At 37.6% G+C, this 72,089-nt stretch overlaps 1 protein-coding gene across 1 annotated transcript; it reads left to right on the forward strand.

Annotated features, from left to right (window-relative positions):
- The first annotated feature begins 20,085 nt into the window (after nucleotides 1-20,085).
- Nucleotides 20,086-37,821, forward strand: Triml2 (tripartite motif family like 2). The gene is made up of 7 exons (XM_003469158.1): nucleotides 20,086-20,274; nucleotides 20,512-20,607; nucleotides 22,656-22,850; nucleotides 24,601-24,741; nucleotides 32,195-32,217; nucleotides 32,395-32,495; nucleotides 37,271-37,821. The coding sequence occupies exons 1-7, from the start codon at nucleotides 20,086-20,088 to the stop codon at nucleotides 37,819-37,821; spliced, it is 1,296 nt and encodes a 431-aa protein (XP_003469206.1).
- The last annotated feature ends 34,268 nt before the right edge of the window (nucleotides 37,822-72,089 follow it).

A 72,089-nucleotide genomic window follows, 5' to 3' on the forward strand; every position in this document is an offset into this window, starting at 1 on the left:
TAGAAAACCTCTACTCATAGGTTTCATAACACAGAAGAAATGGACAGATTCCTAGAAACATATGAAGTACCAAAGCTAGTTCATGAAGATGTAAAACTGCTGAATAATTCAATTTCTATTAATGAAACTGAAAATGTAATTAAGTCCTTACCTACAAAGAAAAGCCCAGGCCCAGTTGGATTCACTGCAGAATTCTACAAGAAATTCGAAGAAGATTTAATGCTGACACTCCTCAAATTCTTCAATGAAATTGAAAGGGAAGAAATTCTTCCCAAGTCATTCCTGGAAGCAAATTACTTTAATACTAAAACCTGAGAGAGACCCAACTAAAAAAGAGAACTACAGGCCAATCTCCCTAATGAACATAGATGCAAAAGTCCTCCATAAAATATTGGCAAACAGGATGCAGCAAATCATCAAGAAGATTATACACCATGACCAAGTGGGATTCATCCCAGGCATGCAGGGATGGTTCAGCATACATAAATTAATAAATGAAATCCATCATATCAATAAAGCCAAAAGGAAGAATCATATGATCATCTCTATAGATGTAGAAAAAGCTTTTGATAAGTCCAACATTCATTCATGATAAGAACCTTACAGAAAATTGGAGTAGATGGTGTTTACCTCAATATGATAAAGGCCATCTATGACAAACCAACAATCAGCATCATATTAAATGGCCAAAAACTGCAAGCCTTTACCTTAAAATTAGGCACAAGACAAGGATGTCCCTTATCACTGCTCCTATTCAACATAGTACTGGAAATACTAGCCAGAGCAATTAGACAAGAATGAGAAATAAAAGGAGTAAAGACAGGAAAAGAGGAAGTTAAATTATCATTATTTGCTGATGACACGATACTCTACAAAGAAAACCCTAACACTCCATTGAAAGACTCCTAGATATAATAAATAAATTCAGCAATATAGCTGGATACAAAGTTAATACTCAAAAATCAATAGCATTCATGTACATTAACAAAATCACAGAGAGAGAAATAAGAGAAGACATGCCATTCACATTAGCATCCAAAAAAATGAAATACTTAGGAATTAATCTCACAAAAGAAGTAAAAGATCTATACATGGAAAACTGTAATACCCTGAAAAAGAAATCCAAGAGGAAAAATGAAAAGACATCCCTTGTTCATGGAGAGGAAGAATAAATATTGTGAAAATGGCCATTGTGCCAAAATGTCTCTCCATATGCCAAAACTAGATGTCTCTCCATATGCTAAAACTAGACCCACACCTATCACCATGTACTAAACTAAAATCTAAATTGATCAAAGATCTAAATATTAAAACAGAAACACTAAATCTGTTGAAATACAAATTAGGTAAAAATCTTGAAGACATAGGGGTAGGTAGAGAATTTATGAACAGGAATCAAACCACAAAGAAATAAGTCAATAAGTGGGATCATGTCTTAAAAGTTTCTGCATGTCAAAAGAAATCTCCAGCATAGTGAAAAGAAAACCCACACATTGGGAAAAAATCTTAGTGAACTGTCCTTCAGACAAAGGACTTCTGTCTAAAACATAAAGAATTTTTAAAAAATCAGACCCCCAAAATTCAAAGGCCCAATCCAAAAATGGCCATCTGAGATGAAAACACAGTTCTCGGATGAAGAAATACAGATGGCAAATAAGTACATGAAAAAATGTTCATCATCATTAGTCATTTGGGAAATGCAAATTAAAACAACACTGATATTCCATCTCACTCCTGAAAGAATGGCCAAGATCAAGAAAACTACCAACAACAAATGCTGGAGAGCCTCTGGGGAAAAAAGAACTCTTCTGCACTGTTGGTGGGAGTGTAGACTGGTGCAGCCACAGTGGTGGTCAGTCTGGAGATTCCTCAAAAAGCTGAGATTGGAAGTCTCTTTGACCCAGCTATTCCACTTCTAGGCATATTCCCAGACGAACTGAAAACATCATACCACAGTGATATATGTGCACCCATGTTTATAGCACCATAGTTTGTAACAGCCAGATCTTGGAAACAACACAAATGCCTATCAACTGAGGCATAGATTAAAAAGTTGTGTTATTTTTTTTATTGTTACCAAGGATCGAACTCACGACCATGAGCTTGCAAGGCAGGCACTTATGCCGCTAAGCTAAATCCCCAGCCCAGAGTTGTGTTATTTTTATACAATGGAGTACTATTCAGCTATAAAGAATGATCACATGAAGATATTTATAAATAAATGGATGCAACTTGAGACCATACTCATAAGCAAAATAAATCAAACTCACATGTATAAATACTGTATAGTCTCCCTAATGTAAGAAACGGTAAGAGTACATAAGAGTTTATGGTAATCATGATTCCCCATTACATTGTTTTGAAGCCTTATAATGTTTTCATTCATTAGTTGGAATGGTTTTATTCTGTTTTGTTTGATTTTATCATGTGTGATGGTATCAACAGCTATTTTAAAGAAAACAAGACATTATGGCAGTCATTGCTTATTTAATATTATCTTGCTCTGACGTCCTACCATGCTTTTGTTCTTCTGTTTCCATTGGTTTTATCATGTTGTGTCTTACTGAATTTTAATATGTGTGATAGTATAAACAAATTTGCTATGGAAAATGAGATAATATACTAGCCATTGTTCATTTTTTGTTATTTGTTTCTGGATGCCCTGTAATACTTTCAATCTCTTGAATGGTTTTATACTATTTTGTTATGTTTGATACTATTATATGTGAAGGTATGCTCAACTATTTCAAAGAAAGAGACATTATGGTAGCTACTGTTAATATCTGATTGTCTTATAGGAAGTGCTGTGTTGCTTACATTGTTCTGTTCTGATCTGCTTTGTTCTATCCTCTTTTGTCTTAATATCTTTAAAATAAAAGGAATAAATAAGGTAAAATCACAACAGACCCCGCAGAAAACCAGATCATCTATATTACTTTGAGAATTTGTATTCTAATAAGGTGGAAAATGCAGAAGAAATGGATCAATTCCTAGATACATATGAATTATCAAAGCTGAATGAAGAAGATATAAAAATTCTAAATAAGCCAATATCAGTCAATGAAACTGAGGATGTAATTAAAAACAGCAACAAAGAAAAGCCCAGGCCCTGATGGATTTGCTGCTGAGCTCTGCAACAATTTTACAGAACTAATGCCACTACTTTTCAAACTCATTAATGAAATTAAAAGGGAACTAGTACTCCCAAATTAATTTCTGGAAACTAGAATTAACCTAGTACAAAAACTAGAGAAGAGCCCAACCAAAATATACAACTAGAGGTCAATCACCCTAATGAACATATATGCAAAAACCTTCAGTAAGATATTCACAAACAGAATGTAGCACATAGTCAAGAAAATTATACACCATGACCAAGTGGGCATGCCAGGAACAGGGATGGCTCAACATATGCAAATTAATAAATATAATACATCATATGAACAGATCCAAGGACAAAAACCAATGATCATCTCAATAGATACTGAAAAAGCACTTGACAAAGTCTAGTACCCATTCATAATAAAAATCTTACAGAAAATTGAAATAGATGGTCTTTACCTCAATCAGATAAAAGCCCTGTATGATAAACCTACAGCCAACATCATACTTAATGGACAACAACAGAAAGTTTTCAGTATAAATTCAGGAACAAGGCACAGATGTCCTCTGTCACCACTCTTATTCAATATAGGTCTGAAATATTAACTAGAGCAATTAGAAAGGATAAATAAGTAAAAGTACTAAGGATATGAAAGAAGTTAAATTATCATTATTTGCAGATGACATTATACTCTACTTAAAAGACCCCAAAAGCTCCACCAAAATATTCCTAGATTTAATACACAAATTTAGTTGCATACTTGAATACAAAGTCAACACTGAAAAATCAATAGCCTTGCTGTACATGCATAACACATTCACTGAGACACAAATTAGGGAATCAACACCTTTCACAATAGCATTCAAAACAGTGAAATACGTAAGAATCAATCCAACAAAGAAAAGATTCCTCTGTATTTAAACTATTACTTTATAAAAGGAGACTTAAGAGGATATCAGAAAATGGAAAGATAGCCTTTTGTTCTTGGGTAGGAAGAACCAGTATAGTGGAAAAAGCCATATGTCCAAAGTTGTTATACAAATTAAATGCAATCTCAACCAAAATTTCAAAAGCATATGTCACAGAAATAGAGAAAATAGTTCTAAAATTCAGAAGAGATCTAGAATAGCAAAGACAATTCTGAGCAAGAAAGACAATTCAGGGAGCATCACAACCCCTGACTTGAAATTGTATTACAGTACGATTGTGATAAAAATAGGATGGTACTTGAAAAAAAAATCAGACCTGAAGATCAGTGGAACAGATTAGAAGGTGCAGAAACAACTCCAGACATACTTAGCCACCTTATATCTGACAAAGAGGCTAAATACCTTCACTAGAAGAAAGACAGCCTCTTTAATAAATGGAACTTTGGAAAACTGACTTCCCAGATACTGAAGATTAAAACTAAACTCATTATCTTTCACCATGCACTAAACTTAAATCAAAATAGATCAAAGGTTTAAATATTAAAATGGAAACACTAAATCTGCTAGAAAATACAAAAGGTAGAAATCTTGAAAGACATTGGTGTAGGCAAAAACTTTATGAACAAAATCTGATTACAAGGGGATTCTCACAAAGAATTAACTGAGATCTCATTTTACTAAAAAGCTTTTGCACAACAAGTTATGGCAACAACAAAGTGAAGAAACAACATATAGTGTAGGAAAACATTTTGCCAGATGTTCCTCAGACAAAGGACTACTATCTAGAATATATGAAGAACTCAAAAACATCAGAGCCCCCATATTTAGAAACCCAATCCAAAAAAATGGGCATTTAAAATAGATACTTCTGAATTGAAGAAGTAGAAATGGCAAATAAATATATGAAAAAATGTTCAACATCATTGGTCATTCAAGAAATACAACTAAAACAACACTGAGATTCCATCTCACACCAGAAAGAATGACTATTAGCAAAAAGTCAACCAATAATATATATTGGAAGCCTGTGGGGAAAAAGGAACCCTTCTCCACTGTTGGGAGTGTAGGCTGGTGCCACCACTGTGGAAATCAGTGTGGAGATTCCTCAAAAAACTACATGAGCGAGTCTAGTCCACCCAGGTGCTCCCCTTCTTGGTGTCTTCCCAAAAGAATTAGAAGCATCATTTCACAGCAGTGTATGCACACTTAGGTTTGTAATAGCTAAATTGTGGAAACAGCCCAAATGCCATCAACTGATTAATGTATAAAAATGTGTTATTTTTTAATACAGTGGAGTACTACCCTGCCATAAGTAAGGAAAACCTGAGAAGTTTCTAGTTAATGGATGGATGTTGAGACCATATTCTTAAGTGAAATAAACCAGATACACACATTGAGGTGTTTCTCTGAGAACCAAAATTGTAAATAAAGACTAACACAAATAATAGGTATAGTGAAATAGGAAAATGTTCAAATGGGAAGGGGTACTAGGAAGGGAGAGAGCAAAAGGAAGGAAGAGAAAAGAATAAAATGAGAAAAGAAGGAAAACAGGGAAATAAATCTTTTATAAATAAGGAAGGGAAGATGGATTGAATGAACAGTGGGAAACGGGGAGAAAAGGAATCAAGTAAGTTATATCATGAACAAGTACAAATTCCCATGATGTATGTGATCACTATGTATATCTAAAAAGTACCAGAAAACTTAATTAATAAAAAGGAACACTTCTACATTGATGACGGGAATGTAAACTAGTATAATCATTATGGAAATCACTGTAGAGATTCCTCAGAAAACGAAAACTATAAATTCCACTGGACCCAGCTCTTCCCCTTCTAGTTGTCTTCCAAAAAATGTGAAAGGCATCATCTTTTATTGAAACATGCATACCTATATTTATAGCAGCACAATTCACAATAGATAAATCTTTACACATCCACCAAGAGATGAGCAGATAACTAAAACATGGCATTTCTAGGGGCTGGGGATTTAGCTCAGCGGCATAAGCACCTGCCTTGCAAGCAGGCAGTCGTGAGTTCGATCCCTGGTACCGATAAAAACGAAAAAGACAAAAAAAAAAAAAAAAAAAAACATGGCATTTCTACACAATAGAGTACTACTCTGCCATAAAGGATAAAGTTGAGGTACTTGTAGGTAAATGCACGTACCTTGAGACCATAATGCTAAGTGAAATAAATCAGACACACAAATTTAAATATCTCATGGGTGTTTTTATACAAGAGACACAAAATATAAATAAAGAGCAAGGTAAAGGGTAGATCATAGGAAGCAGGGAAATCTTTTTCAAGAAGGGAGGGAAACAAGAAAGAGTGGGAAGGGGAAAGGATTTTAAAAAAGAATTAAAGAAAAATGTAAATAGAACATTTTCAGATGGAAGGAGAGTAAGACTTACAGAGAACAGGGAAGGCCAGGAGTGGAAAGCGATGACAAGGAATTAAGATGTGTTATGTACATGTACAGATCACCTGTGATAAACATAATACTTTATGTACTTCAAACACTACTGATAAAAAAAATACATAATTTAAATAAATGAATAAAAAAGGGAATTTCAGATTTTCTGCTTTCATAGGTTTGATTTGACTTGGACAAATTTCATAGTTAGGGAAATTAAAGTCTGTTTAAGCATTTAAATATAATGTTCTCTAGGTAACTACATGAAATGTTCCTAACGTTTGTCCATGAGACCAACCAAAAGGCTTTTTGAGTGGTAAAACTTACTAAAAATGTAACAGAAAAACATGAGCCAAAGTTAAAGAAAATTATTTTTGAGCTTGATTTTATAAATACAAAACTTCTGCTAAACTTGGTGGTTTCTGCCTAAATCCCAGCTTTTCCACCAGCTGAGGCAGGAGCTGGGAATCACTGATTCCCCCAGTTGACACAGTTCAAGAAGATCCTGTTTCAACATGAAAAGATTTCAGTAGGTAGCTCAGTGATAGAGGATTTGCTTAGAATGCATGAGACTCTGGCTGGGTTCGATCCTCACCCTCAAATAAATAAGTAAATGAAATTTAAAAACTTCCAAAAAATCTGAAAATACTGTCTTTGTGCACCCTACTCCACCCATATACACCCTATGCAGTATATAAATTCACTTATTATTTTACAGGAAGGCCCATCGTGGGGTCAAGAGAAAGATCGTGTGAAACACCACCCTCTTAAAAATCTTAAGTCTTTTGGGGAAGAATAAAACGAAAAGACAAAGTACATCTTGACAACTGAAAGAAATAATGTATTTTTTTTCTGTACCTGTAATCACTTTCTCTTCAAACCATCAGTTATTTTAAAGAAGAAAGTAAGCTTTAACGTTCCTATTTGCCTAACAATGATTAATTCTAAGAAGCCCTTTAGGGCGTTAATGGAAGAGGGTTAAGGCATTTTTGCTTCCCAGTATTTATTTACAGGGAGTTGCCCCCAGAATCTCACTTTCTCAGCTTCCAAGGGGGAAGTATTTCCTGGTTTCCTGAAAAAATTCTTCCACCTATTGTAGAGCCCTCATAGTCCTTTATTATTTTTCCTTCATGGTTTTAGTTGGATTTGCAATTAACTAATTAATTTAGGGGGTTTTTTGTCTGTCTTTTTGAGACAGGGTCTTGCTATGCAGTTCAGGCTGGCCTTCCACACACCTGTAATTTAGGTTGGCCTTGAATTTGCTTAAATCCTCCTGCCTCTGCCTTCAGAATGCTAGGATTACAATGCTAGGTTACAAGCATGCACTACCCCTCCCCCAAGCTTACTGGAGTTAATAGTTTTTTTTAAATTCTCTTATTTCTTAATAGTTGGTCTCAGTCAGGTGTGGTGGCCCACACCTATAATCCCAGCAATCTGGGAGGCAAGACCATCACAAATTTGAGAGCCTAGCCTGGATAATTTAGACTTAGCAGAAACCTGTTGAATGATGATGATGATAACAATAATAGGCTAGGAATGGAGCTCAGTATGAAGGCCCCAGGAGCTCAGTCTCCAGATTAATAAAAAGAAAACTGTCTTGCATTAGTATTTTTTTTTTTTTTGAGGCAGGTTCTCGCTGGTTCAGGGTGTCCTTGCATTTGCCACCCTTCCATCTCAGCCCCACTCCACCCCAGTGCTGAGATTACAAACGTGAGCCACCACACGTGGGTGAGTAATTCCTGTGTCATTGGTTTTCAGACCACAGACCACAAAGTCTCGAAGAAGTAAACTTTGATGTGACTTGGGACTCCTAGGTCTGGAGCCATTCAGAGCTCTTCTATGGAAAAAGGTACACTGAATCTCTTCAGCCAATAGGCCAGAAACACTTTCTCGAGATAGCTGGGGACCACAAATATGTCCCCACCCCACTGTGGCATTCTAAGATTTCTGTGCCTACAGAGACTGAAATCCACTCACTAGCAGAACAACAAAGGGCAAGATGGCTGCACCACGCCTGTAACTCTAGCACCAGGAAGGCTGAAGTAGGAGGATCAACATGAGTTTTAGCTGGCCTAGGCTCCAAAGTGATTTCAAGGCCAGTCTGAACCAGTGAGACTTGTCTAAAACAAACACTATGTAGTCGTTCTCTGCCAGTCGTTCCCTTGAAAGAATTTTTAAACCACTGGCCCATGATAATATGAATACGTTACTATCTGAGAACAGACAATGCTACTAACTCCAACCAACACAGGCAGGAAGGCTGATGCAGGATGCCCTCTCCTCTGGCTGGAGAAGCTTGATACCTGGTGCCATGATACTGGGCGTGTCAGTGACAGTGCTCTGACTGCCTGGAAAGCACCGCCCCAGTGGGCGGCAGCCGTCCAATCAGCGAGTGGGGCGGAGACACTGCGGAAGGCAATTGGTTCGTTCTTAGTAGGGTGGGCTTCGCCTGGCTTCGTAGAATCTCCGCGTGCTCAAGTCGCAGCCACCGCCCCGGCCTCACCCCAGTGCGCCCCCTGGATGGCAGGAGTTCCATCTCGGCTGGTGTCACACAGCTAGCTTTCCTGATTCTGAGGCCTTTGCATTTGGACTGGGGTACAGTACCAGCGTCGTGGAGTCCTAGGCTTGTGGAGCGCCCATTGAAGGACCCTCGTCATCCCTAAGCCGTGAGTCACTTCCCGCTGTCACGCGTCCTCTGCAGAGCCTGCTGGCCCTGGCCTTGGGGCCCCTGTCCCACGGGTGAAATCGAGGTTAATCTGGGAGGACTCCTGTGCTGACGTGCTTGTGCAGGCTGCAGTCAGGGAACCACATACTACAGTGTAAGAAGTTTCCTCCCCGGTGGGGACGAACATCCAGAAGGTGAGGCGGATGACCTTGTGACCTCTCCTGACCTTTTGGTGCAGGAAAGGGTTGCACCCTTCTAGGGGAAGAGTAGATTTTATTCTTTCGTCAGGCAAGGAAAAATTCCATCTGAGTTTATTGTCTCTTTAGATTAAATTCTCTGTCAAAACCAGGTCTAGCTTTGTCTGGAGGCTATCATTCGGCTTTAATAAAATAATCTGGTGTTAGAACAGAATTGTTGATCTGTTTTCCGTATCCAGTATAAGATTCCGAAGCTGCTTAGAGAATCCTTGTCTAACCCTATTTCTTTCTCCCTTCGGGCACCTGGCAGTGGCTCACTGAAGTGTATTCTATTAGTTTTCTATTGCATTGTAACAAATTACCACAAACCAGCGTTTTAAAACGACACACATTTTTGAGCCCGCAGGTCTGCAGGTCTGCGTTTCCACGGCTGGATCCTCTGCCGGGTATCAGAAGGCTGAAATGAAGATATTGTCCAGAACATGTTCTCCTCTTTGGGGTCCTCTCACGTTCATTTAGACTGCTAGTGGAACTCAGTTCTGGCGGTTACAGAACTGCCATCGACCCTGTTGGCCTGCTGTCAGGGAAGGGGTACACTTAGCAAAGAGAGGCCACTTCCAGACGCGACCTTTATGCCCCGCTCTGTTCTCAAGCTTCCACTCCTTCCCTGGAATCGTTCTCGGTTCCAGTCCAGAAGTCCAGACCTTTCTAGGGGTTCACCTTAGAAGGTCAGGGCTATCTCGGTTAAACTCTTTAAAGTCAACTGATGTGGGAACTTCTGCCAAATCCCTCACAGATGAAGAATGTTTGCAAAAGTTTTTAAAATGCAGACATGTGTGCCCTGAGGAGTAAGAATCTTGGGGTCTTCTCAGAAGTTTGCCTACCACAATGTCCACTCTGTATCTCCCTGTACTTATCTCCCTTACTAATTAAAAATGTCAAGTGAAGAAAAGGAATAGATAAAAGAGATTATTCTCCCTGAGAAGCTTCCTGAGCAGAGAGTAACTGTTCACAGGCACCATCCCAAGATCATTCACTGTTTTCCCAAATTTGTTTTACGAAGACTTGAGTACTCTGCAAGGATGGTTAGAAAGGACCAGGAGATTTTTCAGACAAAGCTCAGCAGTGCTGCAATAGCACTGTTTTACAAGAATGCATATTTGGTTTCACTGTGATTCTGTCAATTTTCTACCTCTCTGAGTTTAAAGCCATTAAGAGAAACAAACGAGGTTTACTTTTACCTGACCAACAAGATCCTTTGTGTTCCTAGCACAGCTGGGTGTGGTGGAACACACCTATAATTTAGGCAGTCACTGTAATCCCAGCTTCCTGGGAGGCTGAGGCAGGAGGATCATTGTGAGTTTGAGGCCAGCCTGGGCTACAAAGTGAGTTCAAAGCAAGCCTGAAACTGCATAGCGAAACCCTATTACTAAAAAATAAAAAAAAATCTAGATATAAATATTGTTTTCTCTTTCTCGGAGCAAGCCAGTTTTTGGCAAATGGTTTTAGTTTATAGGCCACATACTGCAGTCATTTGTCTTTAAAGTCAAATAGTCTAGAAGGCAGAGATAATCTGAGTTTTTCATAACAGCACTAACACTATTGCTTCCTCCCAGCACCCTCAAATGAGCATAATGACTATATGCGCTCTGTCAAACTGGATATAGCACGTTTTCTAGACCTTAAGTAGGTGGGACTATGATTAGCCTTGTCTATGAGTGAAAATGAAAAGCAAATTTATGGTGGTTTAAATGGGTGGAAGTTTATTTTACTTGTTTGATACATGACTGGCACCTGCATTGAGACTCTTTTTTGTTTGTTTGTTTGTTTCTCTGACGTGTACAGCCTCTATCCTGTATGATGCTCCTTACCCATGATAGCTGCTGGGGCTCCTACCGCTGTGTTCTTCCACAACAGAGCCATGCTCAGGGGTTCAGGGTGTGTGTGCCCCTGCCCTTGACACACTTGCTTTGAAGCAGTGCAAAACTTGCCTTAACATCCTGTTCAACAGAACATAGTGATATGTCTGTCCATTCGTGGCTTACATGGGAGTTAAGATGATTTCTTTTTTCTTCATAGTGGGTATAAACTCTCAATGGGAAAGTACAGTCTTTACCTCACTGTGTCAGGTGGTTTTAAGAACATGGTTAATGAAAGTGTCAGGCAGGACATGGTGGACCATCTTGGGTTTTGGAGGGTTTTTTTGAGACAACGTTTTGCAGTGTAATCCAGGCTGGCCTTGAACTGATGGCCATCCTCCTGCCTCATCCTCCTGAGTGCTGAGATTACAGACATGTGCCACCACACTCACAGTGCTGCTATCTTGATGGATGTGATGGTCATACTTTTGTGGGAACTCAGCCTTTACCTTTGGAAATACTAGGAAGTGACTGGGGGTGAAGAAGGGATAAGAAATGTAAGGCACTCTTGGGTAGAAAGAACATTTCCTTCTCTGACGAGGATTTATGTTTGTTGAAGCATTTGTTATGGACACGATGTATTTTCAGTAATGTCAGTTCTTTAGTCTTAGTCCCACAAGCAAACTTTGTTACAAACAAGGAAAGGGTTTTTCTTGGTATTTAGGAGCTATTTTATTTTTGATGCTATCAGAAGCTGCTTTGCCATTAGGACTCTGCCCCGTAGCCTTTTCCTAGATCCCACAATATACAGTACCTGGGGATTCTGTGCCATTAACTATCTACCCAGTCACACACCTTTTAAGACAGAGAACTTCCCTTTTAAACCTCTTCAGAACAAATCTGGATCAGAAGTTAGGGAGTGCTCTGGTTTGCATGTTGACTCCAAAACAATTTGAGAATTTAATCGCCCATGTAATAGTATTACATGGGCCAGTGGGACACGCCTTGTGAGTGGGTTAAGACCCTTTGGGGTGTAGTAGAGTCCCTTACCTGGCCCTGGACGGTGCTCAGACTTCCTGGCCTCGGGAACCACAAGCTAAGTATTTAACATCTTTCTGGTCTGTGATATTCTCTGGTCAGGGCAAACAATGGGCAAAGACAGGAAGTTTCAGGTAAAATGTGGACAGTGGGTGCTGCGTCAGTGGTATTAATCGTTAGAATCCATGTACATTGAAATAGCTTCGGACTAAAGAGTAAGTTAGTAGAAATGATACACTGTTTACTTTCTTTCAAAACTCAACCACTGAAAATTTTTGTCAAATTCATTTTATTTCAAAGAGAAAAAGAAAAGAAAAAAATTAAAACAAAAAAATTTTACCAGTCTCTGCTTTCTGCCTATTAAGAAATTATGGTAAAGTTAGCAGTAAATTCTTATAACAGTTACTTTTTGAATATTAAATAATATTTGGTTTTTTTTCTTTTGTATCCGAGATGGAACTCATGACCTTGCGCTTGCCAGGCAAGCTCTTATGCTGCTAAGCTAAATCCCCAGGCTGTCTGTTTTGTTTTGAGACAGGGTTTCACTAAATTGCCAAATTGCCCAGGGCTTGAATTTATTATGATTCTCTTACTTAAGTCTCCCAGAGTTTTAGGACTATGGCAATGCAGCACCCTGCCCAGCTAGATTTCCCTCAGAGAAGACCAAGGCAGAGCACTGAAGTTAGCATATCTACTAGTGGAAATAGCACAAACATGAAGATTTAATAATGCAAAGGAGATTCTCTATACACATACACAATACCAAACGGTGATTAATAGATGCAATCAGTGTTTATGCCAAATACACCCTCCCTCCACATCCTGCTTCAAGAGGGATGATCGTTTAAAAATATGGGGAAAAACAGTAACAGAGTTAATTTTAAGTTTAGAAACCTGAAGAAGCATGCCAAACATCAGCAGACAGATGTGTCATAAAGCATTAGCTCTTAGAAAACAGCCTTGCAATTAGCTAGCCATAACAACAGAATTTTACTTTTATGAGTTTAGTCTTGAAATGTTTACTGAAGTACTTATGTTCAAAATATTTAATTTATTATAGAGATTTTCTAAAGATCCATATAAACCTATTCAAGAGACTGAGTCAAAAAGATTGCAAGTTTGAAACCAGCCTAGGCAGTTCAGCAAGGTCCTGTGACAACATAAAAATCCAAAGGGGTTGGGGACCTAGCTTAGTGGTAGTGTCCTTGGGTTCAGTCCTTAGCACCATAGGTTGGGAAATGGGGGAGATAACCAACTGATTCTGCCACATGATCTTTACTGCTTTTCTGTAATTTCAATTTTTCATTTCCATATTCTTGATAAGGGCAGACAGTAGTTTATATGTATTGAATACCTGGTCAAATCCAGTGAATAGTTAGTTAAATGTAGATACTTGTAAGTCATGGTATTCTGATATTTTCCCTGTATGCGGCTTTTTTTTTTTCTTGGCAGAATCTCACTATACAGCCCAGGCTGGCCTTGACCTTACACTGATCCTCCTGCCTCAGCCTCCCAAATGCTGGAACAGCAGGCGTGCGTCACCATGCCTGGCTTCTATGCAGCTTTAACTTCGGCAAACAATCCCTTTTTCTAACATTCATTTTTACTCTTTAAGTAAGAAAGGCAAAAAAAAATCAGTTATCACTCCAGAATTAAATGAACGCTGCTGACAAATTAATGCTGTCTAAACTGAATGGTTGCAGACAGTGTCAAATTGAGCAATAGTACTGGGAAGTTAAGCAAAAGCTTTTGCCTACAATATTAGGACTGCTCGTGAAGGCAGATGTGAGAATAGGTTTCCCTCACTGGAATTTGAGAGAAGGTGGATAAAACTGATGTCTAGTTCTTTTGCTTCTCCCCCACCCTTTCTTGTTCCCTTCACCTAGGGCTGTGAAAGTGTAACGTTGTGTTTGAAGCAGTTGTCCTCTTCCCAAATCACCTCAACCATGTTAACCTATGCAAGACTCACACCCTGCTCCTGTAAAAATATTTTCACACATAAAATTTTCCATTTGGGTGAACACTGCTAGCATAATACCTGATTGAGTCTGTTTTTTTTAGAGCTGTTTTTCCCTCTCAAAGCCAGTATAGTATAATTTGAACAATACCTTGAGACATTCAGTGCCAGTTGTATTTTAACAATTATACTTCGAGTCCTGAAAGGTGATGCAGTGATCAGTGGTCTTTAAGGCATAAGACAAGCTTTTGATCCCTGTTTTTTTATTCCTTTTTTCTCATGAAGCTGTAAGAGCCATATTCTTTAATTACAGTGACCAATAAGTAGATCTTAATATCTTGATACCAAAGCTTCATTATCAAAATAGACTATGAGAGTATAAATTTCTTCCTCATGTACTATATGGAGAGAGAGTAGTTGTCTCAAGTTTTAGGGTCAGTGTTATATTAATAAAAGCTAAGTAGAAAGTCAGGCATAGTGGCACACTCCTGTATAATCCCAGCACTTGGAAGACTGAGGCAGGAGAATCATTTGCAAGTTGGAGACCAACCTGGGCTACAAAGTGAGCCCAAGCCAGACTGAACTGCATAGCAAGACCCTGTCTCAAAAAGACTAAATCAATAAATAAATGCTGAGTACGTGCCTCGGTATCAATCATATATGTGTATGTATATATGCTTCATTAATATGTATATTATTAAACAGAAAATATGCAAAGGTCATAAAAAGTCTTTATTTTCCACAGTAACCATCTTTCACCGTGCTGTAACACATGGTCTGAGAAAGACTAAGAAATTCCATTTTGGAAAAGGGACTAGGTGAGGAATCACCTTTGAGATAAAAAAAAAAAGTCTGTTATTGGTATGTTGAGGTGCACTCAGAAGGGGAGGCTGAAGCAGGAGGGTCATCCTGAGGTCTGGGCTACATGAGTTCAAGGAAGTATACACAGCAAACCCTGTGTCAAAGCAGAAAAAATGTTATCAAGAGATTCGACAGTATAGAGTCTCTTTGGGAAGATCAGATAGCCAAGTCTGAGAATTTAGCTGTTATTTTATTTTACTAGCAGTTTAAAGAAAAAACACTGAAGTTTGACTAGCGGAGTATTGATTGATGTAATAAGATTCTTGGGGAGGGGAAATAACTGTAAAATTTAAGACGCTGAGAAGATTTCCTTCTTCCTGAGATCAAATATGAATGATCTAGGATTGTCTCCTAACCTTCCATCTGTGACAAATTCTTTAGGCAGGTAATTATCCCTAGTCTTGATTTTCTGTCTGCAAATAATGCAGTGATCATTTCCTTCAGCAAACAGTCTGGAAACTAACAATGAAATCAGGCATCATTTCCAGTAAAAATATTTAACAGCTTAAGATAAAAATAATGTGGCTAAGGAGGAAGCACAGTGAGATTCCAGGGGTTTTGCCGGAATGCTGTCTTCCTGTGCAACTGACAAGGAGGTGCCTTTGTTAAAAAAAAATGCATGTTAAGAGGCCTTAGTGCCCGGGGCGTTGTACCAGACTTTCTAGATTTAACCAAGGACAAAATATTCACCCAAAGGACTGAGGTTCTGGATCAAGGTCAAAGTTATACTCCAGTTTCTAGGAGTTCCTTAGAAATGTAAACTAATAGACTCCATCTTGAAATCTGAGTCCAATATCCTGGAAGTGAGGCAAAAAAAAAAGTCTGTTTTAATAAACACAGATGAATCTAAATACCACTGTCTTATACTGACTGGTAAGCATACTTTGAGCATCTAGTACATCAGTTGTACAGTTCATGTGTGAAGTTGTTCTCTGATGATAAAATCAGTTGCATACAGAAAGATGAGAGTGTAAGTAACAGAAAGTATCCAATAGTGGCCTCTGTGAAGGGACATTTGAGCTGATAAATGAAGGAAGGAAAAAATTAAAGCCAGAATTGTAAAAGTATGAGAGCAGAGGATTGAAGCTGTGGAGACAGACAGGGCAGCCCTGCCTTTGAATAATTAGGTGGAGCTGGAATTGACAGTCTTTGAGAGAAGCTGTAGATGAGATTCGGTGCAGGGGGCTGGGGGAGGCGCAGGTGGTTGCAGATAAACCCTTTGCATGCAATCTTAGATGCAGTGGCAGGTGGTGACTAGAGGCCCAGAGTGAGTTTTAAAACTATTCTGGTCTTTGAGAGGAGTTGAGATAGGAAGAAGCAGAACAGAATACAAATGGAAAATGGTATTCAGTTGTCAACATTGTGGTTGGACTTTGGTTGCAAAGCAGTATTAGGTATGTTAATTTTGAGTGTTTATTGGAAGATTCAAATGCAAAGGTAACAGCCCCTCTGCTCTAGGAAATGTATTTAGGGTGTAGAATGAGATTAGATAGGTTGAAACTGTAGGACACAGATAGGACACCAGAGGTTTGGAATAGTTCAGAATCTCACCGCTCAAGGCAATTAAAGCAGTAAAAAACCAAGCAGAAGAATATCGAGACCCAGAGGCAAGAAAGAGGGGTCTGGGATATAAGGCCTGGATGGACTGCAGAAGTAAAAAATGTTGCAGGAGGAAGGGCTGGGTCAGCTGTGGGAACTGCTGCTGGGAGCTTAGCGAGCTTCTGCATATTGGTGGAGTCCTCTGGGGCACATTTAGCTGAAGACCTAAGTGTATAGGAGGATGAGAATATATTCAAAGACAAGTAAGTGGGACAAAATGTTTGTAATTCATAAGAAAAGACCCACCGTTTTAGATATATAAATATCTCTTTAAAATAGACAAAAACCTGCCCCAGCTGAGTATGCCATAGCCACTCACCAGGCTGAGGCAGGAAGGTCACTGCAAGTTTAGGGCCAGCCTGGGCTCCACAGTGAGCTAAAGGTCACTCTGAACACACAAACCCTGTCTTCAAAAGGAAGGGAGAGCAAAAACTGGATAGAAGAAAATTGGTAAAGAATATCAACGTAAGAAAAAAGAGAGTGAAAATATTTGAAGATTATATTCCTAGCAACCCTGTGGGCAATAATCCTAAATTTTAACAGCTTTCTTACATGTTACTTGAAAAACAAGTCTGTATAACTTTTATGGTTAAGAAAATGACAAAATATAAGGTGGCTAACTGTGGACTGAAACCTCTATAAACTTTGAGCTAAAATAAACCTTTTCTCCTTAATGAATGACAAAAATGTATAAAAGCTATAGATGCATTTATTAGCAATTGTATTTCTGAGGAATACTCTCTGCCCTTTATAGAAAAGCCAAAATTATCAACTTTCAAAATTCTTTGCACACAAATTATTGAGGAACATCTCAATAAATTTTTTGTTTTGCTTTGTATTTTAGGATATGATATTGCTAAGTTGTCTAAGCAGGGCTCAACCTTGATGTTCTCCTGTGTAAGCCTTCTAAAATGTTAGGACGATTGTGTATGCCACCATGTCAGGACAAAGTGCATTTTAAATTATTAATTCATTAAAGTGAGTTCTTAAAAACTTTTTCATGCAATAACATTGTCTGAATCTAAATTATTGAGAGGATTGACACAGTTTATTATTTTGCAAATCTTTTCAATTGATGGCTTATCAAAACAGCTGCTTTCTGATACCTGGTTCCACATTCTGTACATTGCATTATGCTATTCTGATTGTCATTTGATTGAAATCTTACTTTATACAAAGAAATGTAAAGGGGGAGAAAAATTCTCATAGCACTTTCAGATATAATCCTATCAATTAACTTCTTTTGCACTCTGTATGTTGAATCTATCAGTCCATCTTATAATTTAAATCACTCTTCTTTCCTTCTAGAATTTTGTAACAGCACACATTGGTCATTTGAAAACACAGACTGAATTAGCAGGTCCTCCAAATCTTGGCACAGTTGACTATGCATTACCAGATAGGACATTTGTTAATGTCAACACTAATCTATTAGATCAGATTAAGTAGTGGAAAGCTCTCTTGCTGACAATGGTGAATACAAGTTTTCCACAAGTTTTTACTTAAAAGTTCCTATTTAATCATTGGCAACTAATATGCTCAATTGTTAGTTGAGTTTTTTTTTCCATAAGATGACACAATCACCTTTATGCAGAAACACCTTCCAAATTACCAAATTTGAAATAACTGTGGTTCTGCTCAGTCTTTTAAAAGTAAGAGTGTTTACAGATAGTATCTAGGCAATCACCCACATCTTGGCAATTACAGCAGTTTATTTTCTTGAGACAGCTATAGATAGAATGTTTCTATAGACAGAATGTTTTTATGTGAATTGCCCATTTTAAATAAATATTATCAATAATACTAATCATAAACTTAACAAATGGTAAATAAATCAGATACTTCAGAATTCAGTATTTCAGTCTTCATAAAGACATAACGATATTCTTAACATGTTACCTTTTTTAAAACTGGGAGCGTGTAAGTATGTAGAGACATTTTTAGAACTATAATAAATGACGACTAGTACTGCTTGGTACCTCTTAATAGCAAACTCTGGCAGTTTTATCCGTTGTCTACAAATGGAAGCCCAGAGAATGAGTAAGTCAAATCAAGACCACGTTTTGAAAACTATTTTAAGAGAAACCTAAAAAAAAAAAAAAGGTCATATGTACCAAATTAATCTTGAGCATTATAAATGTTTTTTAGTGTCTTTTTTTTTCTGAGATAGGGTCTTACAGTGTAGTTCAGGCTGGCCTCAAAATCTCGGGGGTCTTCCTACCTCAGCCTCCTAGAACGCTGGGTGACAGGCATGCACCATTGGGCTCGGCTATGAAGGAGCCTCAATGCCTTAAAGGTTAAGTGAAAAAAAGTGGGGGGCAGTGAGGAGAGGAGACAGGAAGTCTTATTGATGTCAGAGAAAAATAGTTTGGGTGGGAGGCAGGTCTGGGGAGAATTAAGAAGTTTGGGAGCCTTGAGGCTTATCCTGTTGTTAGAAAAGCTAGTTGGCAGAGTAGAGTGGTGGGGACACCTGTGAAAACAGGACAGCATTTTGACAACTTAGTATTTAGTGTTATGATGTCACCTAACAGTGGCTCAGTTAGACCAGGTAACTAAAGTGAACGCGAGTGGACCTACAGTAAGGAAAGAGCTTCCAAAATTCAGGAAGGGTATATTTTAACAATGTAATTAAAATAATATTTCTGGACAAAACATAGTAGTATTGACCAACGGTAAATCATATAATTGGGTATAGATATGGGAATGCAGGAAATCACAGATCATGTGTGGATTCCTGGAAAGCAAAGCAAGAGAAAGTACAATCTCACGTATTTTACAAAATTATTTTTGTTTTGTTTTATGATTCCCTCCTTAATCAGTTCTAGGATCCTACAAGCTAACTACCTCGGGCTCATGCGTACATATGCCACCTTGAAAATAATTGTCTCCCTATATTTGGCAGGTAGACGCCTGCTAGCTAAGAAGCTCTCAAAGCATCCTTCACTGTCCGATCTTGCTGAGTACTGGGGGAGTGAGCGCTGCCTTGAATATATGCACTTCGTACCATGAATGCTTGGCTTTGCTGCCCCCGCCCAGTTCCAGTGTTCCTTCAGGGGCTCTTACACTTACATTTCCACTGAGCATTTTGTATTTTTTTCTTAAGTGACTTACAGAGAGATGCTGTGTCTGCTGTTGTTTGTTTTTCAATATTTTAGTCTATTACTTAAAATCATCAGGAGAGAAGCCCTTTGATTGGGAATATTAACATCTTTGCTATCTTTTTCCTCAAGCAAGTGACTGCCAATGCTTTGCTGCATTTGAGGAGTCCACGCTACACTGACCTGCTCTGTCTGCATGGACTGCCCTTGTGTCTGTGGTGCTCCACTGTAGACCCCGAGGTTACCAAGTGTACCTGCCCCAGAACAAGGAGGAAGCCTGTCTGCCTTTCCCTGTCCAGAGTACAGGAAGGTATTCTGTTCTGGGCACAAGCAGCCCACTCTTCAACTGCTGACCCCAGCCAGGATGTCCAAAAGGTGCAGGCTCCAGTTACAGCACTGCGCAACAGAAGATGCCTATTGTGCAACACACGTGGAACCACTCGAGCTGTTCTGTGACGATGACCAAGTCACCATGTGCAACCAGTGCCTCCTGTCCCAGGAACACAAGCATCACACAGTCCTTGGTATAGAGGCAGCTGCTGAAAAATACAGGGTAGGTTTCACAGTCTCAAAGCACTGGGGCCAAGTCCTTTATGGTATGTTAGGTAGATATTCTGATCCTCCAAAACCATTCCATTACTTAATGCCTCTTAAGAAGTAACAGAGAAATACTGTATTGGTCAAAACTTAAAAAAAACTAAGAAAACATGTAGGCATCCCTCTAACCCTATAGTTGTCTAGAGTTAGGGATCCGTTATTCTAACTTATTCTATGATATATTTCTCTACAGGAGTTATTCCAAGAAATGTTGGAGTCATTATGGCAAAAAGTTGAAGTCGCTGAAAGTATATTGGCTGATGAGCAAGAGAGAATGATGATGGTTCGGGTCAGTACTGATCTTGATTCTTGGAGGAAATTATCATTAATATTGGATAAGAAATAGTATATCTTAAACCAAGTTAAAAGGCAAAACCAGAAAATAACAAAGAACAAAATAATACTTGAAGCCCATGCTAATATACTAAAGAGCTCTTAAAGGTCTGTTAGCATGCAGGGTGTGGTGGCTCATACGTGCAATCTCAGCCGCCGGGAGGCTGAAGCAGGAGGATCACCATGAGTTTGAGGCCAGCCTTGGCTACATAGTAATTTTATGGCCAGCCTGAAGTACATAATGAGACCTTGCCTCAAAAGATCTGAAATAAATAAATAAATAAATAAATAAATAAAAATAAAAACAAACTGGAAATTCAGTAGAAAAAAATCAAAGATTTAAATTTGGAATAAAAAAAGTACAAATATCCCCTCTTTTTAATTTTTTATGTTTTTGTATTCTTTATGGTTTTGTTTCTTTTATTACTATAGCTATAATTTGAAAATATAAAAAGATTTTGAATTTTGCTCATAGTAAGAGTAAGCAGAAATTATATTAGGTAGTTTGTGGTGTGGTATTTGCAAGTCTTATGGGCAAAGATGAAAAATATTTAACACCACTGTTTATAAGAGGAGAGGTTGAGGGTACAGCTCCTTGGCATGGCCCTTGCCTGGCAAGCTTGAGGTAATAAGTTCATTTCCTGCTACCAAAAGGAAAAGTGACATAAGAAAATGAGCATCTCATTTGCTTTCAGTAGCCATATAAATTGTGAAAATCTAGAGGACAATTAAGAACTGTTATCCAGATTGAAAGCTCTCCATCTGCTTTGCACCTCTTCTTTCTAATTTCAAACTCTGTCTGCATTCTTAGTGCCATTCTGTGCCATTCATTCCAGATTCTGGGTCTTTTCTCTTAGTTATTTAGAGAATGCACATGTTCATTTGGAGATGATAAGAAAAGTTACCTAGATTTGTAACAATTTCTCAGTTGATTTCCATTTGTCAGACACCATATATTTAACAAATATTGAAGTCCTACTCTTTACCTGCAAGTGTGTAGAGTTCTGGGTATTTTGGCATTGAAAAGCAATTTGTCTTTGGGAAACTTAAATGTGGACATAAACACAGTAAACTACATGTGTAATATTTTATACGGAATTCCTAGAGGGAGGTGAAGGATCAGACCATGTCGGAGTCTTCTAGACAGAGGAAATCAGGAGAAGTAGAGTCACAGATACTGCGGTCTGGCTGAGGCTGCAAGAGGGAAGTGCAGGCTGCAGATGATGTGGTCAGAAGGCAAAAGATCTGACAGTTAACTTTAAAGAAAATAAGGAAATACTAGAAGGTATTTAACAGAAAAGCAACAGGATTTAACTTGCATGGAAACACTCTAACTGCCCAAGTGAGGGTGTATTTTAGGAGGATAGAAGCAGAGGAGGGGAGACCTGAAGGGAAGCTCATGCTAATCAGGACCAGGTAATGGTGAACGGTAGTAGCTGGGATGGTGAGCAATGGCAGATTCTTAAGAGTTTTATTCCACTGAGTCTCGTAGGATTAAATAGTATGTCTCAGATAACTACACCCTAATTTATATCTCTCACCTAGATTTCCAGATAGAAAGCTTTCAGTCCAGCTCCTACTTGGTCTTCTCCTGGATAATTGACTAATCAAATTTATCACAAAGCTGAGTTACTAACACACCACCTACCTCTGGAATCTAGACTTGCCATTGTTTGTCTTCCTGTAGTTTGGGAATTCCTTTCTCCTAGGTACTTAGTCTCAAAGCTGTGGTGTCTTCCATCCTGAATCCATTTTTCCTACATCCACCATCGAAAATGTCAGCAGATCTCATTGGCATCACTCTGAATTTCAAGACTGTGCAGAGGTCTTGGCGAGCTTCAACTCAGATTTGCGTTGTTCTATGGATTTAGGCCTTTTATTTTCTCCCCCTTGTACTTTCAATTCCTGTGTCTTACTCTGTGGCTAGAGATGGAAATAGAATGTGTAATTATGGTCTTTATGTCATATTTAGCCTAAAATCTAGTATGTTTCTATTTGAGGAAGGAAGAGGAGCAGAATTTTAAAGAGATAATTGAGTCTGAATATAGGATGAGGTTCCGGCTGCTGAGAGAAGAGAATGAGATGAACTTTCTGAGCCCTCAAGGATGCAAACTGGACTTGAGCTTGACAGAAGCTAATCAGAATTACCTGATGAGATTTGCTGCAGAGCTAGAGGAAAATTTCCAGGAAATGCTACAGGTGGGATATTGAACACAGCACCTTTATAATATTTGGAAAATTAGAGGAAGAAGAGCTGAACATTGTATCAGTTCCAGAGTAAGGTATCCAGTGACAACTGCAGATTCATTAAATGTGTATATGCTCACCTAACAATTCTGTTGCTATGAACTTAACACCTACGCACACAAAAAGACACATGGATAATGTAGAATATATTTGTAAGTTTATTTGTATATTTCTATTGCTATATTATATGCAAATATATTTACATCCTTATGACAATACACATGGACAAGGGCAACACTGTAAAACTGAGTTTCTGTGTAATGCCAGAGTTCACAATTAACCTTTGAACCCAGATTGATGAGGTTCCTATGTGAATTCTGCTTTTTACTATCTCCGAGTGGCTTTGGACCTGTTGCTTAATCTCTGACACAGTTTCTTAAGTCATAAGATGGAGATAACAGTGGTCCCTACTTTACAACATTTAGTTTCGAGTGACCTAATCTACAGAAAACTCCCTATATCATATCTTATACATTTTAAACCGTCAATTAATAGGCATTATTATTGTTATTGTAACATTTGTTGATGGTAAAAGATTAGAAACTGGAAAAGTAAAAAAGATCCAAAAGCTACAATAGATACGTGAAAGAAAGAACAGCTGGGATGAATGAAAGAAGAAAAGAAAGAAGAGAAAGAATATGTGTGTGTGTATATACACACACGCACACACACACAAAAGATAGCTAAGATAGTTATACTACTGATTTTTTTTTAGTTTCACTGAAAAAAGTTTGTGGTGATATTGTTGATTAATTATGCACACCTATATCTTGTTATCTGAGCAACTTTTTTGAAGATATACATAGTGTGTTAACTGTTGTTAATTTCCTATTAATCTTGTTTTAAAATTCTGTATCATTGTTTCTATCAGTTTTTTTCTTTAAAATAAAAAGAGTAAATACAACTTATATCTGTCAAGTACCTTTAGAAGAATAAAACAGTAGATGAGCATGGTGACACACATCTGTAATCCCAGAACTCTGGGAGATTGAGACCAGAGGTTGGCAAGTCTAAGCCTAGGCTGGACAATTTAGTGACTTAGCTCTTCTCTCAAAAATAAAGAATAGAAAGAAGGGTCAGAAATTTAGCTCAGTGCAAAGATCGTAGATTCAGTTTTTAGTACTGCAAAACAAAACAAAACAAAAAAAGGAAACTAGTATCAGTGGCTCAATTATTTAAATTTTAAAAATTTATCAATATAATTTAATCTGAATTATATTAATGTTAATTGATTTTACTTTAATGAAGGGAATTAAATCTTTCCGAACAAAGTAAATGGCAGAAAGTATGTGACATGTTTTGGGAGCACACTGTTAATCAGAGTAAACAGGCTACACATCTTACATTAAACATCTCAGGTACCAAAGAGTCACCTTTTGAAAGATGACTTCACTTGACACTGACGAACATCATGGCCTTACCTAATTATGTCTGCTTCTGGGGTTACAAACAGGAAACCTAGATTTTTGGTTGTTTTGTTTGCTTTGGTTTAGTTTTGTTTGGGTTTGGGTTTTTGACATAAGATCTTGCTGTATTGCGGGGGCTGGTCTTGACTTTGAGACAGTGTTCCTGCCTCAGCCTGCGCAGTGCTGGGATTATTGGGGTGCTCCACCACATCTGGCAAGAGAGAAGCTTTAAGGACGTGGCTGATTACCAAAGGAAAGATGCCAGCTGTTCAATAGTAACAGAGATTCTTCTGCAGAGACTGGACTTTTCGGGGAGAGAGAACATGAATAAACTGAAGGAGAGTGAAGAGAGGGTTTCTGAACAGCTCTGCAGCCTCCAAGAGCTCACCGCCCAGCTGGAGGAGAAATGTGGGAGACCCGCCGCAGCCTTGCTCCAGGTGAGACTGGATACAGGGTGTAAGAAATGGGAAGTGGACGGCTCTCATCAGGGCTCGCTTAGAGTGTCCAGTGACCTCCGCTGTGTGGTTGTCAGAAGCGCTCTGCACACTGTTGTTATGAAAACACTACAGTGTTTCCTCAGAAAAGTAAAAACACAGCTATCCTGTGGTCCAGCATGCTGCTGCTGGGTGTATTCACAGAGGGAAGTGCAATCAGCATATCAAAGAGACATCTGCACTTCCCTGTTTACTGCTGCAGCATTCACAATAGCTAAGAAATAGAACAACCTAAGCCTTCATCGGTTGATGAGAAGATACGGAAAATGTTTCATATTATTGATGAGGTACTATTCAGTTATGAATAAATGAAATCCTGGCATTTGGGACAATCCAGATAGAATTAGGGGTCGTTATATTAAGTGACTTAAGGAAAGAACAGGAAGACAGGTACCACACATCTCATTCATATGTGGATGATCTAAAGTGTTGGTCTCAGCAGGTGAAAGTGGAGGTGATTCCCAAAAGCTGGTGAAAACAAAGGGGGCAAGGGGAGGAGGTTGATGAATGAATACTAAGTTATAGATAGATAAGGCTAAGAAGTTCTGATGTGCAATAGCACAGCAAGGTGAGTATAGAAAATGATAATATACTATACACTGTGTTTTAAAAGAATATAAGAAAGGCTTTTGAATGTTGTTACCATAAGGAAATTAGTTTTGAGACAGGGAAACATCATGATACCTTGTATAGAATGTTTCTGTTTTAATATATCTGTTGAACACTCTTAAATTTAAAAAGCAGTATTAATAAAGTCATGGTCAAGTAGATGATTGCTTGTTGATAAAAATTCTCACCTTAAAATTATTGAGTAATTTGAGGGGCTGGGGATTTAGCTCAGTGGATTAAGTGCCAGCCTGCCAAGCACAAGGTCATGAGTTTTATCCCTGGTACCCCAAAAAAAGAATAATTTGAATTGAGAAGTGCTTCAATAGGATGAATAATTAGCTAAAGTGTGATGCATCTTATACAATGGAATTTCTACAGCCATAAAAGGAAATGCAACAGCTCTACAATTACTAAAATAGTACCTTCAAGATATCATTAAGTGAAAGAAGTTTAGAACTACTTATTTGAGTTTTGGGGACTAAGTATATATATGTATGTGTATGCACATGCTTGTTAATATTCACAGACTTTGGGGAAAAACCCACATACCTTGTCATCAGTGGCGTCCCTGGGAAACAGGAATAAGATTAATTTGTGCAGTATTTGCTGTGGTCTGAAGGCCCACGTGCACCCCAAATCTGTATGCTAAATCTCACAGCGGGCTGTGAATTAGGAGGTGGGCCCTGGAGGGGTGGTTGGGACCTGGGTGGGGCTTGCAGGAATGGGATGAGTAAGTGCTCCTGGAAGGGCCTGAGAGAGGCTCCCTGCACTTTCGCCGTGCAATCTGTGGGTGGGATAAAAGCTAGTGATGGGTTCTACCAGACAGCACATCTGCCGGTGTCTTCATCTTGAATCTTCATTACATATATCTTCATGGCATACAGGCTACCCAGTCTGATATTTTGTTATAACAGGCTCTACTCACTAAGAATTATATATTTAAAGTTCTGTTCTCTTATACACATTGTAAGACTCTACCAGTTCCACATTTGCCATATGAGTACTCACTTGAAAACTCAACTTAAAATTTTAATTAAAAATATTTATGATAACAAACTTAAATATAAGTGTTTGTAGTTTTTTATTGCTATGCATAAATTTTTAAATTTGGTATGATCCCATTTGTTGATTCTTGGTACTTTTCTTGTACAACTGAGACTCCATTTAGAAAGTCCTGGTCTAGATCTTGTCTTTTTTTTTTTTTTTTTTTTTTTTTTTTTTGTCTTTTTTTGTCTTTTTTTGAGCTGGGGTCTCGCTATGCAGTTCAGGCTGGGCTTGAGCTCACTTTGTAGCCCAGGCTGGTCTGGAACTCGCAATGATCCTCTCATCTCAGTCTCCCAGTGCTGGGATTACAGGCCTGAGCATCACACCGGGCTCTAAGCCCTTATCTTAAGGAGTACTTTATCTTATAGTAAATTAAGTGTTTCTGTTTTAACATTTAGATTTTTTTTTTCTTTTTTGTACTGGGAATCAAACTCATGACCTTGCATTGGCCATGCTGGTGCTTACACCATTGAGTTAAATCCCTGGCCTTAATATTTAGATCTTTGATCCACTTTGATTTCAGTGTAGTACATAGTGAGAGACACTGGACTAGACGCAGTCTTTTGCATGTGGATAGCCAGTTTTCATAGCACCATTTGTTAGAGAGGCTGTCTTTCCTCCAGCATAAGTTTTTGGCCCTTGTGACAAAGATCACATAGCTGGAAAGAGCTGGTATTATATCTATATCCTACATTCTGATTTATTGATACATATCTGGTTTTGAGTCAGTACCATGCTGTTCTATCTCTAGTTTTGCAATATAACTTGAAATTAGGATTGTGACACCTCCTGCTTTGCTCCTGTTGCCCAGCACTGTTTTTGCTATTCTGAATTTCTTCTTGTTCCATATGAATTTTAGGACTGTTTTCTCTAGCTAATTCTACCAGAAATGCTGTTGGTAATTTTGTTGTGACTGTATTAAACCTGTCATACCAGTTTTGGAAGTTGGCCATTTGACAAAATTTGTTCTGCCCATCCAGGAATAGGGGATATCTTCATTTTCTGATGCATTCAGCCTGTCTCAGATTACTCTTGTTTTTGTGGTCTTTTAGTTCCATACTTACGTTAACTTCTAGTGTTTAATTTTTCTATTGCTATTGTGAGTGCTATTGTTTTCCTAATTTCATTCTTGGTGAATTTATCACTGGTGTACAGGAACATCACTGATTTTGTTTGTCGATTTGATATCCTGATACATTGCTAAACGTATTTATTCTAGGAGTCTTTAGGTGTCTGTGTGTGTGTGTGTGTGTGTGTGATGGATCATGTCATCTGCAATAATGAATTTCCTCAGTTTTTGTTTTTCTGGAAATGTTTTGATTTGCTCAATACAGTATTTTTCCTATAGCACACTGAATATCTCCTCCCACTCTCCTGACTGTAGGACTTCTATTGAGAAGTCCTCTTCCAGGCATGACAAAACACATCTTATCTATTTGGTTCTTTTTTTCTTACTGCTTTCAGCATTCTAGTTTTCTTAGACCTTTGAGAATTTGATTATAATCTGTAGTGTAATTTTCTTGTGTGGGCAGGATATTATGGGTGACCTTTAATTTTCTTATGCTAGATTTTAAAATTTTTTCTCAACACTTGAAAAATTTTCTATTCCATTCTTGGCATAACCTTTCTGTTCCTCTGTAGTTCTCTAGTCCCTCTTTGATACAAAAGACTTATGGGTTCTTCTCATAACATCCCATCAAGCCCACATTTCTGGTTCCTTCTCATTCTTTCTTTTCTACCTGTATTGTTGAATGTCTTTGAACTCACTGATCATCTCTGGTTTAATCAATTGTTACTGATATTTTCTACTTCATGTTTCATTTTGTTCATACATATTTTTCACCTCCAGGATTGCTGTTAGGATTTTCTTTTGTTTCAGTCTTTCTGCTAAAGTTTTTCAATAAATTGGGAAACTTTCTCTTCATTTTCTTGAAGTTCATTGAGTTGTCTTAAAACAAGTACTTCACATCCCTTGTCTGGAAAATCTTTCATTTGCATATCTTTAGGATCAGTTGCTGACATTTTGTGTTTTCTGTTTGTTGAGGCCATGTTTCCTTGATTACTCTTACTTTGTGTAAACTTGCATCTCTGTCTGGTCATTGATACAATTTGTATTTATTCCTCTTCACAGTAACCCTTGGTCGTTGTTCTGTTTTTCAGTGACTTGCTTAAAAATCTAGCGACCCTTTGCTTGTATTCTTTTTTAGCATTAGAGGGCGCAAAACTCAGGTTGACTGTTCATTTTGTAGTGCCCCATCTGGAGGAGCTCCTGGTTGGAAAATCTTTGATTCCAGACTGTGGACCATGCTCCACAGCAGCAAACGCCTAAAACTCCTGGCTTGTGCCGTGTGCTTCTGGCAGGGATGCAACGCTGCTGCCAAGCTCTCTGCATTGGCTACTGTGTCCCTATCCGCCCCGCCTTGTCACTTTTAGCCTCACTGGGTAACACTCTATGTGGGCAGGTACAAGAGTCAGTCTCCTGCAAAAGACTTGGAGAGTGGGGAGTACCAAGTGTCCGCCTCTGCTCACGCTTTCTAGTGGAGAAATTGTGAGAACAGTAGGATTTTCTGTACTTGGTGTGACAGTCGGCTTGTGGGATGGATACTGCGGTTGAGGGGACCATTCTGCATACCATCCTACAGTGGCCTCCTCATCATAGCTCTCCAAAGGGGCTCCACGGCCTCACTTCCTGGTTTCTTTAGTTCATGAGCCGGTATGGTCTTATGCAGATTGTTGCTCCCTTTTACAGCACCTTGACTGAATTTAAAGGTTTTGTGGGGGTATTGGTAAGCTAGTCTAAAATTTCTAAGTTACAATTTTTAAAAATCATATTGTATTTTAGCCAAAAGACAAAATAAAAATGGGCTTATCTAGGCACAGGTACTGTTTCTCATCAAACCAGGTTTTGAATTTGTGTGTAGTTTATGGCAGGAGAAATCAGGCTGTCTCCAGTTTATAGAGATTAGCTGCTGTGGTCTTTCAGACCTGAGGATGTAGTCACACAGACTTGAGGTTATGGTGTGTAACAGTCCTACACTTAAACAATACAAGTAAAGGAGTAGTCTAAAGTTTAGTAAAACTTGTCTCTGACTTGTCAATCCATGATTGTTTAGATAATCAGCTCTTTTGCTTATCTTTCTAGCAGAGGAAAAGGAAAAATCTCTATTAGGTATCTCTGGGGATATTTTCTACACATTCACCTATATACAATAAAATATTTTCATAAATCTTAAAGAGGGAAAATAAACTTTCGTTAGAGAATAAAAAGAAAACTGAGAAACGTAAGTAGTAGCAAGATGATAGAGGCAGAATAAGAGTACATAAGAAAATTATTATTAACATTAATACTTTTTAAAATGGATACAATAAAAGAAAAAATGTTGACTGTTCTTTGTAAATTTATCAAATGGACTTGTAGAACTAAAACTTATGCTACATAACAAGAACCTTAGATAGATTGAACAGAATACTGTATAGATCAGATTATAGAATTACTTAATTGTAAAGTTAATTGGTTTGGGGTTATTTTGGTTGCTGTTCGCTTTTGTTTTTTGTGTTTCTTTTTGTCTTTTCTCTATGTAGTTCAGGCTGGCCTTGAACTCACTTTGTGGCCTGGACGGCCTCGAGCTCGCAGTGATCCTCCTTCCTCAGTCTCGAGTGCTGAGATTACGTGTGTGCCACCATTCCTAGCAGTTGTAGTTAATTGGAAAACAGGTCAATGAAAAAATTCCTACATTGAAACCTACTGAGAATAAGCATAAAGTCTTAATAACCTTAATATTGGAGTCACAGAACAAAAAGCAAATTGAATATAATATTCACAGAAGTATTTGTTAGTTTTGTTTTTGTTTTTGTTTTGTACTAAGGACAGAATTTAGGACTTTGCACTCACCAGCAAAGTGCTTATGCTGCTGAGCTATATCCCCGGTATAGTCAGTAATTTTTTAAAAAGGTCGAAAAGATTTTAACCCACTACTGGGTCGCATATTTCTCATGGGTAGTTACAGTCTTTCTCTCATTTTATCCAGATTTTCTTACTTTCTTTCTTCTATGAGTTCAAGTCTTCAGCTGGTCTCTTGCATGAAATGTTTCATTTTTGGATTATGTCTTGTGCATCAGAGGCTTCCATTTGTTTTTTTTTTATATATAACTTCCACTGCTTTATTGATAATCAGAATATGTTTAGGTACAGTCTGTATTTGGTCAAAAGTTGTGCTAAATGCTCTTGAGTCAGTCAATCCCATTTATTAGCTTTAACTTTTTTGTGAGTATTTGGGGATATTCATGTCATCTGCAAAGACATTATTTTGCTTCTTTTTGATTTGCATGGGTTTTTGGTTTTATTTATGTAATTTTATTTATTTATCTTAATTGCATAGGCTAAGATTTCCAGTATTGTGGTGAATAAAAATGGAAAGAGTGGATATCTTTGCTTTATTCTTGATTACAAATAAAAAGTTTCAGTTTTTTCCAATTAAGTAATAATATTAGCTGGGCTTTTCATACATCATATTTATATTGAGAACATTGCGTTCAATGTGTAAGTTCTCGAGAGTTTTTAATCATGAAAATATGCTGAATTTTGTCAAGTGTTTTTCTGTACTGTTGACTTGATCATATGATTTTATCCTCTTTTCTGTTAATGTGGTGTATCACATCGTTTGATTTGCATGTGCTGAATACCTTTGCATACCTGGAATAATTTTTACTGCATCACAGTGTATAATCCTTTTAATGTTCTATTGAATTAAGTTTGCTGGCATTTTATTGAAGATTTTTATATCTTGGTTCATTAGTTTTATTGACCTATATAAGGTGTTATCAAAATATGGGGGATCCGTAAATTTTTAAAAAGTTTTCTTATAGTAAAAACCACTTAGTCCTCCTTGTTTAAAATACACATACCATTGTTCTTGTCACTTCTTGCAGCATTTATGGAAGTCTTCTCTTGTGTTTATAGTTGTGCTAGTAAGGGTGCCTCCCTGTCCCAATCAGTTTAAAATGTTCACATTTCATGATCATTTTGATTTTGAGAAAGGTTCAGAAGTCACACCGTGCCAGATCCAGTGAATGAGATGGATGAGGACATAGCATGCTTCCACTTAAGGCAAATTCCTGTAAACAGTTGCTCAATAAGGTTATTATAAAATATGGCAAATAGTACATTTAAAAATTAATTAGAAGTGAAGGGTCATAGCAGTAAAAATTAAATGGTACATTTTAGTAAAAATAGTACATTTTTAATACTTAAATAGAAGTGAAGGGTCATAATAGAAGTTAAAAATAAGTAAATTTAATTTCTTAAATGAAGAAAATAATTGTTGAAATGTCTTTATGGGCAAACCTATCAGGAAGCATTCGGTTCTAGGCCAGGTTTAGTGAGGCAGTGCAGGGCATGTGGCCCATTTCACTCCTTTTCTGACCTGGCTCCAGCTCCCTCACCCAGGCGCCCCTTCATTTGCTCAGCACTTACCACTCTCAGTACAAAAAGCAAATAAATGAATCCTATTTTACCCAATGTTTCCCTTAGGAATGCAACTAAATTATTTTAAACCTTTTTCTGACTTTTTCTTACTCCATGATAAAATTTGTTTTTGCAGAATTAGTTTTATGAAACTTTAAAGAAGTTACATGGAAATCAGGTTCATGGCAAGAGAAGATATTTCCATGTGCACAGCTTATAAAAGATGTGACTTAAATACCCAGAGGTAACCATGTGTCTTTTTTCTTTCTTTCTTCCTAGAATGCAAGATGCTGTTTGGAAAGGTAAGTTTTCATTTTGAACACAATTGGGTGACTGATGTGTTGAGCACACAGAGATGAGCCAGGTGGGGAGGGATGGGAAAGTTCTCTCGCCTGGGAGAGTGTGAGAGACCGTCCTCTCCATGGAGGGGCTGGGCCCGTGCAGACAGCTGATATTGTATTGCCTCTTTTTTTTAACAGAAGTGAGTCACTACTTCTTCAGTGCCTCGTGCCTGCTCGTATCACAGACCTGAGTTTATGTCCAATAAAAAGGATGAGCAAAATGCTAGCAGCGTACCAAAGTAAGTTGCCTTACATCCTTGAGTACTGATGTACTCAAGTACATCCTTGAGTTTGAGGTCAGCTTGTCCCTTTTTATTGCTGATAGTATTCCATTTTATAAACATGCCGTAATGTATTTATTTTGCAGTTCCATGGACATTTGGGTTGTGTCCAGGTGTGTGCTGTTAATTTTTGTATACAGATATTTGTGTGAACATGATTGGTCTTTCTCGATTAACTCTCTAGGAGTGGGATTGCCAAACTTTTTTTCCAGACTACCTTTGTCGCTTTTTATATCCATCAGTAATACATGAGAAGTTCAGCTACTCTGCAACCTCACCAGCAATCAATTTGTTTTATTAGACCTAACCTATAGATGTAGTGGTATCTCATTTTTATTTTAATTTGTATTTCTGGCATGACTGATGACTGGATATGTTTTCAAGTATTTATTTACCCTCTCTATGTGTATTTTGGTGTCACATATATCTGACTCTTTATTTCTAAAATTGAGTTTCATGTTCTCTTACTGCATTTTGAGATTTTTTTCGCATATTGTTTATCAGTTTTTCAGATAATGTTTTACAAATATTTTCTCATAGATTTGTATTATCATTTTTCCAACAGTGCCTTTTGAGGGATAGAAACTTAATGAAGCTCAATTTATCACATTTTTTTCCTTTTCTAGTTTTGGATTTTCTGTGTTTTAGTAAGTAAGTCTTTGCCTACTCCAACAAGGATTTTCTTGTAGAAATTTTATAGTTTTGTGTTTTACATTTAGATCTACCATCTACTGGAATAAAATTTGCATATATTTTAAGAAACTTTTGTTATGATTTTGTGCATGGATACGCAGTTATTTCAGTGCCAACTGGAGATGATATTTCAGTTTCATTTGTTGAAAACTCTCTATTTGGCATTTCTGTTGGAAAGGTGTATGTCACCAGGCCTATTGTGGATTCTAATAGGTCTGTTGATCATTGTGTCTTTTTGCCAATACTATACTGACTTGATGAATAACCCTATAGGAAGTCCTGAAAGCAGGTACCATGAGTTCTCCTAATTAATAAATTATGTAGTTTTTTTGAAACAACAACTTGCTATTGTCCAGACTGGCCTGGACCTTGCTATGTAGCCCAGGCTCAAAATTGTAATCCTCCTGCCTCACCCTCTCAAGTGCTGGACTTCTTGGCATGTACCATCACATCATCTCACTCAAATGAACTTTTTCTAAACAGTTTATCTTACTCTAGAGGCTTTGCTTTTCCATGTAAATTTAACAGTCTGTTGACTGTTAAAAGTCTGTTGACTTCAAAATAATCCTACGGGAATTGAATGGCATTATGTTTAATCTATGGGTGAATTAGGGCAGAATAAACATTGTGACAATATAAGCAGTATTAACATTTAAGGCTTCTATGTATTTTTTGAGATTGATTCCTATGTATTTTATGTGTTTAGTTCTATTATAAATAGTATTTTAAGTACCAATCTGGAATTCAAATTTTATCTATTTCTAGTTTATTACTGTTACATAGTAATAGAAATTATATTGCCATGTGTATCTTATGGTAAACTTGTTCATTAGATCCAAGTGAATTTTTAAATTTAATTTTAAGGGAATAAAACAGAACAATAACACTAATCAAAACAGTGATAAGACAGTAGGAAATCTATAATTACATATTATTGTCCTCTAAATAGTTGCCGAGCTTTTAGGCTTGCAAAGTTAATCAAACAATGCAGTTCCTCTGAATCAGTTGGTTACTCATAGTGGGGAGCGAGCTGTTCTGGGTGCCAGTTGGCTCACAGACAAAGGCTTAACTTCCATCTTGTTTTCTGATAAATTTTTTAAATGCGCATCGATTTCTATAGTACTTTAGACAGTCATATATTTTTTAAAATGTTGGTCAAAATTATGGTGTGCATTTAAATAAAAAAAAAATTATTACAGCCAGGTGTGGTGGCATACACCTATAAGCCCAGCATTCTGGAGACTGAGATGAGAGGATTTTCACAAGTTTGAGGCCAGCCTGTGCTGTATAGTGAGTTCTGGGTAAGCCTCAACTACATAGCAAGACCTTTCTTGAAAAAAAAAAAAAATCTCACAGTGAAAGACAAATTACCATCAGTTTCCCCTCCTTCAAACTTCACACACACGTGTCCCATCATTCTTGCCACTCCTGTAGCAGTTCTGCAAGTCTTCTTTCATGAGTGTCTTCGAGAAGTATGATCAACAGCATCACTGTGTGTCCTCATCTAACTTATTCATCAAATGTGACACCATGATACTTCTGGCTCTTCCCCAAAGCCAAAATGACCATGAAAAATAAACGTTTTGAATCAGTTCAGAACATCAGTGCAGCCACCACACAACAGCACAGCTAAAGACACAATAAATAAACCTCCAGAGCTGCTTCAGAAAATAGCAAAAGCCCAGTGTGGTGCACACACACTTGTAATCCTAGCACAGTGCAGGCTGAGGCAAGAGGATCACCACAAGTTCAAGAACAGCCTGGACTACACAGCAAAGCCCTGTCTCAAAAAGGCAGAAAACAAAACAAAAGGAAGTGGCAAAAACAATATAATAAGTGTGTTAAAAATGACGTTTTTTAAATTTCACCATAGTTTTCATCACGCTTCATACAAATATGAACAATTCTATTTTTTCCTTTCCAATACCTTGCTGTACTTTCAGACCTGCAGTAGGTTGGACAGGAGTGGTGAGGATGGATACTTGCCTTAACCTTTTTTTTTTTTTTTTTTTGCTTGTTTGTTTTTTGTTTTGGTACCAGGGATTGAACTCACGACCCTGCGATTGCAAGGCAGGCGCTGAACTGAATCCCAGGCCACTTGCCTTAATCTTGATTGTACAACACAAGCAAGCATTAATAAGCCTTTCACCCTAAAATTTGATGTTATTTATGCTTTTAATTGTTGCTTTTCAACTAAAGAATTTTTCTTAATTCGATGAAAATTTTCATCATGGATGATTGTTGAAATTTATCAAGCGCCTTTTCTCTATCTCTTAATGTTTTTTTCTTGTGAATCTGTTAATAAGGTAGATTGTGTTGATTGATTTTCATACATCAAATAGTCTTATATTCTCAGGAACACTTGGTAGTGATGTTATATTGTTTGATGTTATATTGGTTTGTTTAATACGCTAACATTTTGTTAAGAATTTTTACATGTAGATTCATGAGAGACAAGTCAGGCTATAGCTACTTGCTTTGTAATCGATTACCTACTAGCACATTGAAATTAATTCATTTTGCTTTTAATGTCTGGGTGATCTATTTGATTCTTTCTTAAATGTGTTTAGGCTTGCAAAACTTTTATAATCTATATGCATTTTTTGCTAAGCATGCACTCCACCATCGAGCTATACTCCGTGCCCCTTTATCCTATATAGACTTTTTAATATCTTGTTTTTCTTCAAGCATAGTAGGTAAAGTTATTTTAAAGTCTGTGCCTAGTAATTCCAATATTTAAAATTCCTTACAGATTGATTTCTGCCAGTCTTGGTCCATCGTAGTTTGCTATTTTGTGAGTGTATGTTTTTGACTTTCAATTCTAAGTTGATCTTTTTTCCTCAGATATTACTTTTAAAAATGCTTTGTTGCCAGGAATAAAGCTATATATATATTTCCAGAGAAAGTTTTCATGGTTTGTGCTCGTCTCTTGGAAATACTTAAGAGTCTGGGCCAACTTGCACTTTAAAGTTCAAGGCCTGTGGCTTTGGGGACTGCTCTAGTAATGTGAATTGGGCTGCCAGTCCAAGGATTTAAGTTAATTTAACTTGCTGAAGTTAAGTAATAGGAGTACAGAACTTGCTCCTTGGTTAGATGTTAGAGGAAGTAAGAAATATAGGACCACTGCAGAGTTACAGCTTAATCAATTAGAGCAACGAGGGTACTATTAGCTGAGAAGTGGAAAGTGCGCAGGAATGATGTTTGAGTTCCATTTTTGATATATTATGTTGGACATTCCCATGTTACACCCAGCTAATAACTGGGAGTTTGCTAAAACTGATGTGACCTGCAGAAGGGAATGAAAATAGTAAAAGGAAAGAAGTCTCCAGGACCAAGCTCTGAAAAAAGTCACACATTTGAGGACTGGGCAGAGATAGAAGGGGCAGTCTAACATATGAAAAGGACATGTAGCAGTTTCCTTCAAGGGTAAGGAATCACCGTGAGCTTACTTCATGTTCTCTGATGTTAATGAAGAATTCTCATAGGTTTTCTAGCCTCTGCTAATACATTCTCCTTTGATTTACTTAATATCAAGTACTTGCTGTCAGTAGTTTTAGGAATTTATGTCACACCGGAGATGTTTAAAATGAGTAGAGTGATTAAGTCACAAGGAACAACCATGAATCAACTATTCTTTTAGTCGACACCAGTACTTCTGTGTGTTCCAGGATTGGAAAAAAGTCTGTAGGGGACTAGAGATGGATCCCAGGAAGTACCTGGATGGGGCTGGGTACCAAGACAATTTTATAGCCTCTGGGATAAGGGTACTTCTAAAGCTTCCTATTCTTTGTTCTGTTCTGCTATTCTTTGTTCTGTATTCTTCTTCGATTGTATCCTTTTCCATCATTTTATTGACTTCTTTTTCCATGCTGTTCACTTATTGAAACACGCAAAGCTCCTTTGGCGGGATCTTCCTAGATTCCCCATGTCTGCCTGAGTCTCGTTCCTGCTCCTTGGGAAGCTCCCGCATATAAAAAGTTCATTTTTTGGCATTGGCTTTGATGAATGCCTATGTGATTTAAATTTCTCTCTGTCTACAGGACATATAACTTTGGATCCTGAAACCGCTCATTGTTGGCTGGTCCTTTCGGAAGACCTGAGAACTGTGAGATTTGGAAGTATCCAGCAGGATGTGCCTGGAAACCCGAGGAGCTTTGACTTCAGTGCCTCCGTGTTGGGCGTGGAACGCTTCTGCTCAGGAAGGCACTATTGGGAAGTAGCTGTGGACCAGGCAGCACAGTGGCAGCTGGGTGTGTCCAGGGACTCTGCAGACAACAAGGACAACACGCTCAGAGCTTCTCCAGATAAATTCCTACTCATAGGATCCATGATGGGGACTGATTATACTTTCTGGGTCTTTCCCCCTTTCAAAAAGGTCTGCTTACAAAAGAAAATGCGAAAAGTTGGAGTTTTCTTAGGCTATGAGTATGGTCATATATCATTCTACAACGTGACAGAGAGATCCCTCATTTATAATTTCTCTCATCTCAGCTTCCAAGGAGCCCTTAGGCCTCTATTTTCTCTTTGTATTCCAAATGGAAACATGAATTCAGACTCTCTTACTGTCTGTCTCCCTCGTGCTCCTTCCTAAAATGTCAGCATTAGCTCTTGTTCTTCTTTATGGAAGATCTAAGATCACAAGAGACCAGAAAGTTAAGTGTAGGACATGCTGAAAGAGTTTCTATAAAAGTCATCCGATAAAAGGCTTCCATGAGTTGCATCCCAGTAAAATGCCCAGAACCTTTGCATTCATAAGGCTTTCAATATCTGCTCAGTGGATGTGGTTGCATTTAAGCTGAATTTTGAATAATAATAAACAAAAGACCCTTAACCAATTTAGAACAAGCAATGCATATGCATCACAGGGTTAGAAAAAGGAGAGCAAATATAGTCTGCAGTCCTTAGAACTAGGATTAAAACTCTAGAACTACTTCTGAAAACATTTACAGAATTAAGCAAAATCAAGAATGAAAGCAAAATAATGCCAATGCAGTGCAGGGTGCCTGTGTTGAGTGGAGACGACCTATTATGAATTCAACCTAGAAAAGAATAACTTAATTTTCCTGAATATTTTATCTGAGTAGCAAGGAGGTTATGGAAAATGTGGATTTTTAAAATTATTTTTTTCAAGTATTGTTTCTACTTCTCTTTTTGACAAGAATTAAATTTTAAAAAAGCTTGGAAGTTGAATATTTTGAAATATATAAGTTATATTGTGATAATGTTTTGTTATTTGTTCTTTGTTTGTATGCTAATCTACTAAAAAATGCCTTATCTTACATCTTTGCTCAGGAGGAGTATCAATGCTAAGAACCAAAAATATTTATGAAAGGAGTTTTATGTAAAAGATTTATCATAATTTCCTTATAGTTTTTTTTAACAATTTGTACATGTTGGTTAATCTTATTACTAAAGTGAAACTGATAATCAGAGACTGGTTTAATTTTCCTGAAGTGGGTCATGTAGCTGTTAAGTATTTAAAGAAATTAAAGGAAGGAATTAACTGTAAGGAATTAAAGTAAGGAATTAATTAAAAAGCAAGGTCCGAGCACCCAGCTGGGGAGGAGATAGACAGGGAATAAAATGACACGATGTTTTCCTAACACACGCACACAGAAAGCTCGGTCCTGCATCCTATTTCATAGGATTGGGTGGGCTTCCTCATTACGATAAGCACACTTACAAAAAGGGCGGTTGTCCAATTTTAGTTATATTCCCCAAAATACAAGCCAATTTCTATGCTGAAGGAAAGAAACATAGTATTTACCTTTCTCTCTATAGCTATTCTCTGGTGCACAGTGAACAGTAAATGGGGCTTTGTTTGGTTTGGTTTGGTTTGGTTTGGTTTGGTTTTGTTGTGTGGTATGAATTGAATCCAGAGATTTACCACTAAGCCACCTCCCCACTTTGCTTTTCTTTTTTTCTTTTGTTCTTTTTTTTTCTTTCTTTTAATTTTGAGACAGGCTGTCAAGTCATTTTGTTACTCAGATTGGGCTCGCATTTGTGATCCCTCCTCTTCACCTCCCCAGAGCTGGAATCATAGGCACATGGTACCGTGCCTGGAGGTTAAACTCTTAAGGACTGGTGGACTACAAAGGAACAAAGGGAAAATAGAAGAAAATTGCTTCTGCTGAGCCATGAAGGTCTGGAAAGTTGTAGTTTTGTTTATTTGTTTCCTTACCTGTCTGGAGACAGATTTTTCAACTGACTTCTTGGAATTCTCAAAATTTGTTTCTAAAACATACAGTTTTTTGTTTGTTTTCCTGTTTTGTAAGTTTGTAAGCTTGGAAAAAGTCAGTGGATCTCCACACAGAATGACAAGACGACTTGGGGCAAAGTGTCCCTGCTCTGAGAAGGCAGGGCGAGGTTACGTGAATGAGCTGAAATCTTAAATTGGCTCTCCTATTTTTTTTTTTTTTTTCAGAAAAGAGCAGTAAAAACAGTGGTTCACAACTGCAAAGTAAGATCGTGGCTAACAATTGTTTGTACAATGTGTGTTGTTATTTTCCAAGTAGTTGCTCCTATTACAAGCTATAGGCATAAAAAAAAATTGATCAAAAAACATAGGGACACACTTTATTTTAATAGTAGTTAGTAGTATAACTATCTTAACTGTTTTGTATATGTGTATATATGTATATATTTCCCTTTCTTTTCTTTCCCCCATCCCAGTTTCTCTTTCTTTTGAACAACTTCCTTCCACTTCTCAAGATCTAATGTACATTCTTGATCCCCTTTTTCGGCTTTTCACACTAAGGAGACAATACGATGTTGTACGTGCAAGTCTGATTTGTTTCACTTATGAGTATGGTCCCAAGTTGCATCCATTTCCCTGTAGCTCTCCAATTTTTGAGGAATGTCTTCTCAGTGAAAATCCCACGTGTAGCTAAGCATGGTGGCACATACCTGTAATTTTAGTACTTGGGAGGAGGCTAATTAAGAAGAATCATAAGTTCAAGACCAATCTAAACTACATAGTAAAATCTTCTCAAAATAATTTTTTAAATAAAATCTCATGTATATCTCCATGTCTAAGTACTCAAAATTATCAGCAAAAGTACTTCAAACTAAAGATCTATATTGCCATAAAACTCATAGTAATAAAACTAGTTTTGAATGAGGGAAACCTCCTAGAAACTAACCCAGTAATTCTCACTCAGGCTGGTTTTGTGGGAACATTTGGCACTCTGGAGACATTCCTTGGGTGTAACAACCCCAAGAGAATTTGGGTTGCTGCCGGAATCTAGTTGGTAGAGGCCAGCAATGCTGCTATATATCCTACGATGCACAGCACAGCCCCACAGACTAAGAATTGCCTGGCTAAGAATGTAAGTTGTTTTGTAACTGAGAAGCCTTGAGTTAGACCAACAATCATGATAAAAATTGTGAAGACAGAACTTTAAAAACTTAGGTCATCGTAGAGAACACAGTTATACCATTCACACCCTTTCTCCAAAGTGTAGAAATTTTCAGTGTAATATCCATCTATTAAAAACTTATGGGAAAATTAATATCACACAGACCTAAACTTATAAATATCATAATTAATAACTACACATTCATAGTAACAGACGAGTAATCACTGTATATTTTTTTCTTTTCTCTTTTAATTCATTAGTTAATATTCCAGAAGACTGTCCAATTACAGCTAGCTCCACACCTTCCAGGACTTACCTTAAAGCTTCCCAGCCCAAACTATAAGCACTGTAGATATCTTTCCCTAATTATTCTACTTCAAAACACAATGAAAGTGTCAGGTCAATGTTTTACTTATTCCAAAAAGTCAATTATAAGTTTTGTTTGATCATCAGGGCTTTGGGATGAGGAATATGTGCTCTCCAACTTCCATGAGATATTGTGATTCACGGGCTGGATTGAAGAAAGAAAACCTGTTCTCCTGGCTGGCTCACCAGATGTGTTACTGGGTTTGGGGGCAATGGTGTCTCCTTCTGGAGATGGTTTCTAGGTTTTTGTTTTTGTTTTTGTTTTTATCCTGATTAAAGAATTGGTCAAGACAAGCGCAAATGATAGCAAAAGTTTTTTGTTTATTTCGTTTTCCAGTAATTTTTGGTGGGCTGCTTTTTTTTTTGTTTTGTTTTGAGACAGGTTCTCACTGTATATTTCAAGCTAGCTTTGAACTTTATAGCCCAGGCTGGCCTCAGACTTGCAGCTATCCTTCCTCAGCCTCTTAAGTGCTGGGATTATAGGAGTTCACCACCAGACCTGCTACAGAATAAAAGCAGAAAAACAGGCAGTCTCTGCATAGCAAGTTTGGGCTAAGTAACAGTAAGAAAAGAAATACATCTTGCAGCATGAGGGCAGGCATGTCAGAGGAAACAAGTGGCCAAAACTCATGTTTTGAAGAATGAAGAAGGTAACTTTGACTCAGCTGCTGATCTTTAGAATCAGTGTGTGCCCAGTGAAGCCTTCCATCCGCAAAAGTTTTGCACATCCATTCCCCTGCACCTAAGTCACTGCCCTTCCTCTTCAGGATCTTAGCCAGAGTGTTACCTCTCCAGGAAGCCTGACTAGACATTCTCAAAAACACCTAATCCTGGAATGTCATTGCATTGGTTGCAACTTTTTCCTATATAAAACAATGGGAGTTTTATGGATGACTTGATTGCTTGCTTCACTAGAATATAAATCACACGAGTGCCTATTTATGTTTATCCTTTTAGCTCCCAATATTAAACAGTCTCCAGCATGTAAATAATAACATATTGAAAGAAAGTGAGAAATTAGGTATGTTGTACATGCCTGTAATTCCTTCTGCTCTAAACGCTGAAGCACAAAGTTGGCAAGTTTCAGACTATCCTGGGCCATTTGAGATGTTGTCTCAAAACCCAGTTTTTAAAGGCTGCAAATATAATTCAAGTTTGAGGGAAAAAGAGAGGGATAAAGATGGAGAAGTATGAACAACAGAACCTTGTTTGAGATAGGGTCTTGAGATGTAGTCTTGAATTCACTCTGTAGCCCAGGCTGGCCTTGAGCTCATAGCAATCCCCCTGCCTCAGCCTCCATAGTAAAACAGAAGGAATTCATTTGCTCATAATTCTGGAAGCTAAACATTGAAATTGGGTTCTTCTAAAGAAGGTTTGTGTTTCTCCTAACTTCTGATGGTTTGCTGGTAATCTTTGTATCTCTTGGCTTATTGATCTAAAACTACCATCTTTGCCTTTACTGTCATTTAGTAGTTTTCTTTTGTCTCCGTCTCTTTACATGACATTTTAATACAGGCATCAGGCATATACTGAACTAGTTGCTCACCCTACAACATGATCACACATTAGGGCTGGAGATACAGTTCGGTGCTCAAGTGCTTGCCTAAAATTTGTGAAGCCATGGCTTCCAACCCCAAAATGAGAAAAAGAAAATTAAATAGATCCACAAATGTCTTCATTTAACTCTGTAATGACTTATTTCCAAATAAGATCATATTGTGAGGCACTGTGGTGGGGGCTTCAACATGTACTTTTCAGGAGTAGACGGTGGGAGGGAGGAGCACAATGAAATCTCTAACAGCGTTTATAGGAAGATGATAGCCCAAGAATAGTGGCAGGATTGTGAATTTAGTCCATTGTTTAAAGTCAGCTGAGAAGGTATTTTAAAATCCAAGTATTTGGGCTGGGGATTTAGCTCAGTGGTATAAGCACCTGCCTGGCATGCACGAGGGCATGAGTTCAATCCCAATACCAAAAACCAAACAACAACAAAAAATCCCAGTATCCAATATGCACATTCATAGCAATTACATCAGTTTCTGGAGTTGGAAACCAGGTATCCCTTTTTTTTTTTTTAATTTTACTAAGTGACTGCAATATACAACCAAGATAAGAACAAATTTAGTAGATGCAAAATAAATAAATAAATATCCTGGTATGCTCAGTGGGTCTAGTCTTGTGTGGCATGCAGTTTTCATTTCTAAGTGGCAAAGATGATGACAGGGCTGTGGGCAGAGATAATGGATTGGGAGACAGATATAGCAGAACCTCACATGCATCCTTTTACAGATAAGCAAGCATGCATGCTCCAAATATAGAATTGCCAACCCAGTGGCTATTTTAGAAGGTTGTTGGCATGATCAGATTTAATCATTAAGGAACGGTTAGTCTGGAGCATCTGGGCCACCATAAGATGTAGGGAGTCTTGAGCTATCCATGAAGGCTTCTGTGGTCTGAAACAAATCGGATTATCCCCTCACACTGGGAAAATGTCGCCAGGCTTAAAACACTGCGTGGGGCTGGGAGTACAGCTCAGTAGCAGAGGGCTTGTCTGACATGTGCATGCCCTTAAGTGGAATCCCAGTATACCAATCACTCAGTCAATCATTTGATAAGTTGTACCTTTGACCACACAAACTTATTGATGAAATAGAAAATCTAGTTTTATTCTATAGCTTTAACTTGGAAGAAGTATTCTTAACATGTGCAGAGAAGTAAAGCTATGATTGTGTGTATGTGTGTGTTTGTGTGTGTGGTACTAGGGATTGATTAAAAATATGGTCTTCAAATCGGGCTGCATCCCCAGTGTTTCAGGGTTTTTTAAATTTTGTTTTGTTTTTTGGGTTTTTTTTTTGAGACAGGGTTTATTAAGTGGCTAAATTGTCCAGACTGGACTCAGAAATCTTGGACTCATTCTGCCTCACTTCCTAACCTGCTGGGACTCAGGCATGATGCCAGGCATGAAGCTATGAGACTCTGCATAGCTGAATGAATACACGTCTGGGTTAAGAATCAGATAGAGGCTGGAGATTTAGCTCAGTAGTGTAAGCGCCTGCCTGGCAAGTGCAAGGTCATAAGTTTGATGTCCAGTACCAAAAGAAAGAATTAGAGGAGGCCCTCAGGAAACTCCCATGAATCATGCGTGCAACTCATGCAAATTAGAGGGAGGCAATCATGCAAATCTGGAACAGCCTCTTTAATCCTCAATTGAGAGATAGAACAATCTGGATGAAATAATTTATTTAGGGCTCAAAGAAAGTGAGGAATTGACTTTGCCACAGTTTATTTTATAAATGTCATATAAACCAAGAAAAGGAATTATAGTATAGGCCAGGAGAACAGCTCAGTGGCACAGCATCTGACAGGTAAGCATGAGCTCCAGAGTTCAATTCCCCATACCAAAAATAAAAAAATACATACAGGATAAAGACATGAAGAACTTGTAAGGAATAAGGAAGGAATTTGAGGCTTTGATTTTTTTGGATTATCTGATCAGAATGTTGATAAATTTTATCAATGGTACTTGAAATTAAAAAACAGAAGAAATTAGAAAAGACCAAACAGGTTGCATTTTAGTTGTGTCTTGACAAATAAAGTACATAAAATAATGGGACTTTTGCCCTGGAGAGAATCAAGGATGAGACTGAAAATTGACCCTCACATGAGAAGAAGCAATTCTGTGTTGCAATAGGTGGATGTGATGGATGATGACATGTCTTTTTAAATAGTAACTTAAGTTCGATATGTATTTACTATCTGCCAGATAAATGTGTTCTAAATGTGGTCGTTGCCTCTAGTAACCTTTCAGCTGCAAGCAGTCTACGCTGTTGGCTTTATTCTACTAAGAGGGAACTAAAATCACGAGATACAGTGATAGCTCACCTTCTTGAAAAGCCAAACTCCTCTCCAGGAGGTTGTATCTCCTGGAAGCATTCACAGACGCCTGAAGTGGGTTGGAGGACAACGTGGGGGGATGAAGACTCAAGGTAACACAAAGTTCAAAAAATGTACCTATGTATTATATAGTAAAAATTTAGATTAAAAAGTGCAATAAGCCTCCTTCTGTGAATAAGCTTTTCCCCTGCACTGAAGGTTTTTTTGAGTGTGGTTTTCATCTTGAGGGACACTCCTCTCATCAGCTAAAGATTGTCCTGCATTGTTTCTTTTTTCAGATAGGAGAACTATGTGGCCATTCCAGATACCAGAGATAACACTAGATTTTCCATTTGGAAAGAGTGAGGATTGAGGGAACTAAGGGCCCCTGCTGCAATTTCCTGAACTCTTATCTTTGTTCTTTGGCCTGCAGAATTTCTGAAGCTAAAATTTGTTCCTACATCTGATGTTTGAAATTCAGAACTTCAAGTATCAATGAATTCTGGCCCAGGCACTATATATATTTTGGGAATTTCCTCTAAGAATATTCTTTCCTTGTGGTTCTGGAATTGACTGTTGAGGGGAAAAAGACAGATGTACTGGCTTCCTAGGTCCTTATTAATGTGGGCACCTGAGGGAGGATTGTGACATAGTTCACCTCTTTAAGACAAAACCTCTTTCCACCTACTTACGAGAAAGACCTGTGAATATCCATGTAGAAAGCCTTCTCCTGACCTCTGTTTTTATTGATTTCTTAGGGTAATTTAATTTTGGAGGTAGAGTTGCATTAATATGGAATCTTGGCCAATGAATTGCTAGGTAAAAATGAAAATGTATTTCTTCAATCCACTCATCTTTACACTTAGGAACTACAGTGTTAGCTTCCTCTCTAGACTGCAGTAAACTCTTGAGCCTCTTCTGTTCATATTGTCTTGCTTTTCCCTAGCTTCAATAGGCAACAACTAAATTTCTTACTGTGCCAACCTCTTAGGCATTGCTTTCTTTACATAAGCATTAGGGGCTCATCTCTTACCTATATTATTTTCTTTCGAGTGTTGATCATCACCTGAATTCATAGTATTAAACTTGTCATCTTCTCTAGATTATAAACTATGTGGCAAGGTCTTTAAATAAATAAAAAACAAGACAACCATCAGCTATCTGTTATGTGATCACCATATGCCAGGTGTTTATTTTAAATGAGAGAAAAAAACAAAGGTCACTGTCAGACAAGACAGCTTGGCATTGTAGTTGGAGTTTGAAGTACAATTTGTCTAAGGAGTTGTTCTGTCCAGAGAGTCAAAAGACTTCTCTAGTATGCCTGTGATATTTCATCGTGATTCAGTGAGCTTTGCCAGTTACATCTCCTGAACATAGGAAAGGAAAAGATGAAAGAATTACTGAAATGAAGGTGAAGGAAAAAATTTTCAGAATGACGGCAACAACCAGCCCAAATGAGAACCAAATATACAACATTCACAGAAGGGTACCCTGAAAGAAAAAAATAGAACCTATCATTCCATTATATCAAGGAAAGCTTTACAGACACATAGGAAAGTTCAGGGGGAGATTGTGTTTGGCATATTCAAAGGAAGAGTAGAGATCCATGATTACATATTCCTATAATCTTTGTACTTTTGGAGGCTGAGGCAGGAGGATCAGAAAACTGAGCCCAGCCGGGACAATTTGGTGAAATCCTGACTCAAAAGGAATATATTTTTTAAAGGGTAAGGAAAACAGCTTAGTGCAAAAGGCAAATTTTAAAAATATGCAATTTATGTAAGAAAAAACTGAGAGTTAATCATGATCATATGTATATAGCAGAAAAGGAAGAAAGGAACTTGGACCTGTAATTTTGTTTTAAATTTTTAATTATAAACTACATAACACTTTTCATCTTTATGAAGTAGTGTACATGTATTTCTTTTTTAAATTTATTTGTTTTATAGAATAAAACCACAAAATAGACTAAACCCACAAAATAAAAACAGAATAAAGTCAATCAGAACAACAATAAAAGTGATTTGGGACTTTAAAACAATAGGAAATCAATGGCTACCATAATGTCTCTTGTTTTCAGCCATTTTGCTGTCCACACTGTTACGGTTGCTACATCGTATCAATCTGAGTTTAGCTAAGAGACTCAGCATGGAGCCAGGGTTCTTTATAAACATCCTCATCCTGTGCAAGAGGAGGGTAAAGAGATTTTGCAAGTGCTACACCTGCTCTGGAGAGGAGGTGATCTGTGTACAGTGTAAGGGAAAAGAAGAAGCTAATAAAACTAAATCTAACAAAATAATGAAAATGACAGGAATTCAAAACATGATAATAGCAAATCAATGGTTACCACCTTCTCTTTCCTCCCCTATCACTTTCACACTATCTATTGCACATTTTGGATCCCACTAACTCCTTCAGTTTTTTCATGCTAGGAAGATAACACAATGTTCACCCATATGAGTCCGAATCATTTCACCCATGAGCATGATTTCAAGTTGTATCCATTTACCTACAATAACTTCAATATTACCCTTCTTTGTAGCTGAGTAACTTTCCACTATATAAAAATATCATATCTTTCTTTTTCATTCTTCAGTTGATGAGCAAGCTAACCCTGCTTTTTTGTTTCTTGTCACATGGAACATTATTTTCTCTCCTTTGACTTTCAGTCTGTGAACTTCCTTTCAAGTTAAACGTGTTTCTTGTATATGGCATATTGATGGATCTTGTTTCTTGACCTGCTCTGCCTATATTTCTTTGTATTGGTTAATTGAGGCCAGCTACATTAATGATTACAACTGGCATGCATTGGTTCATCTCTGCCATGCTACCCTGCTGTTGCCCCCACCTTTCCCCTCCCTTCAATTGCCTGTTTTGTTTGGCGACCTCCTCTGCTGCTGTTCCTGGAATCCTGGTCAGCTTTATCTCTCTCTAGAATAGCCTTCAACACTCTCTGTAGGGTTGGCTTGGTGGTCATGAATTCCTTCAGTTGTCATGGAAGTATTTTAATTTTCCATAAAGTTTGAAAGATAATTTTTCAGGATGCATCAAGCTGGGTTGGAAGTTCTTTTTTTTTCAGGATTTAAAACACTTCATTCCAAGCTCTTCTTTACCTGATGGATTATGTTGAGAATAATATTGAATCACTGCCATGATTCGGATGGGTTTTCCTTTATAGGTGATCTGTTTTTTTCAAGATTTCAAGTGTGTGACTTCCATTTTCTTTCATGACTGAATGTCCCAGACTTACTCTGTGTGGGCTGGAGGTCTGATACTGCCTTTTGCTCCTTTGTCTTGACATTCTCCTGGTTTCTCTCAACAAGTTACTTGGGGGGGTCCCAGGTGCTTCCCGTGTTGGCAGTCCTCTGGTATAGGGGAATGGGGCAAGCACCGGGTTTCTCTGAACCAAGCTTCCTGGAGAGGCAGTAGGGGACAGTGCCGGCTTCTCAGACCTGTGTGGCTACACCAAGGCTTCTTGGATGGCCATGTGTGAGTGGTGGGGTGGCTGCTGCTTCTCTCATTGTGTGGCTATACTGGACTCCCTCAATGGCAGCAGAGCATAGGACCATGTTTGGGTGGGATATCTCATATACCTGCTACTCTCCGATGGGTTTAAATATCAGAGATTAGCAGATATATTAAATTATTTCTATGATAGTTATTATGTGAAAGTGTGTTTTAAGGTGTAGTAACTGTAACGTTATCAAAGCCTTTGACTCTCATATGAAAATGTATATACTTTGAAAGCAAGGTGGAAAAATTGAGAAAACTTCACTGACTAGGAGGAAGACAAGAAAAAGCAAGGTAAGGAGAGGCAAGATAGCAGAGCCCAAGGAATTCTCCTGATTGGCTTAAATATTGATCAAATAAAGTGGCAATTTGGTAAAAATAAATCAGCAAACTATTTCAACTGCAGAAATCTAGTAAAAGTTGACTGTTGTGGGAGACATAATAAAATGAAAACAGAAATACAGAAAATTAGCCGGCTGTGGTGGCTCACGCCTGTAATCCCAGCACTCGAGAGGCTGAGGCAGGAGGACTGCTATGAGTTCGAAACCAGCCTGGGCTACAAAGTGAGCTCAAGGCCAGCCTGAACTGCATAGTGAGACCCTGTCTCAAAAAGACAAAAAAAAAAAAAAAAAAAAAAAAAAAAAAAAGAAATACAGAAAATTATTCTCAACAATATATTTAAAAGGAAAAGACTTGGAGATTTCCCAAGTGCAATTTGGTACAGAGTCCAGTAATCAGTAACCCAGAAATGATTTTGTCCTCCAGCAATAAAGCAATGTTTCTTTCAATTTGTATCTCACTGAGAACTTGTGCTTGCTAGGCTAATGGTCTTCCAGGTTGATAGCTGTGAACAACAGTTTAAATATAGGTAGATGAAGGTTATTTTGAATGTTTATAGTTGACGAAGTAAGCTGATCATTAATGCTAAGTAAATTTTGTAATCTTTTGTGGATACAGGATCTTCTAAGAACCAAATACAATAAGAAATTGAGAACAATAAATCTAAGGATAGATTGTTTGATTTCCTTCAGGATAAAGATGTTTTGTGACTAGAAATTTTTATGACTAGAAATATAAAAATGTAATGTATATTTTTAAACTTATTTTTAAATGAAACATAAAAATCATGTGCAGTATTTTTATTTTATTTCACATATCTTTGGGGGGGTGTTTTATTTTGCCAACACTGGGCATTGGACCCACCGCCTCATGCGTGCTAGGTAAGTATCCTGCCAGTGCACTAGATGTTCAGCTCCTCCGTGTGAGGTTTCGATACGCGTATACATAGTGAGCTGTTTAAGACAGGATAAGCATCTGTCTCCATAAACACTTATCCTTTCCTTAAGTGAAAACAATCAAAATATTTTCTTCTAACTTTTGGAAATATATAGTACATTACTGTTATCTATTTATTGTCACCTATTTTTGTATACTTACATGAACATTCTGTATAAAATTTCTGTAGTTCAGCATATAATTAAGCTTTTGGGATGCATCGTGACAGGGACTCATGATGAACAGTTTAAATACTACAAATTTTCTCTTAAATAAAAAACAACATATAAATAAAGACCAAGATACAAAATAAATAATAGAAAAAGGGATATGCATCTTTTGCAAAAAGGTAGGAGGAGTTAGAGGCAGGTGGGGAAGAAGTGGAAGTAAAAGATGAAAAAGAATTAGTATGTGTTACATCATACACCAACATCCTATGAAGAGCATAACCAGTATGTACTGTAAGCATGTGCTAATGAAACATAAAGACAGAAATGAAAGTTTCAGTGAAAACTGAAATTTCTTTTTACTCTGATGATCACTTTACTTCAGTGAAGTTCCTCTAGTTATAAAAATGAGTTGGGAACACCATGAATGGTGTAAGTCTCTGTATCTCCATAAAACTGTTCCTCCTGTCAATCTGTAGCTCACTGGAAATCCTGTCCCTCTGCCACAACAGTAGTGAATAGCAAAGCAGAGTGTAACCCTGAAGCATTGATAAAAAAGGAGGACTCGAGGTTAGTGACCTGAGGCTGATGTGACAGCACCACGCTCTGAAGACTGATCCACAGTCTTTCCATCCATCTGACCCTCCTTTCTTTCTTCTCACTCACTATCCTCAGCATTTTGCACTATGTTCCAGGGACTGCTCATACGATCATAAAGTGATAAACAGTGGTCCAGTTATTACCTTCCTCCAGACAAGAATATCCAAAGCACAGGAGAGGGGACTCCTTTTTATGTGATTTCTTAGAACTGTAATGACCATCTACTCCTACAACCAGACTTTTGGGATGTAAGAGATTTATTAGGATTACAGCAATAATGGAAATGTACTGGCAGTACCTACATAGGATCCAAAAAAGACAGTTAGATAGAATATCTGTGAAGTCCGCGGACTCATGTCTGATGGTATTGAAGATGATATTTGTAAGGCAGACACTTACTGGCAAAATTCATGACCTGGCAGTTTTGGATTGGTGAACTCAGTGTGACAAAGATCTAAATGAGTTTTGATGAACACTGTTTTTCTTGCTAATCTAGCTGTTTTAGGTGATTCCTAGTCTAAAGCATTAATTGTCTTACCATTCCTTAACCTCTGGGTGAGATATTATGTTGGGCTCATTTCTTGGGAGAGAAGATCTTCCCTAACAGGTCATATGAGCTCTCTAGGTCACATAGGGAAAGAAATGTGACAACACATGTGAGCATCACTCTGAAATCAAGGCTCTAGAAAAGATCCTTGTTTTGTCTCTCCTCTGGTGGCGCCAGGGGTTGCTTAGGGTCACAGTTACCCCAGTCCCTACTTTACTATCACGTGGTCCTCTTGTCTTCTTCATCCTCTGTATGTCTCTTACAAGGACATTTATCTTTGGATTTAGTGTCCAAGCAATAGCCCAGGAGAACCACTACTAAGATTTCTACCCCAATTAAATATTCAAAAGCCTCCTTACCAGGAAGATCTGTCACCTAAATTAAAATGGGAGAGATTCTCTAAAGATTAATTAGTTGATATGAGAATAGAATAGCCCTAGAGTGGACTAAGCATGCTATAGTAATTGATGGACATGTCTCAAGCAGGACGAAGCAAGACAAGTTTTTAAAGGCAAAACGGGAAAGATTTATATGAATCATTTGGATACAAAATTCACTGGTTTTGGAAACATGAGACAGGAGTTGGTGAACTCATTGGTAGAGGTGCAGCTGCAGAGTGGGTTTTTTTGTTTTTTTGTCTTTTTTTTCTTTTCATCCATACCGGGGATCGAATTCGCAATTACCTGCTTGCAGGGCAGGCACTTATGCCGCTGAGCTAAAGCGCCAGCCTCCTGCAGTGTGTTTTGTGCAAACCATCTTATCTGAAGTGTTGCACTACTAAGGGTGTTGAAGGTAAAGTTTGTCTCATAAACCCATGCATACATGGGAGACTTGCAAAGTATGGATTCACATAGAAAAATAAGGAATCCGTTGCCCATAATTCCACAACTCCGGGAAACTAAGGCAGGAGGACCACAGGTTTATGCCCATAGTGGATAATTTAGCAACTTAGTGAACCTGGTCTCTAATTAAAAAATAAAAATAAAGGCTGTAGTTAAGTGTGATGTCCCTGCATTCAATTCCCAGTGCCACTACAAGAAAACTAAAGGAATCTGTTATAGGATTCAAATAGTATTTACCTCAGACAAGCAGGCATGAGCTATTTCTCTTCATTATTTTCCTGCTTCAATTTTGTGTGACTTTAATATTTCATCTTGATATTATCAATCTTGCAAGATCAAATTCTTAAGGTAATATTTTTTTCGGGGCTCAACATTCAAACTAGTATGGGCCCTAATGCTAGACAAATGAATAACAAAACATTCATTTCTTGCTTTCTTTATTTTTCTGTTTATGTATTTACTTACGTTGAGGTGCTTAGGAGTGAACCCAGACCAGGGCCGGGTGTATACTAAGCACACGCTTTGCTACTGAGCTGAGACTGTTGATGCGCAGAAGCTGTGTAACTGTTGTTTAGGCACCTGACCTTCCAGGCACTGTTGCACAATAGGGTGACCACAGATAGCAGTATGTTTCAAAGCAGTCATTTCAAAAAGCTAGAAGAAAGTATTTGGGAAGTTTTTTACCATGAAGAAATGAAAAACATTGGAGAAGATACATATTTAACTCAACTTAAACATTACACAACATAAACATATATCAAAATGTCATGTTAGCATATTCATGGGTACCATTTTTATGCTTTTATATATCAGTTAAAATAAATTTAAAACAGTAAAGCATTCACTGTTCTCAAAAGCATTTCAGCTGTATATAATCACATAGCTTGCAGCCTTGAAGAATCATGCACAAACAAGAAGCAGACACAGAGGAGGAATGTTACCTCTCACTATCATCAGGATGCTGGAAGGAAGAGATGGCTGCTGTGTTTCTTAAAGAGGTCCAATGGGCTTCTTAACTGGAGCCCAAGAGTTACCTAGAACAATGCAGGCGACTTAGAGAGGCCATGTAGGGAAAAGGCTTACCACCATAAAGCTGGGAAGCAGAAAAGGCCAGTTTGAGTAGGAAATGTACCAGTTTCAGTATTGCTGGAATAAGACATTGTGCATTGATCTGCAGTGACTAAAAACGAGCAGAAAGTAATTAGTGGCTCTCAAACATGAGCTTGCGGTAAAAGCTGACTGATTTCTCAGGTATAACATTAGCACTGAAATTCTGCATCTCTGAAAAGCCCTCAGGTGATGCTGATACTGCCTGACCATGCTGAGTAACAAGCATGCCTAGAGGTACTAGGAGCAATAAACAAAGTAAAAGCCTGCTAACTAAGGTGTGCCGACACCTTTCCCTCCAAAGGAATGTTGTTGGATGGAAAGAAACCACCCAGCAGGATCACCTCTGCACATTAATATCTGATGCCCCCCCAAAATGGAAATTTATTATTTGGAACAAAATTCAAATAAAATGTTAATAACAGAAAAAAATTTTAAATGTAAATTCTGTGTAAACGCTTCAATTTCTTTTAAGAAGAATGTTCCAATGGTTAAATAATCTTGCAAAATACCTTCCATTCTGGAAAGCTGCAGGAGAGAAGGCCTAGGGCAGTGGTGGCAAAACTTCAGAGTTTTCAATGGTGACAAATAGCCTACTGCATTATGTGCACCATAATTTCGATACCACTGGCCTAAGGCACTTAGACCATCTATCTAGTGGTAGAACACCTAGGAGTGTCCCACCAAAAGGGACAGAAATAGCAAGTATCCTGGAGCAACACTGATGGAAATGATGACCTCACTCTAAAGAAATCGAATGACTTATGGACATTACTTATAATAAGGTCAATAACAAACTAGTAAATGAAAATTTTAAAAAGGAAGAAAAAAGTCCTGACTTTATTATATGACTATGGCAAAATATAACTATGAGAGTTTAGTGTTTGACAGAGATTTGCTCAGGGTTCTACCAAGACACAGGTTTGGTTTGGGGAGTTTCTAACAAATGGGTCTTCTAAATGATTATCAGTGGCAAAGGCGTCAGGTTTGAATACAAAGAACCTTTAGTCAAGAACTGCACTGTCCAATTTTAATTTCAGTCTGAGGGTTTATCCAATGGGAAGGGGTCAGCTAAAGAAAACCAAGCATCAATTCTTTTTTTTTTTAATTTTATTTTGAAAATAGTAAAATACAAGACAGAATAAAGCCAACTAAGATCATATAGTGAAATTGGTACAGAATTTCTGCTGGGCGTGGTGGCTCACGCCTGTAATCCCAGCACTCAGGAGGCTGAGGCAGGAGGATTGTTGCAAGTTCGAGACAAGCCTGGGCTACACAGTGAGCTCAAGGCCAGTCTGAACTGCACAGCGAGACTCTGTCTCAAAAAGACCAAAAAAAAAAAAAAAAAAAAAGAAATTGGTACAGAACTTCACAGCAGGTTACCAGGATAACAATAATAGGTATCAACAGTATATTATGTTATCTTTACAATAGTTGTTCTTTCAATCATGTATATCAAAATAAGATGAAATACAGAACATTATAGAACTTATCAAAACAGAATATTGAATATAGTACCATTAATCAGAATAGAGCATAACAGTAATAAAAATATTTGCCTTCAAAGAGATGGTAGAAGGAAGTCCCCCTTATCTGCTATGGTCAACCTCCCAGGAGATGCTCAGATTTGTAGTTCCCATTTGCTAAGGGGCGGGGGTGGGGGGCACAGGAGAAGAGGGGTAGGGGAAATGGGATGTTTGACTCTAGGCCGTGCATCAGTAGGTTCACTATTGCTTAGCAGCGAGGCAGGCAGGCTGCTTGGTTTCCCAGCTTCATAAGTTCCAACATGATGTGGATCTCAGAAGACACTGGTGGTTCTCCCCCAGGAGGGGCCGTAGTCTGCCACACTGCAGCCACTTACCAGGGAGGGAAGCTACTTGCTTGGTTTCCCAGCATCCTAAGTTCCAACATGGCGCAGATCTCAGGAAACACTGGTGGTTCTCCCCTGGAAGGGCCACAGTCTGCCACACCACTGCTGCTTACCCAAGCATCAATTCTTTACCTAAAAGTGGGCACATTCTGTAGTCTGCAAACCCTTAATTATTCAGACTTGATATTTTATGTAAAGGATATAAAATCGTATTACAAATGCAGCATAATCAACAATTTGCAGGGAATTTTGGACCTTTTCCCTTTTGTTAGGGAAGTGTGGTGGGCAGTCCCTAGCACCCATCACCCTAATTCCCTCCGTTCATGCCTGTGTAATTCCCTTCCCTTCAGTGTGGTGGGACTTGGCTTGCTTCTAACACATAAAATACAGCAGGAGTAAAAGGGTATTGCATCAATAACTGTAACATTTGACTCTTTATGATGCTCCCTTTCTGGCTTTGACAAAGCAAGATACCATTTGTGGTGATCTTCATGATAAAGCCTGTGAGCAGGGTCCCAAAATCTAGGGAGAAACTGAGGGTCTCAGTCCAGTAAGGGGCTGTGTGCTTCCAACAATGCTGTGATCTCAGAAGTGAAATCTTTCCCAGTCCAGCTTTCAGAAGATAACTCAGCCCTGGATGACCCTGATTTTAATCTCTTGGGGCTGGATCACTCTCTTGGGACTGCTATGGTTACAAAATAACCATAATATAATGGTTTATAAACAAGAAAACACTTTCCCAGATCCAAAGGCTGAGGAGGTAGATTCATTGTCCGGTGGGGCCTGCTTCCTTTCCTGGCACAGAGATGGCCACACAGGGGAAGAGTAATGAGAGTTCTCTGTCTCCTCTGTAAGACTATAGTCACCCTACTCATCACCTTCCAAAGACCCTTCCAAACATCACACTGCCTGTAAGTATTTAACATACAATTTCAGGGGAGAGGAAAACAAAATATTCAACCTCCAGTAGAATATTTGTAGGGAATCCAGGTGGCTCCTGATTTCTGACACATGATATGATAAATGTTTATCTTGCTAAGGTGCTAAGTGAGTAGTCCTATTAGAAATATAGATAATATGTAAGGGGCTGGGGATTTAGCTCAGCGGCATAAGCGCCTGCCTTGCAAGCAGGCAGTCGAGAGTTTGATCCCTGGTACCGATAAAAACGAAAAAGACAAAAAAGAAATATAGATAATATGTTATCCTGGTGATTCCTAAAGACTATGATGATAAAATATGTTTTTAAAAAGTGACAATAAGGAACAGTGATATTTTCTACATTGGTCCCAAGAAAACACATAGCTACCATCTGACAGTATTCCAATAGCCTCTGTTACTAGAAGGTGCTGAGATTATGAACCTTTTTATCTTTACTTTTCAGTATTAGGAAAAGTTTCCTTTTTTGTGTGTTTTTGAGACAGGGTCTCACTATGCAGTTCAGACTGGCCTTGACCTCACTTTGTGGTCCAGTCTGGTCTCAAACTCACAACGATCCTCCTGCCTCAGCTTCCCAAGTGCTGGGGTTACAGGCATGAGCCACCATGCCGGGCTTTTATTTTTTTTTTCTTTTAACTCATCTTTTTATCTTGAAAAATTTCAAACCTAAGAGCAGTTGAGAAAGAATTCCAATGAACATTTACATCTCTTCATGTTCCTCCACATTTTGGTTATCACTTTCTATATTTAGACATCCCCACATATATTTAGGCTCTGGTTTTGATTTGACAAAATCAAGTACATGCAGTCCTTCGGGAGCTGCATTCACAGAATTCTCAGAAGGGATTTAGAAAGCAGCTTGAGTCCAGGTGTTAAATACAAGATCAGTTTCAACACCTCTACCACCCACCCCATTACCAAGAAGAGAAACAGCTCACTGAAGAAATGTGCATTCATTCTGGTCTACCAGACAGAGTTAGACAGAATGCTCATTTCCAATAAACTAAGGATATAACCTTTTGGTAAGTACCAGTATGCTGTTAATAGGACTCTAGTCTTTATTGAAAAACCTGAGAGAGCAACTGAGTATTTTCTGTATACAGCAAGAAAGAACTAATGTTATCTTATTTCAAATACTGTAAAAATAATTGCAGCACTTGGAAGGCTGAGGCAGGAGAATCACCATGAGTTCAAGTACAACCTAGATACCTACCAGGTTCAAGACCAGTCTGAACTATGTAGTGAATTGCTGTCTCAAAAAAAAAAGTAGGAATAACTTTATGATAGCTTATGAAAACGCTGAAAGTTTGTGTTACTAAGTATCTGTGAGCTATCATAATGAAAATGAGAAATATAAGTTACTGCTCCTGAGAGCTATCACCCAATTATAACTATAATTACTTTGTTATAGATAACTTCTGGCAATTCTCTTTTCTATATAAAGTTTTAATTTGTGTAACTAGAATTGTCCTATGCATAATTACAAGATGCACTTAATTTGCTTGAGTGACCAAATGACAAGTCCATGTGGAAACTTGTTTATACAGTTTATCACTTGAATACCCATGCTTTCTCATATCCACATCTACTCCTACGTCCCAGCACACATCCCTCTCAGAGTCTGTAAATACACAAACATGCACATACTTCTCTTTCATTTGTAAATTATAGTATAGTTTCACATATTTTTCACAAAATATATGCCATAAAATCCCTCTATATTTTGATATAGCTGTATGTATAAGAAATACATGCTAATGTGCTTTATATATGAGGCTCCCTTTTAATAACTTGCTTTCAAATTTTCACTATAAAGATATTACAATAAGAGGTAACCAGCTTGGTAGGGAGCAGCAGCTGGCTGCTGGGATGGTTCTGCTCCAGATAGCCAGCACAGGCTGGGAAAAACAGCAGCCAGCCCTGCACCAGCACACTCGATGGTAACCATTGCATACCAATAGCCAACCCTGGTCAGGAGAACCCAGGAAACCAAACAGTCATACTCTGGAGAAATTATAGCCAATGTGGGAAGTGCCTGGGACCCCACTACACACTTATTTAGAAGAACCCAAGAAAATGTCAAGCTGAAGAAGAAAAAGGCTGTCCCTGGATCCCAACCCAAGCAGAGCAAGTCCTGGAAATGAAAACATGGAAGAGATCGTGAGTCTCACACCTGAAGTTTCTCAAGTGATGGCAATTTCATGCAAAGAGTTGTAAAGAGACAACTTCATGAGGCTATAAAAGAAATTAGAACAGAAATACTGTCTCAGGTAAAAGAAGAAATGAAAAACGTAATATTGCTAAGCATCTTCAAAGAAGACACAGATAAAAAAATAGAGAAGCATAGGAAAATGAAGGAAACCATGAGTGAACAATATAAGACACATTTAGAAGGCATGAAACAGATTCAAAGAGATATGCAGGAAATTAAATACTACATTGAAAGCTGACAAAACCACTTGAAAGAAACTGAAAATAGACTTTCAGATCTTGAAGACAGGTGTGCAGCTTGCAATCATGAAAGGAAAGATCTCTTAAAAATAACAAGGAACCAAGAAATAACATTTCAGCGGCATCAAGATGTTGCAAAGCCAAGTAATTTAAGAATAATAGGCATCAGTGAAAAAGCAGGGGTCATAAAATTCTATTTACAGAAGTAATAGTAGAAAATTTTCCAAACATTGGAAAAGGATGTTGTATACAGATAAGTGAGGCATTTAGAATTCTATGTAGCCATAACCAAATAAATCTACTCCCAGACATATAATAATCAACATTCCAGAAATTCAACACAAGAACAGAATATTAAAAGCTGTTAGAGAAAAGAAACAGATTACCTAAAAGGAGAGCCCATCAGAATCACAGCAGACTTCTCAATACAAAGGAGGAAGTCAAGAAGAGCTTGAAATGAAGTATTTCAAGTCCTGAAAGAAAACAACTTCCAGTCCAGATCGATGTACCCTGAAAAACTATCTTTTAAAATTAATGGAGAAACAAGATACTTTCATGACAAATAACAACTGAGGAAATTCAGGACCCACCATACCAACCCTACAAAGAATACTGAAGGGCATTCTAGAGAGAGATAAAACAGACCATAGTTTCAGGAACAGAGGCAGAGGGGCAGAGCAAGCAGGGCATACAATTGAATGGAGGGCAAAAGTAGGCAGCCAACTACAGGAAAATAGCATGGCAGTGCATGTTGGCCTTAACCATTAATGGAGATGGCCTCAATTTACCAATAAAAAGAAACACAGGCAGAGTGGATTAGGAGATAAGATCCATCAATAGGCTTTATTCAAGAAACACATTTCACTCAAAAGGAAATTCATAGACTAAAAGTCAAAAGAGAGAAAGCAATGTTCTATGTAACCAAGGAATCAGAAAAAAAAAAAATAGGAGTAGTTTGCCCATCAACTGCAGAATGGATAAGAAATATATGGCATTTCTATACAATGGAAAGTTACTTAGCTATAAAGAGGCCCTTGTAGGTAAATGGATACGACTTGAGATCAAGCACGTGGGTGACATGGTTCAGTCACATAAGTGAACATTGTATTATCTCCCCAATATAAAAAACTACAGGATTTAGTGGAGTCCGAAATACATAATAGATGTTATGAAGGTGAAAGGTGAGGAGCTGTCTAGAGGAACAAGGCAGTGGCCACTGTTTTATATCCTGTTTGGAAACCCTATACTATTTTCATTGTTCTGGTTAGCTTGGTTTTATGCTGTTTTGTTTTGTTTGATTTTATCATATTTGATAGCATGGAGAGCTATTTAAAAAAATAACAAAATGCGTTACAGTAGCCATTATTGATTTCTTATTATCTTGTTTTGAAGCCCTGTATTGCTTTGTTTGATTGATTTTATTCTATTTTGTTTTGTTGGATTTTATTATGTCTGGTGGTGTAAACAGCTACTTTGAAGATAACAAGATGCATTATGGCAGCCACTGTTGTTGTATTCCTATTGTTTTGTTTTGAAGTCCTGTATTGCTTTCATTATTTTGTTTTGATTAGTTTTATTCTGCTCTGTTTTGTTTGATTTTATTGTACCTAATAATATAAGAAGTTTTTTTGAAGATAGCAAGAGGCATCAAGGTAGCCATTGTTGGTTTCCTTTTATCTTGTTTTGAAGTCTTGTATTACATTCATTGTTTTGATTGTCTCTGTTCTGTTTTGTTTCTTTTGGTTTTATTCTTTTTTATTTTTATTTTTAAATTTTATTTTACAGAGGGTAAAACCAAAGAAAATAAAACAATAATACTAATCAAAATAAATCAGTATAAGTGACACAAGACTTCAAAATCTTATGAAATCAATAATAGTTACCATAATGTCTCCTTTTGTCTTCAAAATAGCTGCAGATACCTTCAGACATAGTAAAAATCAAACAGAACAGAATAGAATACAAACAATGGAAACAAAACAATGACTGCAATAAAGGACTTCAAAACAAGCCAGTAGTAAATCCAAAATGGCTACTATAATATATCTTGCTATCTTTGAAACAGCTGCTCATGCCATCAGATTTAACATAATCAAGAAAAACAAAAGAGAATAAAATCCAACCCCCCAAAAATAATGAAAATGATATGATATGGGGATCACCTCCTTATGAGGCATGGTTCTCTCCTTCCTACAGTCCACAAATGGTGCTGACACTGAGAGGGACTTGGTTCTGACTGTCCCCACTCTGGCAGTGGCCCATGCATGGTGCTGGTTTCCAGGTGGGGATCACCTCTTTGTGGGACCTGGTTCTTTTCCTCTTCCCAGTTTTATTCTCTTCAAAATAAAAAAAAAAAATCCAATAAGTAACCTTATATATCATTTAATACATGTAAGATTATGTATTTAAATTTCCTGGAAATATAAAAGCCAGGTAAACATATGCATTTTAATTCTTACTAATGGCATAATTATCCACAGAAATATCAGTATACACTTTCATTCACCATGATTTCTTTATCCTCAATCATAGTGTAACCAAATCTTGTCCAAAAGAATTAACATGTTGCTATACATATAGAATATCCATTTCACATATATACTCACCTGTGTAGAATGATATTTATAGCTGGAGTAGTACTCCATTGTATTTATCATTCCTCAGTTGATGGGCATTTGGGTTGTTTCAAAGTTTTAGCTGTTACAAATTGGGCAGCTATAAACATGGGTACATATATATTGCTGTGATATAATGTTTTTAATTCTTCCAGGAAGGTACCAAGAAGAGGAATAGCTTAGTCAAAGGGACCTCTAATCCTAGTTTTTTGCGAAATCTCCAAGCTGATTTTCTTGGAGAAATCTCCACAGTGGTTGCACCAGTCTATACTGCCAACCAACAGCGTAGAAGTGTTCCTTTTTCCCCACAGCTCCTCCAGCATTTGGTATTGGTTGGTTTCTTGATGATAGCCACCCTTTCTGGGGTAAGATGGAATCTCAGTGTTGTTTTAACTGTATCTCTGGAGTAACCAATGATGTGAACATATTTTCACATAATTACTTGCCACTTGTATTCCTTCATCTGAGAAGTACATACTCTTCTCAGATGAACACTTCTGGGTCTTTGAATATGAGGGCCTAATTTTTTTTCAATTCTTATATATTCTTGATAGGAGTCCTTGTCTGAGGGACAACTGGCTATAATTTTTTCTCATTCTGTGGGTTGTCTTTTCACTCTGTTGGTGATTTCCGTTGTGCAAAAGCTTTTTAATAAAGTGAGAACCCATTTTTTGATTCTTTGTAATATGTTCCATGTGGTTTGGGTTTTGTTCATGAGCTCTGCCTACCTCTATGCCTTTAAAATTTCTACATAGTTTCTCTTCCAGTAGACTTAGTGTTTCTAACAGTTGTTAATTTAAAAATATCTGGTCTTAGAAATACACTACAGATTTGAATATACTTTTTTAAAATTTTATTTTAAAAGGAATAAAACAACAAAACAGATCAGAGTAAAACAATGCAAATAACTTCAAGACAACAGGAAATCACCAATGGCTGCCATAATGTCTGTTTTCTTCTAAATAGTTGTCCATACTTTCACACACAATAAGTTACTATGAAACAAAAAATAGTATAAAAGAATCAGAACCTTAGGAGTTTTCAAAACCAGACAATAGGAAATCAATAATGGCTACCGTAATATCTCTTGTTTTCTTCAAAGTAACTGTTCATACCTTCACAATTAACATTACTTTTTATTTTTAAAATAGTGTTAATAACAGTTTAGAGAATGTGAACTAACTATATTGGAATCTACCACCTGGAGATACATCATTGCTCTTAATCTTTTATTATACTTTGTACTTTTAATTTATTCCTGTATGAATGTAGACATATTTATATGTTAAAAGTGAATTAGGAGGAGCTGAGGATTTAGCTCGGCGTCATAAGCTCCTGCCTTGCAAGCACGCAGTCATGAGTTCGATCCCTGGTACCGATAAAAAAAAAATGAATTAGGGAAGGGATATTTTAGTATTTTACATCCTGATAATTTCACATTCTTTGGTATAAACAGCTTTCTTTACCAGTACCAATCTTGGTCATTCTGGTAGCTACACTGCATATTATATGGATATAACCAATTGGCTTACCATCAGTGAATTACTCAATGTTTTCTTTTGTGGGTTATTGTTTGTTTGTTTGTTTTTACAAAATTGAACCCATGACTTTGCATTTCCTAGGAAGGTGCTGTGCCATTGAGCTACACCCCCAGTCCTCAATGTTGGTTTTCTTTTTTTTTTTTTTTTAATCTGGTTATGCTGTTCATAAGTTTCATGTATAACTGATACTATAACCTAGTTACAGTGACATATATTTCTGGTATTTGGGGGGAAAAGCTCTTTCAAAATACATTTCAAGGGGCTGGGGATTTAGCTCAGTGGCATAAGCGTCTGCCTTGCAAGCAGGCAGTCATGAGTTCGATCCCTGGTACCGATAAAAAGCAAAAAGACCAAAAAAAATACATTTCAAATGTAGGTAATAGATAAACATAAATTAGAAAATTTTTATTTTATCTTCAGAACAGAATCACACTACTTACAATTAGCACAAGATCTATAGTGGTAAGAAAAGTACTTGCATTAAAAACCAATACTACTTAATTATTTAGAGACTATTTATTAAGACAGAAAATTCAGCTTGAAGAAGTCCACAATGTAAAATGATGGGTTTTGTTGCAGGGGATGGATGACTCAGGCCCAGTGGGAGTAATCATCTAGAGAGACACAGGGCAGAGTTTTACTCTTACAACTGTATCGATCAACACACTAATCCACCAGCCACATGTAGCTATTTAAATTTAAATCAATTAAAATGAAATGAAATAAAAACTTTAGTTTTTCAGACAAACTGGCTACATTTCAAGCACCCAGTAACAACTTGTGGCTACACTGGGTGCTTCAGCTCTGGAACATTTCCATCACTTCAGAAAGCATTGTTCTAAAATTAGATGCCTGGGTTCAGTGACAGCATGGAGGAGGATCCTGCTAAAAAGCTTTTTATGAGGTTCATTGAAAGGTGGTTTTAGGAAAAAGACTGAGAGACTGATATGAAATGTTAGTCAGATATTATAGAGAATAAAATGTGATGCGCTGTAACTTTTAGCATGGGAGCCTAGGAGGTGGGTACTATTGTGAAGAGAAGTACCGGACACCTAAGAGACAGCGCATGCACCCAGGTGTCGTGGTGCACACCTCTAACCCCAGCCCTTGGGAGGCTGAGGTGGGAAGATTACCAAAGGGGGAGGCCAGTTTGAGCTACACAGTGAGTTCAGTGCCAGCCTGAACTACATGGCAAGATCTTATCTCAAAACAACACCAAAATAAAGGAAACGTTATGTGTAGGAGGAAAGACCCTCTGGGAATATGCTCAGTTGAATTTAGGGGCTATCAGACTTCCGGGAGAATGTGACAGACAGATAGCAGCAGCTACAGAGGCTCTCTGAAAGACTTGGCTTAGAATTCAGCAATGGTGCGGAATAAGCAGTCATAAGCAGGTGGAGATATGTTCTGCTGACCCAGGAACGAACTGGGCTGAGAGAAACCAACTTGGAATGCAGTCCTGGTGCTAGAACAGGAACAGAAAAGCCTCAGTGTGGAGGCTGGAGCCCGTGCCATTAGAAGCCGCAATTTGGGTTTCCCGCTGTGCGGCAGCTGCGTCTACATCGGCTCAGCGGGGAGGCAGACGTGTGGAAGCTCTGTGAACAGGAATCGGTGAACGGAGTTGAAAACAGGACGGGCAGAGAGCTGTGCACTGACTTGCGGTGAGGTGAGAGAGAGAAACTGACACTCTCCCACAGTTTAATGAGACCCCAGCAGAAGACATTCTGGGACTGGGCAGACTTGCGGGAGCGGGGCGCTGCGGCAACTTCAGCCACGTATCCCCCTCTCAAGCGGGATTGGTGAGAAGTGCTAGCCCACATGATGCTGCTGGTGGAGACCCAGTGGGCTAGCACAACCCAGATCCCAGAGCCTGAGGGTGGGCTGGAAGGGAGGGCCCCGTGTAGGCTGCCTGGTCCGTAACTCCCTGGTGCGCTGCAGTGGGCGGGAACACCTAGCCGGCACAATTCGATCAGGCTGTGTCTGACAGGGAGGGAAGCTGGGCCTCCTATATAAGCTTACATATATAAGGAACAAAGAATATGGGAAGAGGCAGCAACAAGAAAGGCTCCTCGGCCCCCAATCCTGAGAAACAGGCAATAGCGGACACCGCACCAATAGACATTAAGCGCCATCTAGAGAGCCTCATAGATCAGTTCAGGAATGAAGTTATTAATGATCTGAAGCTAGAAATAAGCAAAATAGTTAGAGAAATGCTAAGCACCACCCAAGAAAAAACAAATGGTGGAATGGAAGAACAGAAAAAGAGGGGAGAATTGTTTGATGGAGAAAATAGAGAAAGCATAGAATACGTGAAGCAGGTTCAAAGAGACTACCAAGAAACTAAAAACTCTATCGAAAACTGGCATAACAGCTTGAAAGAAACTAAGGACAGACTATCTGAACTGGAGGGCAGATTTGTAATATGGGAGAATAAAATGAAAAACTTCTTAAAAGTAACAAAGAAACAAACAGCAATAATACAAAGACTAGAAGATCATAAGAGGATCCATAACTTAAGAATTAAGAACATAAAAGAAGAAGTAGGAACACAAACAAATGAACTACAAAAGCTACTCACAGAAATAATCCAGGAGAATTTTCCTAAATTTAGCAAAAGGTAAAGATACTCAGATGTATGAGGCATACAGGACCCCAGCCACCTACAACCCAAACAGAGCAACACCCAGGCATATAATAATAAAAATTCCAGAAATTCAATACAAGAACAGAATATTAAAAGCTGTCAGAGACAAGAAACAGACCACTTACAAGGGAACACCCATCAGAATCACAGCAGATTTCTCTGCACAAACCATCAAATCACGAAGAGCATGGGGGGAAATAATTCAAGCTTTGAAAGATAATAATCTCCAGCCAAGATTGATACATCCTGCACAACTATCCCTGGAAACTGATGGAAAAACAAGGTGCTTCCAGGATAAAGAGGAACTAGGGGAATTTGCAACCACCAATTCAACTCTACAGAAAATACTGCAGGATATTCTAAAAAAGAAAAATACAAAGAATCCAGAAATAGTGGCAGAGAGGCCACAATGAATGGAGCACAAAACAAAATGAAGAAGACAAACTGACAACTAATGACAGAAAAAGAGCTCAACAGAAATGAGGCAGAGAAGATTGGATGATAGGAACAGCTATTTTGGAGAAAATGACTTCTTAATAGGTAATACTGATTTAGTATCATCTTGTTTTGAAGTCTCATCAAGCTTTTGTTCTTCTGTCTCCATTGGTCTAAACAGGTATCTTACTGGATTTTATTATGTACGATAGTATAAGCAAAAATTTTAAAGACAAGGAGATTATACAGAAACCATTGTTCATTTTCTGTTAGTTGATTCTAAATACCCTGTAATGCTGTCATTCTCTTAAATGATTTTACATTGTTTTGATATATTTGATGCTATAGTATACGAAGTTATACTCAAAGATTTCAAGGAAAGAGACAATATGGTAACTACTTTTATGTCAGGATTATCTTGTGGTGAAACACTATTCTGCTTAAATGGCTATGTTTTGATCTGCGCTGTTTTGCTGTTATGCCCTCTTTTATCTCAATCTCCACTTCATTATTTACTTTTTTATTTTTATCCTTTTAATTAAAGGAAAAATAAATAAAAAATAGCAGGATATATTATAGTAACCCACTTTGACTTTCCATTATCTTGATTTAAAGCCCTGTATTGCTCTCACCATCTTGTTTTGACTGATGTCCCCCTATTCTGTTTTGCTTGATAGTACCAGGTTCGAAAGTTTAGGCAACAGCTATGAAGATAGTGAGATTCATTATGACGCCCATTCTCGTTGACTTTTATCTACTTTTGAAGACCTACAATGTCTCCTATGTTTTGGTTTTGTCAGTTTTGTTCTTTACTGTTTTGTTCAATTTTATTGTGACTGATGATATAGGCAATTCTATTAGAGATAGCGGGAGGCATTATGGTACCCATTATTGATCACCTTGTATTATGCTTTTACATTATCAATTATGTCCACCCTTTTGATTTGATTGACTCTGTTCTGTTAGGTCACATTTGGTTCTACTCCCTTCCAAAAAAGTAATAAGAACTGTGGGAGCAACAAAACCCAAAATGTGTAATTGTCATTGTACAAAAGAGAGAAAAAGAAAGTGCTCTAAACGATATAACTGCATGTATATTTAAGTGTATAAAATAGAAAATGATATCACTGAGTTTTATTGGATCATTGAACGGAACTGTTTGCAGTCTCACTGTTGGAATGTCCACTTTACATGCTTTAATTTTGTGACTTGAACAATTATTTCTAGGATGATAATATGTAATCCATTAACTAGTGATTTCCTGTTTATTTTTTTCTGTAAATCTGTATAACTTGTACCCTTTCTCTGCTTTTTTTTTCTCCTTAAATAAAATTTAAAAAAAAAAGAATTTAGGGGCTATCCAGATAAAATGGTGCAATGCTTAGAATGAGTCTTATAGGAATGAATGGGTTTTTGTTACAAGTTGGACTATTATTTTTTTTATTTGCTTATTTTTTGTTTGTTTTTGGTTAGGGGATTTTTGTTTTCTTATTTTTACTTTTATGTTGGTAACTAGATATTCATCAGCCTATTATAAGCTTACTTTTTAAACACTAGTTAACTTTATGCTGAATAATGTGAACAAATACTAAGTATACAGCTCACTTAACTTTTGTGTATTTATATGCCAGTGATACTGCTACACAGATGAAGACTTAAAAGATTTCCCACGTACCCCAAAGTCATCCAGCGCCCTAAGCAGCACCTAATCCCTAGAGAAGTAACCATTATTGTCACTTTCGCTAGGCTCTGATTTCCCCAGGGAGGAGGGTGTAGTTCAGTGTTAGAGCTCGTGCCTGGCATGTATGACGCACTGAATTCAAGCCCTGGAACTGCAAAAGCAGTTGTATCTATTATTGGTAGGTCTTTTATTATTTTGCCGCTGTCTGTGTGATTTTCTTTTGTATAAAAAGCCATCTATCTGGTCCCCTGCTAGTGGCCGTTTGGGTTGTTTCCAGTTTTTAGTTATTGTTATGAAATTTAGGTTAGTTCCAGGTTTTAGTTATTGTTTATTAAATTTCAATAAATATTTGTGCACATATTTTGGGGGGACATGAATTAATTTCTCCTAGATATATACCTAACATTGCAATTGGTACCATAGAGTACTGAAGCATCCAAGTAAAATAATATGCCCAGAATTTTGTCAGTATTTCACATCTTGGCCTATCATTATTTGTACATATCCAAGTATATATATGTGTGCATTTGTACAAAAATCCACAGCCTTTCACATATATATCATTAGCAGAAACTAAGGTAAAAGAATCAGAATGGTACACATTATCTCATTCAGCAAAAATTTTCAAAAGATCTCAACATTATAAAATACCTAAGAATTCTCAAGAAATATGGAAGATTTATGGAGAAGTTAATTCAAAGTGAAATGACCCACAAGTGACACTTTGTTCCTAAATGGAGAACTTGATATTAGATGAATGCAAATTTTTATCTCATTTTTAAAGTGATTCCAAGTGTAATCCCTTCAGAATTTTCTTGAAACAAATAAATGCTTTTAAAGTTTATATGCAATAATAAATGTATGAAAAGAACCAATAAATTATCTAAAAGAAAAATGATGAGATGAAGATTCCCAACCAGATATAGACAATAAATTATTCAACACACTGGTCAGGGCAGCTGGCAATACATTTAGAAATAAAATGTGTATCTTCACCTAAAATAAATTCCAGATGGATGAAACACAACAAATTAATCCAGCAGTGTGAAAAGAACTACAGAAACAACAGCCCTATAATTTTGAAATAGAAAAGGTAAACATATCATAAAATAAAAATACCATAAAATAAAGGCTGAAATATTTAAAATTATGTGAAATTGAAGATAAACAGCAAATTGGGGAAAATGCTCTTCAACACACATGACAATATATTAATACTCTTAGTATAAAGAGCTCTAACAAATGGAAAAGGCAAAAAGAGTCTAACAGAAAATTAAAGAGCATGAAAAGATATTACACTGCAATAGAGGTAAAATGTACTTACCTCCACTAATAATACATGGAATACAAACCAAAACATTGAGAATAAAATGATTTTTCACATGTGCAAATATTTGTAATGCCATGTTGATAAGCTTATGGTGAGTCATTCTCATAGTTGCTTGGAAGTAGTATATACAATCACTTTGTAATGCAAAAAATCTATTTACTGTAAATATATTGGTTTTGATCCAGCAAGTTCACTTCTTAGTCTTATCTCATGGTAATAATTTGGCAGGAGTACAAACATGTATTCTAGCCAAGCGTAGGATGCATCCCTCTAATCCCTGCCCTTAGTAGTCTGAGGCAGGAGGATTGCCAGGACTTTGAGGCCAGATTGGGCTATAAGAGCGACTCTGTCTCAAAAAAATTTGTATTCTAAGATACTGTAACAACAGCATAAGAAAGAAAATATCTAAGTAAATTGGAAAACATTATGTGACTGAGAAAGAGAGAGATGGATAGGTTAAAAGAACTTACTGCAGTATACTTAGAATGATAAAATCAACTCCAAAAAATGTAGCTTCATATGTATTGGGAATCCAAGGCTAAATAATTTACATGGATCATCTCATCTACTCCTCAGGAACCTGATAGTATAGTACAAGGAAATACTTACTACAAGTCTTTCTTCAATAAGCTTCCATCTTGAATGCACAATAAAACAACAGCCAAGACTATAGTAGAATAATTGCCTGGATTTTATGCTTCAGTTAATTTTCAATGTTTAATGAGTTTATAGTCTTTTTACTTTTGTGAACTTTTCAAACATTTCAAAAGGAGAGCAATGAAATGAATTCTTACATGCCCACAAGTTAGTCTCATTGAGTACCAGGTTCTCTCTCTCTCTCTCTCTCTCTCTCTCTCCAGCACCTTCACCTGATTCTGCCCTGTGGAGCTACGCAGAGCCAAGTCTTTGGGGTCACATCACTGTACCCACATATACTACAACGAGGAGCTGCAGAGATGAGCTAACTGCCCACTCCCTGTGCAACTTTGCCTTCAAGGTAACAACTGTTTTATTTTTTTCTTTTCTGTACTCTTAAACTTACTCTGCTTCTGTGTCTCAGTATTCTACAAATGAGTATAGTACAAGTCTTCAAAACTAATTTCTCTTTTGATTTACATTTAGGTTTTTAGGTTTTCACTGTAAGAAACAGTCCTGCAATTATCATTGTACAGTGTTTTTTTTTTTTCATTTCTTTCTTTCCTTCTCCATAGGATGACTATCTCTTTCAGATAGATAGCTAGAAATGAACTGATTGGGCATCAGTCTAACAGATAGAAAATTCAAAGTGTTCCTATATGGTACTTCTATGCTCCAAACTGCAGGGGTGTTTCACGCCATTGAGACTAAAGCCTAAGACTTTTAACAGACTGCGAGAGCCACTGTGGCCTCTCAAGCCCCATCCTTACCCTCACATAGCCACTGCCTCTGGCCATGTGGCCTCTGTCACAGCTCCTTCTTCTCTCTGCTGTAGGACCACCAGCTTTTCTTTACTGTTAAATGCATAATGTACACTCTAGTCGAGGCCTGGACATTTTTGTTGCTTTGGCTTGAAAGACACTTTATCAAATGGCTCTCTGGCCTCCCCCTTGCTTCTTTTAGAGGCCCAATTTAAAATTTAACAAAACAATAATAATTTCGGTGCAGGGGATTGAAACTAGGACCTCATGCTTGCTGTATACTGAGCTACACCAAAAACCATTTTTAATTTTGAGGCAAAACACGGTGGAGTAGCTGAGGCTGCCTTGGAATTTGCAATCCTCCTTCCTCTGCTTCCCTGCTAAGAGCTGCCTACATCTGGCTCAGCACAAACTTCAGCAGGAAATTTTTACAGTAAGAAGAATTTTAAATCATCCATTTTATTTGTTTTAATTAGTATATAAAAACATAAAAATTCTACACATACGATGCTTTAATACAGGTGCTCATGTAATTTTAAATCAGGTTAAACATATCCGTCTCCTCAAATATAGGAAGTCAATTATGAAGTAGACATGAAAAATAAATGAGTAACTAGAAAAACTATAAAACAGAATATCATACGCAAGTGATCAGCCCTGCAAGTCAGTAAGACTGGATAAACAATAATTCTTTTAAAATGCTGCTACTAGCTGTCTAGGTGGACCACTTCCATAATCCCAGCACTCTGGAAGCTAAGGCAGGAAGGTCCCATCTGAGCCCAGCCTGAGCACTTAGCACCTTAGCAATTTATCAAGACTCTTCTTAATGTAAAAAATATTCAGAAGTACTAGAATACAGCTCAGTATGAAAACCCTGGGTTCCAACACTAGTAACATGGGTATAGGGAGTTTAAAAAATGGTATTATTAGTGCATAGTTACATAGAATCCATCAATGAGATAAAACAGAATCCAGTAAGGGACTCAAATGTAGTAGAAATTTAGTATTTGATAAGGCAACGTTTCTAGTGAACTGGGAAAAGGTAGATTATTCAGTGGTGTTGCAGCAAGTGGAAATATTTAAAAAGAAAAATAAATCTAGCTTATCCCTACCTTCCACTTTATATGGAAACCAATCTTGGCAATCACATATTTAATGTGAATACCAACACCATAAAAGTACTAAAACACCCAGAGGCTTATAATCCCAGCTACTCTGGAGGATAAGGCAGAAGTATCATGAATTCAAGGGCAACATAATAAGACCCTACCTCAAAATATAAACCAAAAAGACATTTTGGAGATACATCTCAATCCTCTGTGGCTTCACTCCCCAGTACGGCAAAATGAACAAACAAACAAATACAAATGTAAACAAGGAAATAAATGGAGCTGTAGCTCAGTGGTAGCTTGACTGTCTAGCCTGCATGAGCCTCTGGGTGCAATCAATACTGGAAAGGAAAGAAGAAAGGAGCGAAGGAGAAAGAAGAGAGGTTGAGAAGGGGGAAGGAGAGGGAAAAGAGAAAAGATTCGATTATATTGTTAAATCCAAAAACCACAAAAATATAAATTGATTTGGTTTGAAAAATAATCAAAATTTTTATATGTCAAAAGATAAGTAATAAATGTGAAAGATAAAGAGCAATTTGGAAAACCAATACTCCATAACATAGACAAAAGACTAATTTAAGCCATAAAATGCTTCTTCAAATGATTGCGCAAAAAGAAAAATATGCAAAGAGCATGAGAGATAATTTATAGAGAAAGGAATGTAAGTAGTTCAGAACTGTATAAAAAGATATTCATAATAAAGAAATTTCAAACCGGATCTTTCCTGAGATAACATGTCTTACCTATGAAACTGGCAAATTTCCAATATTTTCCCAACCAATGCTTGGCATGGCTACGGAAACACATGATGTACTAATGTGGCGCTTTCCAGTCTCTGTGCACCGCACTGGCCTTTACATTCTTCTCAAGGCCTCCCCTGCATATTTCCCCAGTCTAGTGCTCAGTTTGCTCCTGTTCCCTCATCAGAGCACAGTTTAACATCATCCTTACAACGTCCTTACAGGACGCCTTCTCCCACCCGGCCTCCCACTCCTGATGGTGCTGCTACTATCCGTGCCGGTAGTAAGCCTTTCATAGAGCCTCTTACAAGTGGTGTTTTTGGGCATAATTGCTTCTCCCACTCAAATTCAACATTTACAATGCTAAGACACCTTAGCTTTCTTCAAACTAAATTCTTAGTGGCTACAACTTCATAGGATGAAAGAATAGCCATTTTAGTTACTGTCATTTATTAACCTGTCTTG

This window comes from Cavia porcellus, unplaced genomic scaffold, assembly GCF_034190915.1.
Source record: "Cavia porcellus strain 051 isolate PalLab524CR breed Dunkin Hartley unplaced genomic scaffold, mCavPor4.1 scaffold_24, whole genome shotgun sequence".
NCBI classification, from domain to species: Eukaryota; Metazoa; Chordata; class Mammalia; order Rodentia; family Caviidae; genus Cavia; species Cavia porcellus.

Excerpts from the sequence above, each read along its gene's own strand:
- Triml2 (XM_003469158.1), top strand. The coding sequence starts at position 20,086 with ATGTCCAAAAGGTGCAGGCTCCAGTTACAGCACTGCGCAACAGAAGAT. Across the intron at positions 20,275-20,511 it reads CAGCTGCTGAAAAATACAGG|GAGTTATTCCAAGAAATGTT; the intron begins GTAGGTTTCACA and ends ATTTCTCTACAG. Across the intron at positions 20,608-22,655 it reads AGAGAATGATGATGGTTCGG|GAAGAGGAGCAGAATTTTAA; the intron begins GTCAGTACTGAT and ends TATTTGAGGAAG.